Source organism: Fundulus heteroclitus, chromosome 14 (genome assembly GCF_011125445.2).
Source record: "Fundulus heteroclitus isolate FHET01 chromosome 14, MU-UCD_Fhet_4.1, whole genome shotgun sequence".
Taxonomy (NCBI): Eukaryota; Metazoa; Chordata; class Actinopteri; order Cyprinodontiformes; family Fundulidae; genus Fundulus; species Fundulus heteroclitus.
The window spans coordinates 2,994,790-3,066,878 of NC_046374.1; the positions used below are offsets into that span (position 1 = coordinate 2,994,790).

General features: G+C 41.5%; 2 protein-coding genes and 2 long non-coding RNA genes across 4 annotated transcripts; 1 reads left to right on the forward strand and 3 right to left on the reverse strand.

Annotated features, from left to right (window-relative positions):
- Positions 1–31,935: 31,935 nt before the first annotated feature.
- LOC118565631 lies at positions 31,936–33,160 on the reverse strand. The gene is made up of 4 exons (XR_004932481.1): positions 32,555–33,160; positions 32,367–32,464; positions 32,151–32,269; positions 31,936–32,042 (listed from the first exon to the last, which is right to left on the reverse strand). It is a non-coding gene; the product is annotated as an uncharacterized LOC118565631 (long non-coding RNA).
- Positions 33,161–36,928: 3,768 nt separating this feature from the next.
- LOC118565628 (histone H2A-like) lies at positions 36,929–37,364 on the reverse strand. The gene has a single exon (XM_036146059.1). It carries the CDS (start codon positions 37,356–37,358, stop codon positions 36,972–36,974), a length of 387 nt encoding a protein of 128 aa, XP_036001952.1. The 5' UTR covers positions 37,359–37,364; the 3' UTR covers positions 36,929–36,971.
- Positions 37,365–43,894: 6,530 nt separating this feature from the next.
- On the forward strand, positions 43,895–44,394 carry LOC118565627 (histone H3). Its single transcript, XM_036146058.1, has one exon. It carries the CDS (start codon positions 43,961–43,963, stop codon positions 44,369–44,371), a length of 411 nt encoding a protein of 136 aa, XP_036001951.1. The 5' UTR covers positions 43,895–43,960; the 3' UTR covers positions 44,372–44,394.
- A 5,008-nt stretch (positions 44,395–49,402) lies between these two features.
- LOC118565632 lies at positions 49,403–52,760 on the reverse strand. Its single transcript, XR_004932482.1, has 2 exons — positions 51,740–52,760; positions 49,403–50,039 (listed from the first exon to the last, which is right to left on the reverse strand). It is a non-coding gene; the product is annotated as an uncharacterized LOC118565632 (long non-coding RNA).
- Positions 52,761–72,089: the final 19,329 nt, after the last annotated feature.

A 72,089-nucleotide genomic window follows, 5' to 3' on the forward strand; every position in this document is an offset into this window, starting at 1 on the left:
CGGTTACCTCAGAAATTGCCTGTTTTTGGTAGATTTTTTCCCCATAAAGAGAATTCCCTGTCAGTGGCAATAAGCTTTAATTTATTATTATTGCTATTTTTTGTTTTACATGTTTAAGTTGAGCTTTACACTAAATATGTGTTACTGATAAGTGCTACAAATGTTACAACACTTTTGTTCATATGGCAGCAGAACATTAAAATAAAAGTGTTCTTTACACTACTTTTGAATTCATTCTTGGAGTTTGTAAATACAATGCGATTAATCGCGATTAATCGCGATTAATCAGGGCGATTAATCGCGATTAAATATTTTAATCGTTGCCCAGCCCTAATATATATATATATATATATGTGTGTGTGCAACACTCTGCCTTCTTTTAGCCCATTGATTAACTTTGTCAGCTCACATCGTTTTCTACAAATCAGATATTAACAAGGCAGTGAGACTCACACAAAGCCACGTGAGAAGAGCTGTCTGCTTAGTAGAGTTAGAATAAAAGGAGAACACAGACCATAGGTTGAGATTAAGACTGATTATTATAGAGTCTGTCCTATTTTTAATATCCTCAGTATTGCAGAAATGCCCTGTAGATGGCAGCAATGCTGTTTCCCTATTTTGGACATGATTAATCTATCCTTAATAAATGGATATGTACCACAGGTTTTTAAAGTAGCTGTTATTAAACCTTTACTTAAGAAACCTTCTCTTGATCAAGATGAGTTAGTAAACTACATACCTATATCTAATCTTCTCTTCTTATCTAAAATTCTTGAGAAAGTAGTTGCTAATCAACTTTGTGAACATTTACAAAGCAATGACCTACTTGAGGAGTTTCAGTCAGGCTTCAGAGCTCATCATAGCACTGAAACAGCTCTGGTGAAGGTCACTAATGATATTCTCATGGCCTCAGATAATGGACTTGTGTCTATACTTGTCAGATCTCAGTGCTGCAAGGGGAAAGCATTAGGCTGGTTTAAATCTTATCTGTCGGACAGATTCCAGTTTGTTCATGTTAATAATAAATCTTCCTCAAACTCTAGGGTCACCTGTGGAGTACCACAGGGTTCTGTCTTTGGACCAATTCTCTTTACTATATATATATGCTTCCGATCGGCAAAATTATCAGACAGCATGGGATTAATTTCCACTGTTATGCTGATGACACTCAGCTATATTTATCCATAAATCCTGATGAACCCCCTGTAACCCCCAGTCGGTCGAGGCAGATGACCGTTCATACTGAGCCCGGTTCTGCCGGAGGTTTTCCTTCCCGTTAATGGGGAGTTTTTCTTCCCACTGTCGCTTCATGCTTGCTCAGTATGAAGGATTGCAGCAAAGCCATGTACAATGCAGACGACTCTCCCTGAGTGAATGCTGCTTGTCGGGACTTTGATGCAATCAACTGGTTTCCTTATGTAGGAAATGTTTGACCAATCTGTATAATCTGACCCAATCTGTATAATATGATTGAACTTGACATTGTAAAGTGCCTTGAGATGACATGTTTCATGATTTGGCGCTATATAAATAAAATTGAATTGAATTGAATTTAAATAGGGGGACCACCACCCCAGTCTGCCAATCCAGGGGAACTGCCCCCGATGTCCACGCAATGCTGCAGAGCCGCGTTAACCAACGCAGCCCCACAACATCCAGAGCCTTAAGGTACTCAGGGCAAATCTCATCCACCCCCGGAGCCTTGCCACCGAGGAGCTTTTTTACAACCTCGGCAACCTCAGCACCAGAGATGGGAGAACCCGACCCAGAGTCCTCAGGCTATGCTTCCGCAATGGAAGACGTGTTGGTGGGATTAAGAAGGTCTTCGAAGTATTCCGCCCACCGACGTACGACGTCCTGAGTCGAGGTTAGCAGCACACCACCCCCACTGTAAACAGTGTTGGTACCGCACTGCTTCCCCCACCTGAGACGCCGGATAGTGGACCAGAATCGCTTCGAAGCCGTATGGAAGTCTTTCTCCATGGCCTCTCCGAATTCTTCCCACACCCGAGTTTTTGCCTCGTCGACCAGCCGAGCCATTAATTCATTACACCCAACACTGTATAAAAGTAATTAAAATGTAAACTTACGCATTGACTCAAGCAGCTATTTTCACCCAACCTAACTCTCTCTCCTTTGCCGCTGCAGCCGTGTTGCTTTTTTTTAAATACATGTTCAAATTCTGCATATGCTTGCATAAGAAATATGCACACCTTTTTTTGTCTGACGCTGTTGCCATGGTGACTCGTGATATCTGCACTCCATTGATAATGGCTTTTTATAGTTGTGGTGCACGCGCTTAACTCAGAGTCAGTCAACTCATTTCAGCTGTTCTGAAACCCAAAACTCAGAGTTTCCCATTTCAGGCTAAGTCAACTCAGAGTTCAAGTTTTAACTCAGAGTTGGTTGAACCTCCTTATTGAAACAGGCCCCAGATCTGCTCCACCTGTTTTGTGTTATTAAGCTTTCTAAAATGACCTATACAATCTTGTTTTGTGTGCTTTAGGCAGTAGACTTGTTTCCACTGAAAGTGCAACAGTTGTAAAAGCATCTGAAGACTGTTTTTTTATTGATGATCACAAGTCAATGCACTAACACTGCATGACAATTTGAATCCAAGTAAAAACAAATAGAATCTATTGAGACATTGTGGGGCAAAAAGTTTTTAAATGTTATATTCTATCAGCTACAAAACGAAAGAGAAACGTTATCTAACAGCTGAGCCTTTCAGTCTATGAATAAGCTCAATTTACATGTCTCCATAACCATCAGGAAAAGTCTGCTGACACAAAACTGGAGAGACTACAGCTGCAAAACACAATTTATTTTGGTTTCCATGCAAATATTTTTTAACACAGGGAGAAAAAAACGGACAAATACTGGAATTTGTCTGTTCTATCTCTCTTCGAGGACAGTCGTGTTTTTCTTCTCTCCAGCTTTCACCCACCCCCTCCCCCTCTCCTGCTGCTGCTATGTCTTGTCTTTCTGAGCACTTTCTTCATAGTATCCGAACTCTGAAAAACATGGATCTGGTAAGCTGATCTCTCAATGCTATTGATAAAAAATTTTCGATGGGTAGGCAGCATAAAGGGGACCCATCATATGTCCCAATTAACTCATTTCGTGGGATACAACCTACATTAATGGATAGAAAACGGTGTGTCTTTCAACTTTGTCATTCCTGGACATTAAACGCTACGTTTGGATTTACGATACTTGGATTTCTACTTATTGGACTTGGTGGATTTTTGATGTATCAGCAAATACAGCAGATGTCGGTAGCCATTTGGCCTTGATCAGTCTTCCGGCTGCATGATGCGATCACTAAGGTGGGGAACGGACAGATCTGGAAGGTGGAGGAGCAGAGCCGAAAAGCTCGATGTGCTGGTATGCAGACTAGCTTTGGTGGTTGAACTCAACGGGAGATGGGAAAAAATCTGCAAGTGAAATGCAGAAAAGCCCAACAATTTAGAATATTGGATTCGCCATTTGCAGCCAGCAAAGACTTAAAGCTGACGGGAAAGTCAGTGTAGCTTGTCTCATAACAAACAAAGTATTTGGTCTATGCCTTCCCTATCTATAATCACTCCTGGATTGTTATTAGGAACAAGCTCAGAACTGTCCCCTGCTCCCTCCTTCCCCGCTGACATCTGTGGATGCTTTCTGAACTGTTGGCCGGCTGATAACATGAAGGACAATGGCCTCTGGAGAGTGTTCATGGAAATATAAACACTTGCACCCAAACAGACACACATAACTGATGCTCACAAAACAGATGAACTTACACGTGACTAGTCTCAAATGTTTACCTTCTGCTAAATGTGTCTTGTCTTAAATGTGCTTCTTGTGCATTTTTGTCAGATATCTCACACTGTACCGTGAGAGGATAGGGTGTGTTTTTTTTGGCTTTTTTTCCCTCTTCTCCCCTATTGTGGCATTCTATCTTTCCACAGATTCAATGGCAGCGCCCTGTGGGCACAGTAGTGTCCTTGGCAGCATGGCCTCAGTAAATCGTCCCCCCCCTGAAATGTTTGTGATGTATGTGATGGCGGTTATACTGAAACAGCAATTTCCCTCTTGGATTATTAAAGTATTTCTGATTCTGAATTATTATCTTAGCTGCTGGACAGACAGCGTGTATCTCCCAAAATGCAGCTTTTTGGAAAAATGAAAAATACATCAAGTGGAGTTTTATTGTCCTTTTTTATACTGTTCACTGGGTATTTATCTAGGGATCCACGGTGAGATAATTTGGTGAAGATCAGATTTTATTGTCACAATAAATAAAAAATTATCAAAAAAAGTAGACAGAAAAGGTTTACTTAACAGCTTTTTCAAATAGTAAATAAAAAGTTTAATAGTTATCTACAACACTTGAAGCTGAGCAAAATGAATAATAGCATCAACTTTTAATTCTGGTTGCCATCAGGCCTACCTTCCTTTGTATGTGTGCAGAGCATGTGCTGCATAGAGCATACACACTAAATAAAGTGAAAGGACAGATTAAGAAAATTATTTGTATCTGTTGTAATTCTGTCAACAATTTTAATGTCGATATCAACATAAAATCAAGATTTTGTGGTTTTGAACTGACAGAATAGAGGAATAAATATCATGGGTTACTCAGTTTTTGGGTTTTAAATCTATTTTTCATTAGTTACTTTAGTTGGTTTTCTTGTTGCTCTCTCTCACTCCCCTGTTGCCACTAGCTCTCTCTCAGCTTCTCTATCAGCTCCTTCTCCACACCTGTGTCCAATTTACCAATCTACCCCTGCCTGTGTTCCAGCTCCTCTTCTCACAGTATTTAAGATCCTCTCATTTCTCCACTCCCTGCTGGATACTACTGCTTTCAATCGTGTCTACTTTCTACTGTTTCTTCTGTGACTTCTGCGACAACTGCAACTACCACTGCTTCTGCTACTTCCCAGTGTTACTTCATGTCACCTTGCCTCATTGCTTCCTCCTCTGCACCCCAGGGGCCCGTTCTTCGTACGTTGCTAACTCAGTTAGCTGGATTTGATTGTTGACGATTTGGCATGATCTTGGATCGTTTGGTTCTTCAAAACTCATCCTGGACTTGTTGTCATAGCAACATGTGTGCCAGCTTAAACCTGCTCGCGAGCAGGCTTATTTCATGTAAACAGGATTAGATTGCAGCTTTATAAGCAGAGGAGATAGGGAAGTATGTCGTAGCCACGTCCATTTTTACGCCTGCAAACTGTTGCGGAAGGTGCAAGAATAATTTGCAGAGTTTTTCGAATTAATCGCATACTGCGCAATAGACAGGATCCTTTAGCGCAGCGCGACAGTTTAATTGTAGAGAGATTTTTCTTGGTGGATGTTATAAACAGACAAGCACATCATTTAACAGTGGCTTTTAAGGAGGAAAAAGTGGTGTTAGAGCCGTAAATAGAAAATATTTAAGTTATTTGTATGATGGTTTGCTTTTTATTTTTATCATACTCAGTATGAAGATTTGTTCGGGCTATTTTATTGTGAAGTTTAGTTTTATTTTGAAAGGCTTGCTTCCTGTCCAGCCGTATAGGGTAGTTCATTGTTATTGTTTTGATGCGGGTTTTTCGCACATGCGTGCCGGACTGGTAGGCAAAAGGCGAACACACTGGCGGACGCAAACAGAGAAACCGACGAGTTCTCCACGTATTTTTCTTCTTTAGATAACGTATCACAAGATCGTTTTAAGAGTAAGTTGATGGTTGATGGTATCAGATTGCCAGATCCACACAGCAAAAGCCTGAAGGGACGGAGCGAGTCTGTGAAATGCTGGCCAAGGGTTCCGTACCGGCTGCTGCTGCTACCGCTTCTCCGGTCCGTGTAGCGATCGCCACCTCCCCTCTGCCGCTATTTAGGTAGAATAATGACTAGAGCAGAATTAAGTTGTATTTACCGGAGATGAAGTGTAGACTGCAAATTCTGTCGTAGTATGACGGCTCCCCCAGTCCATTGGGAGTGTCTGCATGCGCTCTTTTCATTGAAAATATCCATTTCTTTCTTCTTTCTTCGGTAAATGACAGAAACGTACATCCAACGATTTGGAATGCCTCTGTGTGCAACCGGGAGCACAACAAGTCGTAGGCATTGCTTAGATTCCAAAAATAAACGAACTAAAAGTACGCTTTAATATTCACCCGTTTTGTCATGTAGTAGACGAGAACAGTACTGTTTTTTTGCTTGCCCGCGGGACCCGGATGTAGCGCTGACGTCACGCGTGAACTACCCTATATTGTATTAGAAAAAACTATGGATAGATTATCTAGACACGGAGCAATACAGTTTTACCGTGTAAACTGTGGATGACTTGGAAAAGAAAGAACTTCATTTTTTAGAGAAAGAATTTTTTTGTTAAAATTCCCAATTTGCACGTGTGCTTTACTTCCAGTGTCTAAGCAATGACACCGAAATTTGGATTTCTTGACATAACAAGTGCCTTTTTAAAATAAAGTATAATAATTAAAGGGTACCATTTTGTAGAATATTCTTGTATTTCACTTTTACTTGTCCCCATGTTCTAGTGGGTCCCGTGGAGGCTCGGTCATAAAAGAACAAAGTAAATATAAAATGATTAAAAAGCAAAAATACATACTGTAGAAAGTAGAAAGTGAAACATCTACCATGGACAGTATTTACGCATTAATTTGTCTGCTACTTTTTGCCAACCCTCTCTCCTGGCTTTAGCAGATTTTGAGGTGTTCCCTGTCGTTTTAATTAATGACTCAAATTCGGCATAACCTTCCATTAAAAGTTTGTGTTCTGCTTGGGAGAAAAACTGTGGCCGTTTGCTGATCATTGTTTCTACTATCGACACATTTCCCCTTTTAAACAAACGCATGAATGCGCAGTTATCTCAGATAACTCAATCCAGCCATATTAATCATAATCAACAGGTGTGTTTGAAGAACCCAATTAGCCGGATCATGATTAGCTGAATGAAATCATCTTGGATGTCTCATTTGATCTCGGATGTTTTAAGCAACGTACGAAGAACGGACCCCAGGTCTACGTTTATTTTGCCACTCCTGAGTTCTTCAGTGTTTTGTACAATTTCATTAAACTTACCAATAATGGCACCCTGCCTGGGTCTCTCTGCGTTTGGGTCCTACCACAACCAACCCCAACATGACAATAAAGCTGCCTGCCTCATCAGCGAGTCTCTTGAGCACACATTGAAACCAAGCTGGCAAACAAACATTTCTGATTTTTCTCTGAAAGTTTAAAGATAATTTAATGTACCTCAGAGTTCTGGTGTTCTGGGTTGCAAAAATACATCAAAAGTTATAAGACTGCCTTTTCTGCCACTGATATGAATTTTATGGGAAATGCTTTCTGGTTTAGGTATAAATGGATTTTTAGTCTACTTGTTTCCTGGCATTCAAATTAAGATATAAAAATACCATTTTGTTAGTTTTTATGAAAATAGATTTCACAAAAATCTATGAATGTGTTATGCCAGAAGCTGGTTGAATATGCTTATTATTATTATTAATTATAATTTGGTATTATAATTTAAGTAATAAGTCATTCAACTCAAAATTCCGCTATAACAAAATATAGTTCAAATGGTGGTGATGTTAGCTATAAGCTTGTAAGTATTTATACCACTAATGCATTAGTTAATTTGCTGTTATGAACTCATTTATACTGGAATAAATGATCTGGTCGGACTTTTAACCGACAAGGTTTATCCGGCAGGCTGTGAGAACCCCAATGTAACTGCAATTAGAGTTTAAATCCTTATTCCTTATCACCATCCAATGATATTGTCTCTGTATTAATATCAGATGTTAACTCCAAAGGAGGTTAGCTCTGATTTCTGAATAACCACGCAACTGTGAATTAGATTGGACACAAAACAATTCTATTCCGCAGTTGTTGGTTTTATTGAACCAAAAGCAATTCCCTGTTACAGTAATTCTCTGATTCAACGACTTTGGAAATCTCACTCATTACTAAAACTACACATGCAAAATATAGGTGGAAATATTAAAATGAGCGGTTAGCAGATCTTAACTCAACTCACAATTGTTTAACACCGCCCTCAAAACACCAACATTTGACGTATCAGCATTGACAGACAGAACAGCTTCGGGAATCTCACTGGACGCTTTGATGTCTTACAAAAGCTAGTTCAGCTAAGCTCCCTACAGTTCAGATACACGTCACCCTCCCAAGATGGCTGCTACGATGACGTATAGTCTACCAATTTACGTGATGCGTGAGGGGAGGTCTTAATGACGTAACCACGCTGATGCTGATAGGAGCTTCGAGAGGGCGCGGCTAACTGGGAGTTTAAGCAAAGACCGCGAGTTGGGCTCGGACAACTAGATTAAATTTGCTGATAAGGGGAAGCGAAAAGAGAGAGGGGGAAAAGCATGGAAGAAGATGGAAAATAACTGAAACAGTGACCCACGGCGGGGTTATTGATAAACCACAATCAACACAGCAAAATCAATTGTAAAATGCATGCACATACAAAGAAAACATTCAGCAAAATAATTCCAACTTCGTCGTGGAATAAAAGCATTAACCTGCACCTACAAAGTTCTAACGTCTGCCCAGGCACTTCTAAACATCCTATGGATGAAAAAGAAATAAAAGGGGAGAACCCCGTTACTTTGAGGTGGTCCCGAATGAAAAAAAAGTACCTTTTAAAGTCGACCTCCCGCTATGCAAAGCAGGGAATTAGGTTTGCTCCGAAAAATCTCGGTCCAGCGAGAAACTAGAGCACGTGGCGTGGGGGGGAAGTTTGGAGTAGCACAGCTGTGTGTCTTCTCAGGTTGGCGGTGCGCCAGAAAAAGAAGGCAGATTCTCGTGCGTGAACGAGTTTTATCAACTTTTGCCTAGCAACGTTATCTCTCCGCTCCGTTGTTAGGGCGGCGGCCATTTTGGGCCGCGTTGCATGATGGGAGTTAGTGGCCATTTTGACCACATTGCATCATGGGTAATGCCGTTTTTGTCACGTCCCGTAATGGCATAACAAATGACTGAACACCATATAGCATCCATGTAAACATATTCAACTGGTACGTTCAGCAAGCTTTGAATGTGAAAGTTGTCGTGTTAGTGAGGCTGAAAATCTGTATGTAAAGAACTATTCTTTCTGCAATGAATGGCTTTGTTACATTTTTTTGTTTGTTTTTTATTAAGTCTGGCAATGTAGCATTAAGAATTGTTGGCTTAATGCCAAAAAGAGCCCCACGGATTTAACTTTGACAAGTGGAGCCTTACTGCTTTCACCATAGTGCTCTGCTTGATTTATATATGCTAGAAGCTTTATGCTGGGACATGTGTATGAGCATTACACTAAAAATTTGAGCATTACACTAAAAATTTGAACATTTACAGATATGTTTACCCAATTAAATGTTTGAAACTAAGTGTAGTATTTTTGCCTACTCATTTATTAGTGATGAAGTTGGACATTAAATGATACTGGCATTTATTTACTTGCATCTTTTGAACCATTTAACTCTTTAATGACTAGGTTAGGGAGTATGCACCAGATTACAGATTATCTGTGTAACTGTAGCCAGGGTGTTGGTCCAGACAGGCTGAAGCTATCTGCATGTTGCACTAATCTGATGCAGAACCACCACAGTTATGGTGACATACAGCAGTGTGAAAAGCTCTTGGACACATTTAGACACAGTACATTATTTCTTCCTTCTATAAGCTTCATAAATGCTCATCCCCTCTAAATATGTGTTTTCCTTGTGTAACACAACTACTGAGATGTATGCAGTCTAAAATAAAAAGTACTATGAGTTGTATTCTCACCAGCAAAAGACCCTGGATCTTAAAAGAAACTAAAAATAGAAAACTCAGACTGAAGTCAGATTATCTGACAGATGATCATTTATCAAAGAGGTGTTACCATTTATTCATGCACATGAACGGCTTACTGGAGTGTCGTCATATTCAAATGATCCCTTAGCCAACAAAAGTCATCTGTTTGGGACGGGACAGTTCACTGAGACCTGTTTCTATCTGATTAGAAAAGAGAAAACTCCTGAAACAGTAGAGTGAGGACGTAACCAGATGTAAGTTTCACATTTGCTATACTTTTTCTATACTTCTATATTGATGACTGTGTATTTGATGCAGTGGTATATGTAAGGGTAAGTTGTCAGTATAATTTTAGTTATTTTATATTTTTTTATTCTTTATCTTTATACTCTGAAACACAAATTAATTTCATCTCTGAAATAATCTGGCAAAGATGTTTAATTGTTACCAGGATTATCTAAAGTTTCTCAAAGAAGGCCAGAAAGACCAAGTTTATCAGAGCCTACTTTACTCATCTTAGTTCTTACTAGGATAAAATGCAAAAAGATTTATTTCTTCTAAATCTGAAGGAGTTTCAGTCGATTTTAGAGGACAAAGACATTAGCTCACTTGGCTCTTTTAAAAGCCAAATGTTTAATGCTGTGTGACTAAAATATTATTGCTTGTTTAGTATTTAAAGTTAATATTTTTAAATGAATTATAATATTTTTTTTATTTTTACTTTGGAAAAGTGTAAACCTGTATTGTTGTTCATCCTCAATTGTTGTGTTACCGTAGCTACAGTCTGATGCTCCGATTTTCATCTTTTCTTTGTGACAGAGCTCAGTTTGTTCTCAAATACATCTCAGCAAATAATAATCAGTTATCCCTGATTGCTTTTAAGCTCGGCCAATTAAACATTGCCCCCTCTCTGCTGGATTCCACTAAATCTGTGTTGAAATGCCTTTTGAGGGGCCCCATAAAACCCGCTGACTCTAGCAATTCCTGCACTTCTACTGCCGTTAGTTTCTTATCATTTAAAATAACTCTTTGAAATGTTATTGTGAAGCAACTGTTGCTCGAAGAGTTGTCTCTGGCAATTTTAAAAGTTGTGGGTTCCTACCCTGCCATTATGTTGATGTGCCTCCAAGCAAATGACTTAACCCCAAGTTACCTACCAATCCTCGTAATAGAGTAGGAACTATAGTGTGGCTCTAGTCTAAAACACTTAGGGCCTGATTTTCAAAGGCCTTTCAGTCATTATTTAGAATTTTCAAAGATTCTAAATAATGGACGCTAAATTACGTTGAACAGATGAACATTGAACCGCTAAATTACGTTGCCCCTGATCATCAAAGATTGTGTCCCTAGGGGAAAAGAAGTACAGATTTGGTCCGTCCCATTTAAACGAGTAAAATGCGTCTCCTGCTGGCAGTTTGGGAGCTGCTGCCAAAGAAAGAGGAAGATCAAACCCTTCACATAATAGCTCCAGACACCGTTTTAATGAATGGAGAATTTCTGCTGTTAAACGTTGTCTTAGAGACAATATTAATTATTCTTTAAAATAAAGAATAAGTGTTGTATTGTCAGCAGACGTTCTGCAAAACTGGAGAAAAAAACGTTTATTTTATGTCTTACTATTATAAGAAAATATTACCGCTGAGAAATCAGATTTATCCCTGTTTATCATTATTCTACCAATTCATGTATCTGACAGTGGTCATGTCAAATAAACAGCTGAGCAGAGCTTCTCCAGCTCTTTTGACTGAAGGACAGTAATAATGATAAAACTGTTTAAAAGAAAAATAACATAAATAGGTCTATCCACGTTTACCCAGCATCTCCCCCATTGACTGCTGGAGATAGACACCAGCTTCCCTGTGATCCTGCATGGATAAGCAGGTAGAGAAAATGGATGGATGGTAGTTACAGAAACCATATTGGAACAATATGGAAGGGAGTTATGGATAACTTGTGAACCTGCTGCTCTAGAATAACCACACCAACCAGGATAACACACACACACACACACACACACACACACACACACACACACACACACACACACACACACACACACACACACACACACACATGCGGTTAGAAAAGTGCTAAAACTTTAAGGCCGATTTACTATTCGGACAGCTTCTTCCAAAAATGTTAAAAAACAAAACAACTGGACTTTTTTTCGAAGTTTGAAGAGGTTTCGCTTCCTATCCAGCTTTCTCAATTCAAAATGTCTGGAGTAGTGTGGAATGCCAAGCTTTATAGTACTGCCCAACAAAGGCCTTGTAATGGCTTAGATAACATGCAAATTGAACCGAAACAGATCCACCCCTTTGCAATGGGAGGTCATTGGGGTCGTTATTGGCCTGGCTTACTTTGAAAAAAAAAGTCCAGTTTTTTTTTTTTTACTTTTTTGGAATGACCATGAGCTGGATGACTGAGAATCTTCACCAGCATATTTGGACAGCAATCCTGCTTGGTAGGTGCTAGCTGGCTTGCTGATGGGAAGAGTCAAGGGACTCTTAATCTTTTGTTTTTAGGTTGTTATTTTCAAGCAACATTAATTGGTAGCAGCAATGTTTCATTTTAGTAACCAGAACATTGCAACATTTGTAAATTTACAGCCAACAGTTCTGTTAGTTAAACACTTTAAAATGGTAGGAAAATAACAGCAGCAACACGAAGAGGGAGAAAAAATATCTGGACAAAGCTCTGAAAGGTAAAATTAATTTTTTTAATCTAAAACAAGGTGAGTCATGTTGAAAAAAAATACATCTAAAAACACAATGAAAAAAATACACATACAATTCTAACCATGTTAAAAACTAAATGTTAAACTACACTTAGAAAGTTATTTTAATGTCGGAATAGTTTGAATATTCAAATATATTCCAAAACAGAAATGATTTGCGTTTGATAGGACAACACCTTTCACAGAGACTTCTCTCTGTCAACAAGCTATTTCACCTCAGCTAAAGGATCTAACTGGACGTATGTGTCACACTAACACAGACTTAGACTCTGTATTTATTTTATGTGTGATTTCATGCAGAATTTACAAAATCTTTCATGTTTTTCCCTAAATCTGTATCAGAGATCTAGTTTATTGACAAACTTTCATTACTGTGAATGCAGTAGGCATTCACAGTTATTGAGATCCTCTTTCGCGTTTTTACTGTTTAAAGTTTGATTCGCTTCTCCTCCTACAGTTTTTGTCCGATTTCAACCATTCAACTTTTAAACTATTCAGCTTCTTCTGGAATCGATGGCTATATCTTTTTGTACTTTTAACTTTTCAACTTTTTAAAATATTCAGCTTTTTCTGCAAATTTTTAGCTTTTTTTCTCCCATAGGAAATTAATGTAAGTCACTAAAATTCCGCTCATTTCAGCTGCTTTTTGACAGCTTACTGCTTCAGCCTACTTTGAGCTAGAAACGCCATTCAACTTTTAAAATGTAGTGATATCTTTGAGCTATTATGGTATATTTCAGCTTTTTCATATCTTTTACCATTTTCATATAGTACATCCTTAAAATAATTTTGGCTTTTCAAGAAATTCAGCAAATAACATGCGTTGCTATGGTCGTCAAGGAGGCAGTTATAGAGTGCACACTCTAGAAATTCAACAAATTCTTCTTCTCCGAACAACTTCTTCTCACTCGCTCAATTTTCAACCTATCCACATAAATTATACATCAAAACGTAGGAATTTTTGTCTGGATTCAGGAAATGTAACCCTCATTGGTGTAGCATTTATAGATTTTTCGCAAATCACCTCAGAGCGACACAAACCCTAAACCTCCCCCATTAATTTCCTATGGAGCGGTTTTGAAAAATGACGTCTGAAAATCCAAAACATCACACATTTTCGCATCGTCGCTACTCCTAAACCGTTTGATGTACAGGCATGAGACTTTCACACATGAATGTCCCAACCCTTCTGGCACTCACAAAAAAGGAATTTTTTGGATAACTGTTACGGTTTTGCCACAGGAACAATTTGTTTGGGAGTAGCGAATGTGCAAAATCCTAAAAACGCTTTGGAGCTGCATTTTCCCACATCAACCACTTTTTTACATCGTCGCTGTGTCTACACCGATTTTTGTACAAACATAAAAATGTGCTTCAGGGTCATCAAAAGCCTGCTGATACTCATGGTGAAAGAATTATTTTGATATCTCTTATACTTTTTGAGTTACAGCGATTTGTTCGGGACCTTTTTTAGAGGATTTCTTAAATTCCATAAAAATCCCATTTAGATCATAATTTTTTACGCCTTTATTAAACTTTTTCTAGCAAAAAACGATAGCTTTTGTTCTTCCCCTATCCGTTATGAACTAAACACAGAAAAAATTACGTCTCTACCATTGTTCGGGGCAAAGTTCTCCATTATAACCCAATGGGACATATTGTGAGCAAAGTCTCTGCACTTCGGTAGACTGGCTGCTGCAGGTGTGTCAGTGAGTTTCCATGACAACGGAACTCTGAGGGCCAGAGGGAGAATTAGGATACAATGGCAACTTTTGACGCCCGCTGCAGCGGCTGTGATTAATGTAGGAATCTGAAATTTGCACAGTCACTTCCTCTTAACATTTTAAAATTTTCAAGTGACTTTCAGCCATGTGTCACTTTTCTGTCCAATTTTGGATTTCACATGCTTTCCTATTGGGCCTTTGCTTCCAACAGGACGTGGCATGATGCCCAGACACGACCCAATTGGCCAATACAGCACCACCCACCTGTGGGAAATGGCGCTACTGACCATTTTGCTCAAATGTTGAGTTCTGGGCCCAGATGTGGTGAGGCTGAGTTGCTAAAGGAGGCGGATCTGACCCATGAACTTTGGTGACGTTTGGCGACATTAAGTATTGGCACCCCTATTTGAGGCACTTCCCAGTACAGGATTTGGACCAAACTGACAGAGTACAATCACCCGGTGATCCTGAGCACAACCATGTTAGCGGCTAATGGTTAGCATGTTGCTAATTGGAAGTAGCTCTAGGAAGCTCGGACAAACTTCTGCTTTACAGAGTCTGTACCTCTTTTATACAGAATGCTCCACAATAAGTTTGGGCCTCGTCACATAAAGCATCTCCAAGTTAGGAGGTGTCAAACATCCAATGCTTTTCAATGGGGGCGAAACCCCTTATACTCCCTAGAAATGCAGGCCCACATATGGCTACAGTATATTAAAGTTTGAAATTCTACTTCTGCTTTGTTAAACGATTCAGTGTTTAGAATGAGTTGGGAAATGTTTGGTGCCTTTCCCTCAGTTTTTTCTTCTTCTAATCATTCAGCTATTGTTCTTTCATGTTCAAATTCTTCAACTCTTTCAAATTCTTCAACTTTTTCAACTTCTTCAAATTTTTCAACTTCTTCAATGCTTTTCAGCTATTGTTTCTCTTCTTCAAAGATCTTCTGCATCTTTTGCTCAATCATTCAGCTATCTGCTTTTACAGTGCATTTTTGCAGGAAATGCAAATTTTTCTAGTTTAATTTAACAATGGATAGATCCAGAGAGTAGATCAGTCGTCTCATCGGTAGATTGACATGTGACAGGATAAAGCTGGAAATGAACACACAATGTGCCCCTGGGCAAGGCACTTAACCCCAAGTTGCCCACCGATCAGCATATCAGTGTGTGAATGTGTGTGCGACGAGGAGAATGTAAGTGGTCCGTATAAATAGAAAAGCGCTATAAAAACCATTTACCATTCAGGATAAACTCTTTATCCTTAAAAGAGTCTAAGGCTTTAAATAAAATAAATGGATGGATGATTATTTAATGGTTGCAAACCAGCAACTTTCCCAAAATCTGGATAGAAAACATTTCATTGGCCAGAATGAAGTTTGTATGTTTGGTATTTGTAACTTTTTACAGTTACAGGAAGTGTTTAATAAACTACTTTTTCCAACAGAGACAGACCTTTGAAACAAAAATTAAACACAAAATATTTGCACCTGACCGAGGAGAGATGAAGCTGAATCGTTTTCTGTTTATTCTGTTGGGTAAGTGGCTCTGCACAGACATCATAATGTTGGTAAATCCTTATGGTTTAAGTCAAATTTGTAAGCAGGACAAAAAAGAATTTTTAAAATTAAAGTTATACAAACCTGATTGGGTATCTTTTGTTCTCTACTTTAAAACTGTCTTGTGGTTAAAATCAATGAGCATTTCTTTCTGTCAATAGGTCAGTGCTGTGTAATGTTTTGTCATCTGTATGAGTATCACCACATTAATGTTAATAAGACCTGGACTGAAGCTCAGCAGTACTGCAGAGAGAAACACACGGACCTGGCAACAGTGTCTGACATGGAAGGCCTGAAGAGACTCCTCAATAACTCCCCAGCAATGACAGAAGCTTGGATTGGTCTGTATGATCAAACAAACGGTATCAGGAGATGGTACTGGTCTCTGCCTGGAGTGGAGTTCAGTGAAAATGAGACAAAGTGGAACAGTGGAGAGCCAGATGATCGCAATACTGAAAACTGTGGGAGTCTTTTAAAAAGTCTAAAGTGGATTGACATTTCATGTGGGCGACCGGAACATTTTCTCTGCTATGACGGTAAGAATATGTTTGTTTGTTTGTTTTTTTATTGGTTCTCCAAAATGCTGACAAGAAAGCATCCAGACCAGAAGGCATAGTTTCAGCTGAGGCAAGAGTTCTGGCAAAAATTGTTAACTGAGCTTGAACACAAGGTTTGATAACTAGGATACAATTAAAATGTATGTATTCATCTTTAAATGTGCATAAAAAGATTGAATTGACTTTTATTCTTTGCTAAAATGCTGTGAGACAATATTTGTTATGAACTGGAGCGACAAACTGAATTTAATATTTGCATTGAAGAGGAAGAATTATAAAAAGATATTTAAATTTATGCATCATTTCTTTTTACTGCTAAAACTGTTGCTGACTCAAAATAATGATCCTGTTGGCATTGACTGTCATTCCACAGAAAGAAATTCTTCAGAGAAATTATTTCTGATTAAACAAAAGAAGACCTGGTTGGAGGCTCAGAGTTACTGCAGAGAGAATCACACAGACCTGCCCAGTGGACTGGATCAGCTCCAGGGTGAACGACTGAAGAATGTTTTGAACTCTACAGGTGAAAAATATGTGTATATGGGACTTATGAGAGACACCTGGAGGTGGTCAGATGGAAGCAGTTTCTCTTTCAGACACTGGAATATAGAGTTTAATGATGAGCGATACAACAGTGGTCAATGTGCCATGACTGTGTTTGGTGATGAAGGCAGATGGAAGAATGAGAGCTGTGCTTTCAGAAAACCCTTCATCTGTTATGATGGTGAGTTTTTAATTAACATTAACATTTGTGATGATAGCAACACATTTACCCATTAAATGTCTAAAATATGAACTGGACTATTACATTGTTTTTTTCTTTTTTTTTGAAGATTACAAAATATTACATCATCTTTATTTCAGTGGTGAACAATTCTGTCAATAAGCCTGAATTTTACATCCAGAAAATGTTCACCTTACATTTGCATCTATGCACATTTATGTTAAGATTTAACAATTTTGTGATTAAACATAAACATTACCAGGTATTAGGAAAATAAAGGGTCTGTACAGCTGCACTTTATTCTTAGAATTGTCTTGCAGGGTTGTGGTTGGAACGTTGGGCAGCTGTGCCTTGATACCACCTTACCATATAGACCCCTTTCCAGTCGGTAAACATTGTGACGTATTTGTGAGGGTTGGGCATAGCTGTAGGCAGAAAGGGTCCTCTAAATGCTTACAATGGTAAACAACTGTAGCAAACAAGTTTTTTTTTAGCTTGTATTCTTCACAATGGCTTTAGAAAAACAGAATTTATCTGAATATTTAAGGTAACTCACTATACGGGACCGTGACAGTTATTTTAAAAAACATGGACTTTAACAGACGGAACCATACTAGTCGACTCCTATGCTATCACTCAATGGATGGAGAATATGACAGATTACCTCCGGTTGAGTGGCCTGACATATTTACCTACCTGATAGAGAAACTGAGCGTGTATAGAGTTCACTTTTTGTTTTTGCTGTTGCTTTGCTCGCACACTTGTTTGGGTATTATATTACACTTTAAACATGAAGATAATGCTTCAAACTAGCTAACACTGTTTCTGGTTACACATTGAAGCTACTGATCACATACAGTTAAATGGACTCCTCCCTTTATTCAGGGATGCGGCACAGAGTGTACATTTTGAATGTATTTATTGAAAATTGTCTACAGCCCCAGTTGCCATCTGAGGAAAAAGGTCCTTGTTACAGCCACTCTTGCATCAAAATAGTTTCTAAAAAAATCAAAAATTGCCAGAGTAGTGTTAGGAGGAGGTTTTTCGACTCAAATCAAAAAGCACTCGCGGAGATTTTTCTTGTTTCAAAAAGGTGTGTTTTCTTTACTTATAAGAATAACAGAAATATTCTCCGAGTTGACTTGCAAAAAAAACAAAAAACTGTTGCACTCCTCACTCCTTCAAACAAACAATCATATCCACCTCAGCAGCTGCTTCTACTTGTTAATCTCAGCAAGAGACGGACTGACAAGAAGGAGGGTCTAAGCAAAACCAATACATAAACAAATAAACAATAGTTCTACCATTGTCATAACCTTAGATCTGTAACATTAATAATTTAGCAAAAAATAAATAATCTAATTTTTAATAGGCTCCAACATCCCTGATACACGATTTGTAATATAACCAGCTCTTTAAATACATTTTCATGAACTTTGGATTCTGTCTCTTTGTTTTATTAAAGCAGGTTATGCGTTCTTAAAATCCAAACTAAATTAAAACAAACTTAAGAAAATATTTCCTAACACAGACTTTGAAAAATTGGTTCAAGCCATAACATCTGGGCGATAACCTTAGGGTTGATATTTTCTCCATTTCATTCCCAGAAAAACTGATCCTGATCAAAGAAAATAAAACCTGGGAGGAAGCCTTGTACTACTGCAGAGATCACCACCATGACCTGGTCACCATCACCAACCTGGATGAGCAGAGATGGGTCCAGGAGAAAGCCAAGAACGCCTCCACTGATTATGTCTGGACGGGACTGCGCTACACCTGTACTCTGGATTTCTGGTTCTGGGTCAGTGATGAAGTGGTCAGCTATAAGAACTGGGCTGCAGATGGACTGATGGATGACTGTGACATGTCTGGAGCCATGAAGACAGGAGGACAACATAAGTGGTTCAAAATCAATGATCAGATGGAGTTAAATTTTGTCTGCTCTATGCCCTAAAAATCATTCTGCTCTGTGTAAATAACATGTAGACTATTATTGCTTATTATAGATTATTATAACCAGGTCTCAATACATTTAAACAGCAGGTGTCTGATTTATAAACCTTGTGTATGCACAAAATGGGGCCTAAAAACTTGATACGCCACTTTCCACGTCAAAAGTTGGGATCTATAAAAATAAACTTGACAGGAAAATGTGCTGTCCTCACGGCAGCTCTGACCCAGGCGTACGCTCATTTTGGAGATGTGGGAAACTGGCGGCACAAGGCAAGTTTATTTATATAGCACGTTTAATAACAAGACAATTCAAAGTGCTGTATATGAACAGGAAAACATTAGGGACATAGGAAAAATAAAGCAATAAGCTAAGTAAATCCTTGACTAGACTTTGTTCATACATTATCAAACATACAGAAAGACTAAATTGTTGATATTAATAAGAAATAAGCTAAGTATATTCTTGGGGATTTCTGATCTAAAGTAATTTTGTCCAACTTTTCTAAAGCTACAACCAGAATTACTAAAAATGCAAAGCTTTTAGATCAACTTTTACATAAGCATTCACAATCACAGTGTTATTCATTCTTGCACTGGTGACACTTGAGTATACTGAGAACCTTTACAAAAAATCCCATAAGCCATCTTCAGTCTCAAATAAAAGTCCGCCCAACCTTTTATTCGGGTATTCTACCGTCACATTCCTCTCCCCGATGATCACTAGGGTGACGTGTTCCACAGATTATTGTGACAAGGTGTGCAGCAATAACTTTAATTACTGTAAAAATAGTTAAATACACTCGTGCGTAATGCTGCTGTGGATGCATTGGCACTGCTGGAAGACCTTGTAGATGGGAGAGTTAGAAGGAAACGAGGTTTAAAGGATAAAAAATTTCCTGGCCAAGAAGCCTTTTAGACTCCAAGCATTGTATTTTGCTATAATCTACAGGGGGCTACACCTCCCTCACTTCTGAAAGGCAGCTTTCCAGCCCCAAGAGCGCAGTGCGCGTACCACTCACACCCATGCAGTGCAGTCTGTCGTCTTCCTGAAATGCTTTTGTGTTTTTTATTATTATTATTATTATGGGGAGAAGGGTTGTCTTTATCATTGCGGGAGAAACATCTCAGTCTTCCTGGTCTTGCTGCGTTCTCTGAATGTCGATCTGAACGCACAGCCCCAGAGGAGTACGCCTGTCTTCCCACATTTAAAACAGCAATCATGTTTAATTTGGTTCTTTGCGTGGGTTCTTTGAATGTGGGCAACATTTGTGCTTTTACCAGATTTACACACTTAATAAACACCACTGTGTGAAATTTTCCCCAAGTTTCTTTGCTTTTTCTCCGTACCTGCCACATCAACATGATGAAAAAAAAATGATCAGCTGACCCCATTTTTAACACACATTAATGTTCATGAGGTGCTTTGCATTTATGGAGTGAATTTTGTCTTAAAAAGATTTAAATAAATATAAAAAAGATTTGAATAAATATAAAAGGATATATATACATATACATACATTTATAAATATCCAAGTACAAAATACGAATGTAAAAATGTGACATACAAATAAATAAACAAAATACAAATATAAAAATGTGACATACAAATAAATAAACAAATTTATATAAATAAAACTGTCTTTGTAAATATATTTTCGAGATTTGAAAATAAATATGCTTGACTTTGTATGCATTTGTGAATCTCCTTTTTGCATTTGTGAATCTCCGTTTTGCCTTTGTGAATCTGCTTTTTGCATTTGTGAATCTCTGTTTCGCTTTCATGTCGATGACGTAATTTTGAGACATTCCTACTGCAAACCTAGATCCAAATATAAATGCCACTAGATTTGAATGGGAAGACACCCTTCACTGAACAACCAGCAGATGGCAGTGTTGTGCAGCCACAGCTAGTCTGGCAGAGCGGTCTCGTGTGCTCGTGACATGTCATCAGCCTCAGCCCGCTTGCCCAGAATGCACCGCGGCCGCAGCTTGATTCCAGACAGCGCAAACAGAGCTCACAGCGGTAAGTTGTTCTTCAAAAGTACGTTTTCAGATCGTCTGAGGCGAGAACATTATACTTTTAAGTTTCCTATGTGGCCTGTTTACAGAGTTAGTGCGTAATTTTAATAAAAAGTCCGACGTTAAATTAATCAAATGAAGTACCTGGAGTTACAGTGTCAGCACATGAAGCTGTGCTAAACAGTTCCCCTTCAAGGGTGTTAAGCTCCTGTTCCAGTTGCAAGCAAAGTGTAAGACTCTGGAAGGACCTGGAAATTTAAAACCCTTTTCCAGGCTTTACGAAAAAGTGCTATAAATAGCATGCAAAAATATACAAAGAAATTATTGTTGTTGGTGTGAAAGCTCAGGATTAGATGTGAGTGAAAAAAATTTAAACTTACAACTTTATTCAAATTTATTAATTTATATGTTAATGCATAATACCATGTCTATCTCAAGGGAAAAAATATATATTTTGGCATGAAAACAGGTATTTATTTACATTGTGTAAAAATCAGGCCGTTACGATTAGTGATTTAGTCATTATTGGCCAGAGTTGAACAATTTATGGCACCAGGATGTTTTCATTCCAATTCTGAAAAGTGCTTGAAAAATAAAATAAAAAATTTGTACAAGCATATTTTTTTACGTGTCATTTATTGCAAAATTGCATATTAAGATGCCCAAATATGCTTTTACACTTACAGAAATAAAGAGACAAAATATGCTATTAATTTGCAATTAATCTCGACTAATGACATGAGATCAGTTACGATTAAAATGTTTCATCGTTTGACAGCCCTAAGCATCTTCACCGGTTTAAATTACTTTAACTAGTATTTGACAAACACACAATATAATAATTTATTGGATGATATGTAGAATTATGTGCTTAGCACAAATGAATAGGGTTTCTCCTCATTTTATTGCCACCCTTGGCAAAAATGTGTAAATTCATCTTTAACTGCATAAGCATCATTCCCCACTAAATGTTTTATGGTAAAAAATTATTTATTTATTAAATGTGCTGGTATTTCAAATAGTTCCTCTTGCTAGTATCTTTAAGATTATTCCCTGGAGTTGCAGAAAGAAAAACAGGCCCACAGCATCATAACTCCTCCACTATACTTAACATTGAAATTCAGATTTTATTTTATGCCAGACCCACCTTCAGTGCTTCCTGTCTAAAGGCTAAATCTTTATCTCATCTGACAAAAACACACATTTAAAGGTACAGGACAGCTCAAGAAGATCCACATGTTTATGTCTGAGACAGTCAATCAGAAAAGGTTATTTTCTGGCATTACTTCCAAGCAAGCAGTTAGCAGGAGGTGGGATCTAAGGATTGCTGTGGCGACTTTGTGGGCCTAAAATGGCTCAATGTTTATGGCTCCTTTGTTTTCCAGAGATACAGAGTAAACCATTAAGTTAAATGTGGGTAGGGAGATATGGAGCCTTGAGTCATGTCATATTTACACCCCAGGAAGTGACAGAAAACTAACATAAAGTTCCTCATAGGGCTACTAACCCCCCCCCCCCCCCCCCCCCCCCCCCCCGGCTAATCAGAAAGGGCAGTCAGTCTTTTGAAAGATGTCTTCAGAGTTGTCTAAGACAGACAGAATTGTTTGCAGCGCAATGACGTAATATGGCGAAATGGTAACGTAAGTTTTTGTCTCCTTTTGGAATTCCAAATGATGCAAAAAATGATGCAAAAAATGATGCAAAAAATCTTTCAAATTGAAATCAGTCATTTATTCTGTTGAGACTCCAAGCGCTAATTTTCTATTTACATATTTTAGGTTTTCCAGAGATATTTGTTACTCACATTCCTATCTCTGCTCCTTCACTAAATGAAGAATGTGAATAACAAGTTGTATAGCATTAATGTGCAGGAAGGCCTGAACACAGGTAATCAATGTGAATGTGGTTGGCCGAGCAGCTTTTTATAGTTATGTGCAGTGAAGATCATATGAGATGCAGAAAAGAAAACATGTTTTGTCTTCGCTTGAAATGTGAGTAATGCTCTAGAAAGACCTGTCAGAAAGCAGGTTTATTAGCCTAAGGGCAGAGTAAACAGTATGACTAAGCAGAGTAGACATTTAACTCATAGTGAAGTATTCTCTTTATCTGACCCGCCCCTCCGGCACCTACACCAATGAACAGATATAAAAAGGATCAACAGGTGAAACGGAAATATAGAGAACAAACGAGGAGTCCCATGACAACCCAACCTAATAACACCACCTGTTATTACTACTTAAGGGTTGCTACCTATGTTTTGCTGTTGTTGCTGTTTATTTGTTTTGGATTAGCTTCAACTTTGCTGTCTACTAGCTTTTAATCTAAGGCTACTAACTGAAATGAAAACAGCCTTATACGTCTCTGTTATTGTCTTTGTGAACAGGCCTTCTCTGTATTGACTGGGCGCTACAGACTGTCATTCGCGTTGTAATGCTTTGGCGTAAGTTATCAAATTAATGAGGCAATCATGTGGGTGTACCCAGAAGAAAACATGTTTTGTCTTCGCTTGAACTTTGAGTATTGCTCAAGAAAGAGCTGTCAAACGTCACCGCTGGTACCATGGACCCTACAGAGGTTTCACAGGCAGTCCAACTCCCCTCGGATTGCACATCAATACCGGCCGGAAGGTTTGTTTTGTCTCCCAGCAGAGTCTCAAGAGCATGGAGGAGATTCCCGGAGACGGTTACTCTAGGAGCGCTGGACCGGGCTGTTGGAGGTCCTACTGTACACACACAGCAGTGATTCCAAACCCTGCTCCCTACGTACCGCTGTCCTCCATGTTTTAGGTGTCTACTTGCTGCCACACACCTAACTTAAACGGAAGGACCATAAAGATGCTCCAGCAGCTCCTGGTGGCTGCAGAGGAGGTCTTGCGATTGTTGGAATCAGGTGAGCTGGAACAGAGACAAGTCTAAAACGCAGGACAGGGGTACTTGAGGACCAGGGTTGGGAACCACTGCTACACAGGTCTGTGCGTCCCTTCATGGATATACCTTCCCAGACCAACGCTGACACGCCACCAATCCAATCAAGCTGAACGATGTGGCAGGCAGCATGACGTTCACCGCAGCTTCTCCGGAACCTTTCACAGCTGTCACTTGAGCTCAGATGGAACCTGCTTTACTCTGTGACAAGAACAGGAGACCAGTGCCAAATCTGCCAGGGTCGGTGTTCTCTGGAAAATGTCAGTCAAGCTCCACGGTGCCGAGAAGTGAACACAGGGCCAACTAGAGGATGTTGAGCCTCAACATCTCCTCATGAAGTCTGTTTCTCATGGGTTGGTCTGAGACATTCACAGCCGTGGCCCTGCTGGTGGAGACCTTTTAGGGTGCTGGCAGTACTCATGTTCCTCCTTGCACAAAGAAGCAGATACCGGTCCTGCTGCTGCCTAGGAAAAACAGCGTCACCCTGACTACCATTGGAACTAATGCCATTGACTGGCCTCCACCCTCTCCTGATCTGAATTCAACACGTGTCTAGGACATCATGTTTAGGTCCATCCAACATCTCCAAGTTGAACGTCAGACCATTCAGGAGCTCAGTGATGCCCTGGTCATAAACTACTGAGAATTATTTTGAGTTGATGCAATGCCATTCAGCAAATAGAACCAGCCTGTCGCATCGGTTTTTCTGTTTCACTGTCTCTGTAGATATTCCTCATTTTATCAGTTGACGTGGTATCCTTTAGCTCCTAACACATTACCCCTTCCACATCATCAGGGGTATCCAGCAGGATTTGTTTTCCAATGACGATCCAATGTGTTTTCCAAGGCTTCCTCTAAGTTGTTTTACTGCAGTGTATTTCACAATCACTGCAGTCATTAAATCTTCCCTTCATCAGGACGTCTTAAGAAATTCAAGCAACCATCAGCAAAAGTTTATTACAAGCTAAAACAACTTAGAAGTACTCCAAGCAACTGCTCACAGCAGATGAATAAATGACACCAGATAGTTTCAAATAAAAAAATGATCATTGTTATATTTCTAAATGACTTTCAGATCAAATAAAAGGAATTCATACAGACACAGACTTGTTTGTTTATGCTGGAAACTCCCATAGTATGATACATGCCTGTTTAATCCTGTTTCTGCTGGAAGAGTGATTCATTCACATGCAGTCTCACATAAGAATTCATACTATTTGAATCTTGTCACGTCCACTTTAAACCACCAACTTAGACGTATTTTTATTGGGATTTAATGTGAAAAACCAGCACAAAGTAGTGTTCAGTTGAGGATCAATGGGAAAAGGACAGCCGTTCATATGTATTCAGCACTTGCTCTTTGTAGAACCACCTTTCACTGCGGATCAGTTTGGCCGACTTTCTGCGCTTTGCCTTGACCAGTTTAGACATGGAAATTTCATTCAAATTGCATGGAAAGCAGCTTTCCAAAAATTCAGGAAAAGGCTGAAACAAATCAACTTACAGCAGTAACTTGTTTACTGAGATGTTTGATAGATTCCAGTTTTGGAAATAAAACATTGCAATGAAACTGCCTTGATGAGAGGACACAACAACGATCCTGATGGCCTCCTATGCTGGTGGCTGTTCTCTCCTGGTACTTTTTGACCTGAGTTCTGCCTTCGATTCAGTTGATCAATAGATGCTTACTGATAAGTTATGAAAGTGGATGATTTTATACTCATCTAAATAGTATTTTAAAGGTATCTCTCAGGATGTTTATGAATGAAACCAACCTCTAGCTGAGCATCATTTGGTCCAAAAGTGCCGACAACAAATGTATCATAAAGATAGATTAAGGTCATCAGAATGTATTTATTGGTATCACAAACACCATTCATTTCTTTATTTTTTTGAATTCAGAATTTCAATTTAGCTTCACACCAAAGTCGTGTCAATATTACCACTCTGCCTGTTTCACACGTATTCTCCACTTGGTGGCACAGTAGAGAAAACAAAGCAGCATCTCCCCATCACTACCTCCTGCAGTACTGCTGAGAGGAAACAATTCCTCTGTTTGGGTTTCCTACAACACGTGTTATGATCAATCCTCTAGGACTGAATAAACCTCGCCTCTTCTGATTAAATCAGTTCTACTTGACTGTACTGAGGGAACAGAATGAAGCTTATCTATCTACTGGCTGTTGTTTTTAAACCAACATTAAAGTGATGATTACCGTAAACACGGACAACCTTCAGCTTTCTATTGGTTTGTTTTAAAAACCTCTTTAACCTGTTTTTCAAATGTACAATTTTATTAAACACAAAGTTTTCTTGTTTGTTTTTTGTAACTCATCCATGATGGCTAGAAATTAACACTGAAAGACTCTTTCAATAACCTAATTCATGCAGATGTGATCAAAGAAGCCTGTTCATTTGAATTGCTACCTCATCTATACATGTGATTAGCTGTTTACGCCCCACAATACCCTGTAACTCAGGGGTCACCAACATGGGGCCCGCAGGTTGTTCTTAAAAAAAAAAAAAGGCACAATCCACCAGTGAGCTGCATCTAAAGCTTTACTTTATTCCGTCACTTTTCCTGTTTATTCACACATGCTTTTATATAGATTTAAAAATGACAAAAATTATAACAAAGCATGGAAATGTCTTTATTTTACATAAACTTAAGGTGAACTTTGACTCTTCTAGTTCATTGGTGTTGTGTCATACGAAGGGCTACCAGTACTAACCTTTGAAGTATCTCAAATTCAAAAAGGTTGGTGACCCCTGCTGTGACTCATGTGATGTGTAAGTTATCACTTTTCATTTATGTGATGTATGCACAACATTCACTGCCCCAGACTGTTCTAATCTCCTTCCTGCTGTGATCTTAGTCCCAGCTGCTTAACCTGACCGGACATTGTGTCAAACAAGGGGGGGCAGAGTTTTAGTTTCTGCTTAGAATTGCCTGCAAAAGCAACGGTGTGGTCTGTGGGACATCATGCAGTCAGTATTTATTAAATATTAAATTGGGAGAAAAGACAGAAATAACCCACAACCAGGGGCGTGCATACATAGACACTAGGTGGTGCTAAAGCACTAGGACAGGGGTGTCAAACTCATTTTGGTTGAGGGGCCGCATACAGCTTAATGTGATCTCATGAGGGCCACACGAGTAAACTCATTGCAAGATTAAATAGAACTAATAAATGTGGACTTGTTGTTGATTTTTATATTAAGTTAATTTCACTTTTACACAATATATTATGAATAATCTCAGCGTTTTTAAGAAAAGTATGTGCAATTTCAACAATACTTTTACTCAGTTGAACATTTACTTGTGCATTATGCATAAGAACTGATCACAGTGATTATACAATGTTGAAAAACATTTATTCACATTTTTTGGAACTTAAAAACACTGTCCTGCATGACAAAATACATCAAACAGGTAAAAATTAAGAAATGGTTTGAATTTTTCCACACCTGAAGCTTAATCTGCTAATTAAAACACAGCGCCCCTCGTGGACAATATAGGAACTGCATTCTCTTCCTTTTATCTTGTCCACTTGTGAAAGTCAAATCTGATGAGCTCTTTGTGGCATCTTATTGCCACATTGCCAGACAGGACACTGGAAGAAAAAAAAAAGATTTTTTTTTTTTTTTTATATATAATGATAATGCATTTAGCCACAGGGCCGGACTAAATTGTTCGGCGGGCCGGATCCGGCCCGCGGGCCGTATGTTTGACACCCCTGCACTAGGAAGTTTGCCCTTTATCAACAAAAATGCCCTTTTGAAACTCTTTTTTTTAATTATTATTAATATTAAGATTTTACTGAGGTCAGTTTTGAAATGATCTTTTGAAAACCTGAGCCATTAAAAATGACTGAAACAATGCCCCGAAAGGAGCCACCTCCTTGCGCACACCCGACCAGCCTATCTTCCTTTGTCACGTGAACTCACGCGGTCGCCCGCAGGGCATGCCAGATGCACACCTTAATAGCAGTTCAGTAAGCGTCTTCAGATAGCAGGAACGGTCGCTGACAGGCTGCTTCTCCCGTGCCCCATTAGCCAGGTAATATACAGATCAAGCAAAATCATTTTGTTGTGCATTAAAATGTCTCATTCAGCAAGCCCTACATCAAGAATAATTGAGTCATTCCAGCCCTTAACTGTACATGCTAACTGGGTAGGCACACCAAACACAGAGGCCATGGAAGCTTTGCACATTCTCTGTGAGTTCTATGGAGAAGATGAGGAGCAGCTTAAGACAGAACTAAAGGTCTTCCACTCCAGCTTTACTTCAAAGAACCTACAAGAAATATGTTCAATACTGAGGGAAAACAATGGCCAGCTGATCTTTCCTGCCTTTGTCAAAATGATCCAAATATATGCAACATTATCAGTGACGACAGCTTCAATTGAAAGATAATTTTCCAAGCTGAAAATCATCAAAACTAAACTAAGAAGCCTGTGTAGAGAAGAAAGGCTCTCTGACCTCCTTCTGCTTGCCATTGTTTTTGCAGATTTCTGCCCAGGTCCCCCTTGAAAATGAGATCCAGATCTCAACGGGGTTTACCTGGTTAAATAAAGGAAATAAAAAAAATAAAAAATTTAAAAAGACATTGAGGTAAACCACAGCGAGGTCATCAACATCTTTAAAGACATGGCACCAAGGAGGATGCTGCTTTAAAGTAGTATACTTTAGTCTGTTCTGTTGGTGGTGTGACTTTTTTCCATTGAAAACTCACTTTTAGAGAATGTTACAAATAAAAGTCAAATTTCATTCAACATGCGTGTGTATTTTTTTGTATAATTAAGTGTCCCACGTGCGCTAAAAAGTGCCCCCCCGAGCACCTGCCCCCCAAAATGTCTGTGCACGCCACAGCCCACAACCATGTCTAGTATAATCATGCACTGAAATATTTTACACTAGACCGGGGGTCGGCAACCCGCGGCTCTAGAGCCGCATGCGGCTCTTTAGCGCCGCCCTGGTGGCTCCTTGGAGCTTTAAAATATTTGTTATGAAAAACTGAAAACAATGAGAGGGAAAATATATTTTCTATTTTAGTGTGGTTTCTGTAGCAGGGAAAACCCCGATATAAACATTCTCAACGTTTTCCAATGCTGTAAAATGTGTAGAATATATATTCAGTTTCAAAATATCTGTCGACGGAGATTTGCCTCATAAGCTGCGACAAACGTTTCTTGTAGTTCAGCGTTGCGCCAGTCGGATCACTGTTGTAAACAAGGCGGTGGGTGCGAGATGAGAGATGGATCCCAAAAGGAAAAAGAGAAAGATTGCAGAGGAGAACAGAGGATTCAACAGTTCTTGGACCGAATCATTTGCTTTCATTGCCAATGCGGAAGGGTTGCCTGCATGTTTTCTTTGTAGTGAGAAGTTGTCAAACATCAAAAAGAGTAATGTGGAAAGACATTTCCAGGGAAGGCATGCTGCATTTGCAGCTGAGTACCCAGCTGGGAGTGAGAGAGAAAAAACTGCTAGAGAAATTAGAGGACCGCAAGGATAGATTTAAAAAGTGGATTGCATCTCAAACTCCACTACTACTTCTAGTTTTGTTGCAACCCGGGAGATAATAAAGCGTGGAAAACGTTCACAGATGGCGAGTACATGAAGGATTCATTCATTAAAATATCAGAGCACCTCTTTTCTGACTTCAAAAACAAAACGGAGATAATACAGAAAATTAAAGACATGCCTCTGTCCGCAAAAACCGTGAAAGAAAGAGCCATTAAAATGGCAGGCAACGTCACCAATCAGCAAATCACGGACATAAATTCAGCTCCAGCATACTCAATTTCCTGTGATGAGTCGTGTGATGTGATCGATATAGAACAGGTAGCGCTGTTATGCAGGTATGTGAACTTTGATGGGCCGCAAGAAGAATTTATCGAATTAATCCCACTGAAAGGCCAAACACGGGGGAAGGACATATGTGAGGCTGTCCTGACGTGTTTAAATGACAAAGGAATGAACACAAACCACCTGATTTCAGTGGTTACAGATGGCGCACCCAGTATGAGAGGATCAGAAACGGGGTTTGTGACTTTACTACAGAAAGCGTTGGAGCGAAATCTGCTTGCTTTTCATTGCATTTTGCGCCAAGAAGCACTGTGTGCACAAACATTCCCACCGGAGTGTATGGAGGTAATGAACCTTGTCATCGAGATGTTGAACAAGATAATAGGGCTTGGGATCCGCGTTGCATTGTGGGACGTGGCGGCCATATTGATGGCAACGCAACGTTAAAATACCTCTGACATAACGTTGTTGAACGAAGAGACGTAGAAGTAGAATTGAGAAAGAATAGATAGAAAAAATATGTTAAAATCCCGAAAAGGATCTGAAATTTACCGGGACACATTAAATAGAGAAACCAGGGACCGGTATGTTGACTTGTTGCCACTGTTTTGCATATCAGACGTCTACCTTGTTTGTGGTGTGAGCGCCTATACTTCAGAACAGTTCCAAAGCTACAAATCCTTGGAGTCTAATGTGCAGTTCATGAATGGATGGGTTCAGGAGCTGCAGATCATAAAGCCAGCAAACAGTGGGAACACAGTAACTCGTACAAAGGTAAGCTGTGCTTACGAGCTCTGGCACCTGCTAGTTTAGTAGCTGCTAACCGTTAGTGCTAACAACCACTCACGCATGTAATGTACTTTTAACTAGCTGCTATGTGTTTCAAAGGTTTATTTAGTAACATTAACTGCCAACCCTCCCTAAACCCTCCGGGTTTCTCACGTATTTGAGCCTTTTCCCGCTGCCGTTTTAGTATTTATGTGCATGAATGTGGTGTCGCGGTTGAAGGAAAGAAACAATGTAGGCTATAAAATAAAACAGTGCATCTTTAACTTACCAGAATGAAAATGCAGGGAACACACTCTCATTGACATCGGGATACTGTGGAAAGTTATGATCGGTCGTCTTAAAGCCGCGATCCAAGCGAGCCGACGACTCTTTGTTATCTCTGACACTTGTTCTCCGTGGTTGCGCCTCCAGACAGGAAAGCGGTGGAAAGTTAACCCATTTTCTATGTTTTTCCCATGGCGATCATGTTGCGCTGTTACAGCCCACAACACAGCAACGGTTTACCATGGCTGAAATCAAGTTAAGGTAAAATTAATCAAATTAAAACACGCACTGCATGAAAAGTGAGATTTTCGTCCCCGTAAACTACCGCAGATCTCCCTAATTTTCGGCAGTTAACGACAATTTGCAACCCGTGCTTGTCGCCGTTTTCAGTGCCACAAATTGTCGGAACCGGACTCTGACGTATGTGGAGAGCGATCAGCTGCACTAATGGCCCTAATTAGCATATGAATGCAGCGAACCCGCGCGGCTGGCCAGGTCTGGCTTGAATAACCTACTCAGTATTGGCTGAAACCACTATTTTTAAATAAGTAAAATCGCTCCTGATTGGCAGCAAAACCACACGTGGCCAGGGCAGGCCAGAATGTTCTTACTCAAACTAGTAAAATCACTCGTGATTGGTTGGTTGGTTTTTTTATATATATATATATTTTTATTATGCTGTATATTCATGTTATCTTATGTAGGCTACTACACTATAATTAGGCTACCATCAAGGACATGAATGAATTTATACAGGAAATGAACATTTGCCAGGAAGATGTTTATGCAAAGAAAGAGCTTTATTAAAACACACACACACACACACACACAACTATATACAACGCGAGGATCTTCCCACACATGCGTATCCAAAAAACTACAACTCCGTGAACTGTCCGTGCGCCTCCTCGGGGTTGTAGGCAACTGCTGGCGGCGTTCTTTCCGAGGCAGGTCCGATGTGCAGACGCCTGCTGTGCATGGCTTTGTACTTCGGCGTCGCCTCTAACCGGGACTGCAGCTTCACACAGAGTTCAGAGAGATCCGGCCTACGAAATGACGGCGGTACAATCCATCCAGAGACCCCGCCAACGACGCCATCTTCCTCGTCAGACATGAGGTCGACGGTGGCGGACATCCAGAGTTCCACTTCCTCATCAGCTAGCACGCTCTGCCTCGATTCCTGCAGCTGTAAAAAACAAAACAATGAATCAGTATTATGCGATGGGATGCACTGCGTATGGACACAACACATCTATCAATGCACCTGAAAAATAGTCACCAAATAAAGTCTTACCCTCTTTCTTCTCGCTCGACTCCGAGCTGAATTCTTGGCAGCTTCCGCCCGCATTGAGTTCTCTGGCTGCGTATATCTGAAGCTCCTGCGTACCGTCTCGTAATACGTCTTACAGGCGGCTGGAAAACAAATAAATGAGAGTGGTATGAATAAAAACCAAACGCAAGTCACAGTAACATTAAAAACAAGAGAGAAACAGTAAAACAAGTCCCTTACACACAATGTCGTCTTTATCAATATAGTGTAAATCGAGGCTTGCAGTTATTGCTCCGAGCAGATAGGAGGTAACTGCCTCATTATGAGGCGTGCTTAGTCTGTGAAAACAAAATGTACAGTTATGATCGGTATCTATCCGTATCTATTTCCTTTTATCGCAGAATGAAAGCATATTCTTTAAATCTTACCCTTGCGCCGGTTCATAGCGCCTGCAATTTGTCTCCGAGTTGTGAAGACGGCGTACTGTAAATCACAAAAAATACACCCTTAGCTTTGGGTTATGGCTAGGCTACTTTTAGCTTAGCTAGCAGTCAAATATATTCTTACCGCAAGCTTTTGTGCATCCTTCTTCTCTTGATGGAGTTAGTCTCTCCAGCACAGTTCTTCGACTGCAGAGCCGCCATCTTGTCCTCTATGGACAGCAACCTGGAGTTTACCGAATTCTGCAGTTGAGTGAACCTCTCATTCATGTCGGCAGTATGTTGAGTAAGCTGACGAGACAGTCCACTGATAGCAATCAGCAGTTTCTTCTCGTCAGTCTGCGGACTGGCTGAAAGTTGTGGATCGCGTCCTAGAGGAGTTGAACGCGAGACGTTGTCCGGCATACCAGTAAAATCCAAACACAGTAAAGTCGTCTTCTTCTTCTTCTTCTTCTTCTTTTTCTTCTTCTTTAGGATTTAACGACAGCTTGCATCCATAGTTGTTGCATTACTGCCATCTATTGGATCCTAATATATATCCTTCAAATCCTTATGATCCCAGAATAAAAAAAAAACGAAAAATCTTTGTACATCCCTTTTCTATACTTAATAATGCAGATAATGAATCACTACAAATTTTATTTATATTTGTATCCTCCACCCATTCTAAAGCTAATAATATAGCACATAATTCTACCGCATATATACTAAAATAATTAGATGTTCTTTTTGAAATATTAATTTTTAATTCAGGAATCACTACAGCTACACTAGTTGCTTCATTTTTTGGATTTTTCGAACCATCAGTATAAATTTGCAAATAATCATTATATTTAATCTGTATTTGATTGTAAAATTCTTGGCAGATATATATTATATTTCTTGTCTTAATATTTAATAATGATCTATCTATATTAATATATTTCCATATCCATGTAGGTCTCAAAGGCCACAATACTGTTGGACTGAATTCTTTGTTATATACATTAAATGTTTTTGCTCTATCATCCCCAATCCATCCAAAACTATTACATTGACCCTTTCGTCTTTCCCAACAACTTTCTAATACTTTCATAACTGGATGATCTTCATTATGTCCTTTTAAATTTATCCAGTAATTAACCATTATCTGTTGCCTTCTGATACATAATGGCATTTCTCCTGATTCTATTTGTAAAGCACATACTGGAGTTGATTTAACTGCCCCTAAACAAATTCTCAATGCTCTAGCTTGAATAACGTAAACATTTTTTAACCTACTTAGCCGCTGAACCATATACCACACTCCCATAATCTATTCTTGACCTAATTAGTGACACATACACATTTTTATGCGATTCAAAACTTGCACCCCATGTTAACCCTGCTTTCATTTGAGCGTTTTAATGGAATACTGGGAAAGTTTAATCACAACAATAGGACAATTGAAGTCCAGATTATGAGGCAATTTCAGCAGAGCCAACAGCTTCATATGCCATGGACATGTGAATATGGTGCAGAATTTGCCAGTATTTTAGGAAGACAAATGGTTGGGACTTTGTCATGCAATGACACAGCTGATATGCTTTATGTGAAGCACAGTGTTTTGGTGTCAGCAGAACGAAAGCCAATAGAAGTTTGGGGCTTGCAGGGAACAGACACGTCATACCCAGCATAATTTCTGCCAGTTGAGCGCATTGCTGGGAGATGTGTAGTTAATACATCCTCTGTGCATTTAAGTAAGACCAAAAAAAAAGGTCACTGTAGTCATGCCACTATGCACAGTAGTTGAGCTCTAGGAGACTGTGATCTCTGCAGACCTCTCATTCTGATTCTAATGTTTGCATGGAATGCACATTTTACCTTGCTGATTCTGATTCACATTTTACCAACTGATTCTGATTAAAACAAATTTTTGAAATAAATTATTTTGTGTATTTTTTTTTACATAACATTTGCCATTGCTAATAGCATACACAGTAATCTAGCATACTTTAATTAAATAAATCAATTCAAGGTAAAATGTAAGAGTCTATATTTAGGTTATATAGAGCCTGATCTATTTGTACCAGAGATTTTCTTACCTTTTAGAGAAATGTCACTTGGGGTAAAACTCCCCCTGCAACCCTGATTTACATTTGTTTAGCTCACAGCATTTTCATTTACATGTTAAAGCCTCCCCTAGAATTAGGAGGAGGGGGGTCATGGGGGGACAACTCCCAAGGTAGGCCCACGTCAATTTCTGACAATTCACGGCAGTTTTCGGTGTTGCCTGCAAATTGCCGTGAACAGCTGTTAACCTGAACTTCCACGACAATCTACAGTGCTGCATAGTGACGAAAATCTCACTTTTCATGCAGTGACAGGTGAGAGAGGGAGTACAGTACGCGGTAGTCATAGGCAGTAGTCTGAGTAGCGGTGGCGGGGCATTCAATATGGCGGCCACACAAAGTAATACGTCATGACGCCCAAGCCCTATTGCCAAAGCATTAAACCACCGTCAGTTCCGTGCGCTGCTAGATGAAGTTGACAGCAAATATTCCAATCTCCTGCTGCACAACAAAGTCCGATGGCTGTCCAGGGGCGAAGTTTTACGCTTGTTGGTTTGTTTAGAACACGTAAACACATTCCTGAAAAGCAAAAGACCTGATCTACCCGCAACTGGAAGATACAGAGTGGCTGGAAAAACTGCACTTTATGGTGGATATGACAAGTCACCTAAACTCGCTGAATAAAAGTCTTCAGGGGCGTGGAAACACCGCACTCCAAATGCTCGAAGCTGTTCTGTCATTCGAGCGGAAGCTGAATGACAGAACACACCTCTGGAGATTGACCTGTCCTCGTTGAACAAATTCCCAGGAGTAAATCAAGCTGACCTTGAAATGGAAATGGCCGATATAGCTGACAAAGATTTATGGGTTTAACAAGTTCAAAAGTCTGACAGCCCAGCTTGAAGATGTCACTCGCCAGAAAGCCCAGCTTGCCCAAAACCACAAATGGAGCGAAATCGAAAGCCTCCCAACACCTGAGAAACTTGTGTTTGACACATGGAATGCTCTTCCTGCATTTGCATTTGGAGTTGTATCCATCTTTGGATCAACATACCCGTGCGAGCAGATATTCTCAAACGTGAACTACATCAAATCCAAATCCGGCTCACAGATGAGAGCTTGCAGTCCTGCGTGAAGATTAAAGTTACATCTTACATGCTTGATGTTGAGAAGCTGTCCAGTGATGTCCGAAAGCAGAAGTCACATTAAATGGGTAAGAACAAAAATCCAAAAACAAAATAGGCAAATATTTTGTTACAAAGTGGCTGATTTTATAGTGATTTCTGATTTTTTTTTGTCAGTATATATTTGGAATGACACGGAGATTTTGTTTCTCAGATCTGTGGATGGCCCGGCTGTATTGTGCGTGTCAAAAGAGGACGCTGCTGCATTTCACCCTTGCACTGACTTACCTGGCATTTGCACAAGAGACCAAAGAGAAAAGGATAGTGCACAGAAATTAAGTTAAAATGGTATTGCTTCATTTTATATACGTTACCTTTTTAAAGGGCTGCTGTTTTTATTGCACTCTGTTGCCCAAATAAGGGGGGGGGGGGGGGGTGTTGTTGTGTTAGTGAGGATTAAAGATAACTGCACTTTATTTTCATGGGGAGGTCTGAAGTTGTAGGAGGCCTATTGTGCATGTTCCATTGTTGTTTTTTCAAATCCTCAAAATAAAAATGACATGAAAAAACAGTTTCTTCATTATTCATCGATGGAATGAAATATAATGCATTAATATTGTTATGGAAGTTAAATTTAAAGCCTCATCATAGAGCAGTATAGTCAAGTGATGCTTTATTCTCTCCAGGATGAGCTGCAGAGAAAATAAAAATTAAACATGAATGCTCATTATGTATTTGTAGCCTACTTAGCCATTTGATAAGGAGGCTAACATAGCTAATATAGACACAGCCCATGTTGCCTTTATTATAAGGCTTATATCAGACGTTTGTGTTTATGCAGCTCCAGACAGATCTGTTTTGTTTGTTCGGTCCACTATGGCTCTTTAAACATTTTGGGTTGCTGGCCCCTGCAGTAGACCAACTAAAATTTCTCCTTTTGGATCTTTTCCACTGCACCAGTGACACACTGATCTAAATGACCATAAATAGGAATTACCACATAAACTAAATTTTACCAATAAAAGGAAACATCCTATTATTTCTGGGCTCCATGCTTCAATTTAGTCCAATTACAAATCCTGCAATTTTAACTAATCATGACGAGTCATTTGTAATAAAAGTGTTAAATGATCCATCTTATATCAGATGCTTATCAGTTCTAGATGTTCGTAGTGATCAGCAAGCAGAGCTCCTACAGCAGGGTGGGTGGCTCTTAAAAGAGCCTTTGTGTTTGTTGTTTTCCAGCCAGGTCTACTTGGCCTTGGTGGCCTTCTCGGTCTTCTTGGGCAGCAGCACCGCCTGGATGTTGGGCAGCACGCCGCCCTGAGCGATGGTCACTCCGCCCAGCAGCTTGTTGAGCTCCTCGTCGTTGCGCACGGCCAGCTGCAGGTGACGGGGGATGATGCGGGTCTTCTTGTTGTCGCGGGCAGCGTTTCCTGCCAGCTCCAGGATCTCAGCCGTCAGGTACTCCAGCACGGCGGCCAGGTAGACGGGCGCTCCGGCACCCACGCGCTCCCCGTAGTTGCCTTTACGCAGCAGCCTGTGGACACGGCCCACCGGGAACTGGAGGCCGGCTCTGGAAGAGCGGGTCTTGGCCTTAGCTCTGGCTTTTCCTCCGGTCTTTCCGCGTCCACTCATCTTATCTGGTGCTTCTATTTCATATAGGCTCCGCCCTTTAAGGCCGTCGCTAGTGGGTTTATCCCTTCGCGCGCGCGCGAGCACTGAAAACTTTAGTCCACGCCCACCTGCTGTGTGGGCCCCACTCCGGTCAGTATAAATAACGGTCAGACCGGACAATCGGCTCCCTTTTTTTCTTCAGCGAGCAATTGAAACAACAACATCAAGATGTCCACCATCCGTCTCTGCCGTTCCTGCCAGAACGGCTACATCATGGGGTTCGACCTCCATGGCGTGTGCGAGCGCTGCCTCGGTCCGCGGCATGCAGGCCTCGCCCTCACGCCCCAGTCGTCCTGCCCCTTCTGTGAGCTCCTCCCGCTGGAGGACAAACAGAGGAGGGTAGCTAGCTTCACAGCGGCGGCTGATGGAGTTTTTCCCGCAGCCGACAGCTACCCGCTGGACCAGGCCATAGCATTTTTCAATGCTGGGCGGGAATCGGACGATTCCCGCTTCGAAAATGATGGCAACAGCCCCGCTGCCGCTTCTCAGCCGGGGAGCATGGATGAGGAGGAGGAGCAGCTGGGCGGATGCTCAGCTGCTCCTGGCCTCCCGCCATCGACCATCACCCCGCTCCCGGCCGTTGGCGCGCTCCTCTTGGAGCTGCCAGCAATGATCCAGAGGGCCGCGGACCGTAAAGGTCTGGCTGTGCCGCGACCCCAAACCCCGCCACGATCGGACGATCTAGCGGGACGGTTCGGTTCGGCTCACGTCCGCCGCCCAGATCCGATCTGGCCGCAGTATCCTGCGGTGATGGCGTACTTCGCCGGCTCAGCTGCTGAGCCCGCCAAGCTAAAGGCGCCGGTGACGACTTACGCGCCTTTAACAAGGGTGGAGGGTTTCACCGAACGGTGCTTCCCTCCTGTCCCTCCTCTAGAGGCCAGCCTCGCCTCCGTGTTTGGGGCCAAGACAAACAGGCTCGCTGGACAGCGACCTGTTCCCCCCGCTAAGCACGACCAGCTGACCGTGGGGTTTTCTGACCGGTCCCACCAGTGTGCCTCCCAGCTGGCCGCGGCGACTAATAACATCGCCCTCCTGGCCTTCGACTTGTCGAAGACGGCAGGAGAGCTGGATCTGCCGGACGAGGCAAAGAACCGGCTCTGCAGCTCCGCTGATGCCATCCTGAACCTCTGCGCGGCTTCAGCTGTCTGCTCTGCCCGCATCGCTGCCTGGCAGACGATGATTCAGCGGAACATCTGGCTCCACCAGTTCTCCTCCATCCCGGAGGATCTGAAAAAAGAGATGCTGGGGAGCCCTATCAGCCAGGATGCCCTGTTCGGGCCTCATTTTAAGTCGGCGCTGGAAAAGCTCCAGAAGACCGCCGAAGAATCGGAGACGCTTCGGGACCTGGTGCGGCCTCGCTCCGGCACCCGCGTCCCTCACTCCTCTGGTGGTTGGCGGGATCGCCGTAACCAGCGACAGGAGTTCAGGCGCTCCACGGCTCCTGGATTCTCCCGCTCCGCTCCTCCAGCAGCCTCCGCCTCCTCCCGGCACCAGCAGCCCTTCCCAGCGCGGCAGCCTGCGGCCCAGAGAGGCCGTCACCAGCCGAGAGGACAGAGGAGACAGCCCAAGAAATGACTTCTTGGGGGGAATGTGTGTGATTTTGGTGTTGTTAAATGTTCTGTAATAAAACACGAACTTCACTCTGAGGGCAAAATCCAAGCAGATTCCAGCCTTGCAGTGAGATCGGACGATCCCACAGCGGCTTCACACACATTCTCCACCCACGGTGAGCCGGTAGCCTCTAAACTTTCGTTTCAGACGCTCCGTTGCCTCACGAGTCCTGAGCGGAGTGTCCCTCCCACTCCAGCCGAGACAATCCCTGAGCGGCCCGAGCCCAGAGAAACTCTCTGCGGTCAGCCTAGGCTCACTGATGCTGCTGCTGCTCCTCTTCCTCACTCCTCACACCGTGGGAGCGGAGGAAAAGCAGCACAGCGGCAGCCAGCTGGTAAACGACGTTTTACCCACGCTGACGTCCCTGGTGGTGTAACGTCAGGTGGAACCGCTCTTTTAGAGCAACATGTTCCCAGAGAACCTCCCTGCGCTCAGCCAGAGCCCACCGGGTTCTCTGCTGATGCCTCCTTCTCTCCTCCTCACTCATCGCGCAGTAGGAGCGGAGCAGAGACCTCGCTGTCATCACAGCAGCCGGCTGTGAAGCGACGTGTTATCCACACCTCCTCACAGCCCGGCCCTGCTGCCCCTCAGAACCCTGAGGCGGGCCTGCAGGTTAAAGCCGTGGTTCGGGTTGATCCACAGCCCTTTCTGCTCGGGCCCCCCATGGGTTCCCCCCGGAGAATCTCCGAGGAGGACGGCGGCAGGGGCCCTAGCCTGGCTCGTAGCCACGAGCGCCACGGCGCAGCAGATCAATGCGCGCCCGCTCTCAGAGCGCTGCTCAGAGTGGCGGCGCGTATGTTCCCTGGACAGGTGGATGGACAGACTGATCAGCAGAGGCTACACGCTGCAGTTCCTGTCTCACCCTCCACGGTTCACAGGCATCGTGGAGACGGTTCTGGCCTCTCCAGAGCAGAGCGCTGCTCTCCTGTCGGAACTGCGGGAACTCCTGGAAAAAGACGTCATTTCCAGGGTTCCCCACGGGGAGGAAAACACGGGGTTCTACTCCCGTTATTTCCTGGTCCCGAAAAGAACGGGAGGAATGAGACCCATTCTCGATCTGTCCCTGTTCAACAAGACGATCGTGGAGAGACGGTTCCACATGCTGACAATCAGACAGCTGCTGGAGAACGTTCACCAGAACGACTGGTTCACCTCCATAGATCTGAAGGACGCATACTTCCATGTTCCCATCATCCCGAAACACAGGAAGTATCTGCGCTTCTCCTTCCAGGGGATTCCCTATCAGTACAACCGCCTGCCGTTCGGTTACTCTCTGGCCCCACGCACGTTCTCCAAATGCGTGAAAACGGCGCTGCAGCCGCTGCGCTCCGCAGGAATGAGAATCCTCTTTTATCTGGACGATCTGCTCTTGCTGGCTCGATCCAGAGAGGAAGCGGCGGTGCAGACCAGAGCTCTGGCCACACACCTGACAGAACTGGGCTTCTCCATAAACTGGGAGAAAAGTTCTGTTCTCCCGTCCCAGCTGATAGTTTATCTGGGCGTGGAGCTAAACTCGGCCACCATGAGAGCCCGACTCTCACAGCCCAGAGCAGACGCGCTGTCCGCGCTGCTCCGCCGGGTCAGACCTCACAGCACAGTGACAGCTCTGACCGTCATGCGGCTGCTGGGGATGATGTCAGCGGCCCACGTGGTGGTTCCGCTGGGTCTGCTTCACATGAGGCGCCTGCAGAGATGGTTCACGCGCCTGCGCATAGACCCTGTGCGCCACAAGAGGCGGATGATTGCAGTCCCTCCGTCAGTGGCAGCCGACCTGGCCCACTGGGGAAACCCGCCCACTCTGTCAGAGGGAGTTCCCCTCAGCAGACCTACGTCACACGTCCCGGTGTTCACAGACGCGTCGCTGTCGGGCTGGGGAGGGACGTGTCTGTCCCAGGTAGTGGGAGACAAGTGGCCAGACCACACGTCTCTCCACATAAACGTGCTGGAGCTCCTCACGGTGCTGAAGGTGACTCAGCATTTCGCTCCCCTGCTGCGGGATCAGCATGTTCTGATCCACACCGACAACAGGGTCGCAGCGGCGTACATAAACCGGCAAGGCGGCGTGCGCTCAGCTCAGCTGCTGAACGTGGCCAGACGGCTGCTGTGCTGGGCACGCACCAACCTGCTCTCCATCAGAGCAGTTTACATCCCCGGTGTCCTGAACAGAGGAGCGGACATCATGTCCAGAGGGGGTCCTCGTCACGGAGACTGGACCCTCCATCACGACCTGATCTCTCAGATCTGGAGCAGGTTCGGCAGGCCAGCAGTGGACCTGTTCTCCACACGAGAGAACGCACAGTGTCAGCTGTGGTTCTCCCTGAGCCCGAAGGAGGATCCTCCTCTAGGAGTGGACGCCTTCGCTCATCCGTGGCCACAGACACTCCTTTACGCCTTCCCTCCGGTTCCGCTGATACCGCGGCTCCTGGACCGGGTTCGCGGCGAACAGCATCGGGTGATTCTCATAGCCCCCGAGCGCACAGGAGCTCCGTGGTTCCCCATCCTGCAGCAGTTGCTGTCAGGCCGCCCGTGGCAGCTGCCGTGGAGGGAGGATGCGCTCCTCCAGGCAGGAGGAGCGATCAGGAGCTACCCGGAAATAGGCCAGCGTCTCTGGGCCTGGCCGCTGAGCGGGAACGCTTAGAGAGGCTCGGTCTTCCGCAAGAAGTCGTGCGCACCATTCAGGGCGCACGGGCCGCCTCTACAACAGCGCTATATGCGTCAAAATGGAAAGCTTTTGAGCGCTGGTGTGCGGAGAAAGGCGTGGACCCCATTTCATGTCCTCTAGCCTGCATATTGACGTTTCTCCAGCTGCTCATGGACAGGAATTTAGCCCTCAGCACAATTAAGACTTATACTGCGGCTATTTCCTCTTGTCATGAAGGTTTTGGTGACAGAACTGTCTTTAACCATCCTCTGACAAAGCGCTTCCTGAGAGGTGTACGCAGACACAGACCCGTGTCACGTCCTCTGGTTCCTCAGTGGGATTTAGCGCTGGTTTTGCGCGCTTTGGTTAAAGCGCCTTTTGAGCCTTTAGATCAGGCTCCAATGAAACTGCTGTCATTGAAAACAGCTCTGCTGTTAGCGCTGACGTCTGCAAAGAGAGTGAGCGATCTGTCCGCCCTCTCTGTTGCTCCTTCCTGTCTCAGCGTACAGGGGGACGGCAGCTCAGCTGTGCTGCGTCCTAATCCTGCGTTCACACCCAAGAGCATCACAAGCTCTTTCAGATCGAGGGTGATAACTTTGAATGGCTTCTATCCTCCTCCTCACAGCTCTGAGGAGGAAGCCACGCGCCATCTCCTCTGTCCCGTGCGCGCGCTCTCGTGTTACGTGGCGCGCACGGCTGCACTGCGCCGCACAGAGCGCCTGTTTGTGCATTACAGAGAGAATTCTGCAGGACAGCCTTTATCTGCGCAGCGCCTCTCACACTGGCTGTGTGAGGCTATTTCTCAGGCTTATGTTTCCTCTGGGTTGGAGCCTCCAGAGAAGCTCAGAGCTCACTCCACCAGAGGGATCTCCTCCTCCACAGCGCTGCATGGAGGAATGACAGTGGAAGACATCTGCACGGCAGCTTCCTGGTCATCTCCGTGCTCATTTATCAGGTTTTACCTGCGCGATGTCTCAGCTTTCTCCATGACTCATTCTGTTCTCAGAGTTCTGACAGAATGATCATTACGCTCATCTGGACAACCTCCTCCCACCTCAGTGGGAAAGGTTTATTCTCCAGTCCCATTTGGCGACCTCTGCTGTTTGCTGTTGATCTTCTCTCTCTGTTACCAGAGATGATGAAGACAGAAATGAGCAGGCATGTTTATGTTGCAGCATTATGGTTCAGCTGCTAATTGTTTCCTGCCCCTCTCAGGGGTTGTTCACCTGCTCCGTTCATTGTTAGACGGTTACAGTTTGTAACTTGTCCTCTTCGTCATTGGCAGCAGGTTTGGTTTCAACCTCTGCCCAGACCTCTGCGCTGTGGTGTGCACCACTACAGAGAGGATGACATCTTAATGACTGAAGAGTGTTATCTCTGCGAGCCTTTGGCTAGTTCTACGCAGCGTTAATGTTACAGTTCATAACCTTCGTTATCACTGTTCACAGACTCTGGTCTGTCATTCAGCCTCCATCCTGAACAGAGAGGTTCCTCCTCTCGGTGGTTCAGCTGCGCATTGCGCTTCTGAGTGCGTAATTACGCACACTGGAGGCTGAGGTGAAGTTCCTTGTGAGAACATGTGGTTTAGGCTTGTGGTTCGGTTGGACCCAGTGAGGCATGGACCACATCCTGCTTCGCCTTTAAACCCACTAGCGACGGCCTTAAAGGGCGGAGCCTATATGAAATAGAACGTTGGTTACGTACTGTAACCCAAGATTCTATGAATATAGGCGTAGCCCTTTAAGTTCTGGGCCTCACTGGTTCCTGAATGGCTGAAGAAAAATAGCTATTTGGGAGCCGATTGTCCGGTCTGACCGTTATTTATACTGACCGGAGTGGGGCCCACACAGCAGGTGGGCGTGGACTAAAGTTTTCAGTGCTCGCGCGCGCGCGAAGGGATAAACCCACTAGCGACGGCCTTAAAGGGCTACGCCTATATTCATAGAATCTTGGGTTACAGTACGTAACCAACGTTTCTAGCGTTTAGTCTAGAAAATGAGCCGCCAGGAGCCCAAAGCTGGTTTATATGTCGGCGGAGAGCGGCGCGCTGCTGCCGCCGACCAACCAGAGGAGCTTCCAGCAGAGCGGGACAGAGAGGCGCACTTTTTGAACGCGCCTTCCTCCAATCAGCAGCGCACCTTCAGCCGGGAGCCGACTCCTCTGGGCGGCGCTGAGCTCCAGGAGGAGCCGCTGACCAACCAGGACCCGGAGCTCTGCGCCAGCGTCACCGCTGGACGCCCAGAGCCGCAGTTTAAGAGGAGCGGAGCCTCGTGTGGCTGTGACATTTTCTCCTGATCAGAGAAGCAGCGACATGGCCAGAACCAAGCAGACCGCCCGTAAATCCACCGGAGGCAAAGCCCCCAGGAAGCAGCTGGCCACCAAGGCGGCCAGGAAGAGCGCCCCGGCCACCGGCGGCGTGAAGAAGCCTCACCGCTACAGGCCCGGTACCGTGGCTCTCAGAGAGATCCGCCGCTACCAGAAGTCCACGGAGCTGCTGATCCGCAAGCTGCCCTTCCAGCGGCTGGTCCGGGAGATCGCTCAGGACTTCAAGACCGACCTGCGCTTCCAGAGCTCGGCCGTCATGGCGCTGCAGGAGGCCAGCGAGGCTTACCTGGTGGGTCTCTTCGAGGACACCAACCTGTGCGCCATCCACGCCAAGAGGGTCACCATCATGCCCAAAGACATCCAGCTGGCCCGCCGCATCCGCGGAGAGAGAGCTTAGAGGCCGCAGGCAGCTCCACCACACAAAGGCTCTTTTTAAGAGCCACCGACTCCTTCATCTGAGAGCTTTGTCCTCATTTATTACAATCAAAACCCGTTTTATGAATAAAATGCTGATTTCTATTTAATCAGTGAAAGCAGATTCAGGATTGTAGGAATATTTTTTTTTTTTTTTACAGATATCTTAATAAAAAAGGATTCTCAAACTGTCATAGGCAGAGCTACATATAGGATTGATAGTTCAGTAATCTGTAACATAATCATGACCCACCCCAGTGATTTAAGTAGAAAAAGTGCTGGTACGCCCCTAAATGTCATACAACTGTGGGACAGACACATGGGTGATATTTTTATACAAATCAATGGTTTTATCATACAGAAATGACAAGAATAAGCCAGTTCTAAATCAAATCCTGACAGCTCACTTAATATTAACTTTCAAAGTAGATATTATACGTCATATGTTACACAGAAAGTGTAGTTAAGACCTTGAAAAAAAAACTACATTTATCCCATTAAAAAGTGTTACTTAACATTAAATAATCCTTTATTTATTCCATGATGGAGAAATTTATAGAATTAAAGCAACAGGCAAGTGCACACAACTCAAACAAAATTACACAAGGATTGAAAGGTATAGTATAAGAGGTGGATTAGGAAAAAGAAACACTATGAGCAGCACAATTTAACTCCAAGGAATATTTACAAAGCCATACAGGTGTGAAATGTATAGAGACATAATTTAAAAAGTACTTTACAAATTATATCAAGCCTGAGCCATATCATCATTTTCAGAAAGTCAGTAATCTAATGTATTTTTACCTCTGTTATGTTATAGGCAGAGCAAGGCAAATTTGTTTATATAGCATAATTCATACACAAGGCAATTCAAATTGATTCGCAATTCCAAAAAATTACAAGAAACAGATTAAATAATAAATCAATAAAACAAATATAATTTAAAATTTATATTACAAGTTATATATTTGTTTTATTGATTTATTGTTTAATCATGAATAGCATGAATTATAAACAAATTTGCCTTGCTCTGCCTGTAACATTTTGTGTTAAGTGTGAAGTAAATACAGAATGATATACATATAAGTTAGAGACTTACAATATTATTATTTCCCTTAGCTGATTCCGCGAGAGCTGAGGAGATCACCAGGAGTCTGGCAGGAATAATAGTAAAGGACCTGCAACCTCTCTCCGTTGTTCAATATTAGGGCTTTCAGGAATTTGTGAAGACTCTTGATTCAAGGTATAAAATTCCAAGCCGGAAATCTTTAATAGAGGGGAAACTGCCGGCTCTTTATGAAGACTGCTCTTCCAAGGTTAGAAAAGCATTAGGTGAAGTGGATAATGTTGTACTGACAACTGACATGTGGACATCAAGAGCCACAGAGGGTTATTTAACAGTCATATCCCACATTATAAACGAGCACTAGCAAATGGAAGCATATGTAATCGAAACAACTTCTTTCCCCGGACAACACACAGCTGAGAATATTTGTTCCCAACTCACAAGAATTGCGGAAGAAAGGACAAGATTGTGGCAGTAGTCACAGATAATGGGCCAACATGGTTGCTGCTGTGCGCAGGTTGGGCACATTTTCCATGTTTTTCTCACACCTTGAACTTGGTGGTAAAAGACTCACTCACAGCTGTCCCGGGATTAGTTGAGATCCAAAAGAAATCCAGTGCAATTGTTTCCTTCTTTCACCACAGCACCACCGCTGCATCCAAGCTGAAGGAAATTCAAAAGCAGCAGAAATTTCCTGAGCAAAAACTGCTTCAATCAGTTGAGACCAGATGAAACTCTGTTTTTTACATGTGGGAGAGGCTGTCTGAGCAAAAAGATGCAGTTACCACGGTTCTCTGCCTACTTGGCAAAACGTCTCTTTGCTAGAGTCAGGAAGAATGGTCTGAAATCAGTCTCTCTCTTAATGCACTAAGACCATTTGAGAAGGTAACTAAAGAAATATCCGCTGAAAAACACGTTTCCATTTCGAAAGTGGTACCCTTGGCTTCTGAGCAAGAAGGCAGTAAGCTAGCTGCTGAGTTGTCAGCTCAATGTCACCGCAGTTTCAGGGCCACGGAAACATTTTATGGTCACGCCCCCAGCACTTACTTGGACATCAGATTCAAAAACCTGGCTTTCCGTGACTCGTCAAATGTTGAGCCTGTAAAAGCTCGACTTGTCACAGAAATGCAATCAATAAGTCAGACCTGAGCAGCACCTCCTTCAACTCCCACAAGCTCTGCCACCAGCTCCAGCTCCTGCAACTTCTACATGTGCAGCAAAAGGTGGGATATGGGCAGAATTTAATTCTGAAGTCCTTTTGTCTTAGCTCCATCGAAAGTCAGGCACTGATGCGCTAATTGAAATGCGCAGATACACTGAAGAAAAGCCCATCCCAAGGGATCAGGATCCACTACGTTGGTGGAAAAACATCAACATTCCCCTGTCTGAGCAAACTTGCAAAGCGACATTTAGGAGTTGTTGCAACCTCTGTTCCAGCTGAGAGGATTTTTTCGAAGGCAGGAGAGCTACTGAACATCAGGCGATTTTCACTGAAACCAAAAAATGTGAACATGATACTGTTCTTGAACAAAAACCTCCAACCAAATCCCACAGTGTGGCTTCAGTGAATTATTCCTTGAACTTATACTTTTATTATTTATACTTTACTTATTTTATTTTTACTTATCGTTTTTATTTTGTTTAGGGCCATAAAGACAGTACACTGAAGGTTGAAACTGTTTACAATATTTGTTGTTGTGTGCTAATATTGTTTTATTGTCAGAACATTTTGTTTTAAAATGCTTTGAAACTTTGTTTTGTTCATGTTCCATTGTTCCAATGTTCAATTGTAATAATAAAGTTAAATTCACAAAAACACCAAAAGCTCAACAGTTTCATGATACAACAAGTTTAAGTATAAAAAAGTATCGGTATCGGTATCGGTATCGATATCGGCGATACTGACCCTGTATTTACTTGGCATCGGATCGATTAAAAATTCCCGGTATCGCCCACCTCTACTCAGCAGTAGGCCTTATTTAGATTTAACAACCAAACAAAGAGACTGTAAGTCACAGCTGATGTCTTTATTACTCTTTTGAGCAAATAATTTGTAATCAACATTCAGACAACACTAAGCTCATAACTTTTACACATCAGTCCTGTAAGCTTATCATTTTAAGGTTTATACAGAACATATTACTACATTTGTAAATATATAAAACATTTGAAATCAAGTTATTCAGTTACTATTAGTCTGGATATAATAACGGATCCAAATCCATTTACCATTCTGTAAAGGTTGCCTTCCTTTTATATTCCACAATTTTTTCTGCAATCATTTATACATACCAGGTTTAATAAACAGATCAGTGGATATTTTACAACGCAATATTCTGACAACAAATCAGTTAAAGACCCATTTATATTGTTTTTGTAAAATCGAATGCATTACAAACTGTCAAAATCATAGAACCAATTATTAGAACTAGTATAATTAACGTAGCAACTGTTTCAAACTTTTGAAAACCTCAAACTCTTAATGTAAATTTATGGAGAACATTGTGTAAGTTTATGTAAATGCTTTACGTAGGGCTACAGAATCAGATCCTTTAGCCAAGAAACCGGTGTTTGTGTAACTTTTACACTCTTGTGAATTCCTGACCCATATGGAATGCTTCGAGAAGAACACATTTAAAGTCCTCATATGATCTCATGTGTTGAACTGGGAATGTGATGGTGTTAATGCATGCAGCCACAGAAGGATAACAGATTTTGTGTTGACCATATTGTGATTCACACTGATGAAGGAACTGCACATTTACTTGAAATGTCTTCCTCTCCTCTTGCAGAACAGGAATATGGGCTTGTCCTGTAATCCACTGCAAGAAGGCTCGTGGAGACAGTGATGAGCCATTCTCAGACATCAATGAGGATTCACCTAAAAGAAGCACAAGTGACAATCATAGAGCAAAGGTCAGTGGTTCAAATCCCAGCCTTGACTGTCCACATGTCAAAATGTCCTTGAGCGAAACAGGATGAGATACACAGCCTGAGACCGTGCACCGGAGGAAGAAGCAGGTCGAACGTGCATGAGAAAAAAAAAAGCGCTTTGCACAGAATGTGCACTGCTATAGCGTCGCCTTGGCATGCATGACCTTGACAGTAATATGCTGAAAAGACACTGTATCTGAACGGCCCAGAAGAATATATACCGTAAGTTACTAAACTTCAGATTCACACTTGCCTCTGTGACGTCAAAGAGTGCTGGCCATTTATTGAAAAACTCAGGAGTCTTTGGCTCCTGGAGAACCTCCTGTCTCCTGAGGGAGAATGTACGCTGCACCTTGGCCTTGATGAGGTTCTCATCCCTTTTCTTCTTTTTTACCTGAAATGGAATGAAATGTCAGTAAAGATACTTGTATAACGAGATATGATGAGAAACTCACCAATGGTGCACATTACAATTGGAAACAGAAATATTAACAATATGATTGTTAACCGAGTGTAAAAGAAAAATTAACTGTGCAAAGTAACCACAAAACAGCTTAAGTGTCTAGTGCTGTGCAAAATGAAATGTTGAGCTGCTTGAGCTGAGCTAGATAAAAGTATAGTGCAAAAAACATGACGGATGAAAAGCTCTTATGTACATACTGGCCATGCCATGAACATGGTGTAATCATGGATAGGTAAGATAAGATATAATGTATTGCACATTATACCTCTGTCAGTAGAGCCACCCTTTCCATCTCCAAACTGTCTTTTGTTTCACCACTAGGGATGTTCGGACAGAAATTTACATCTCCCTTCCTGGCCTTCTTGATGTTGGCTGCTGGACTCTGCTGGCCACTTCGCTTGTTTTTCAGAGAGTTGATGGCAACCTCGGGTTGTCCAGCTCCGCTGAGGAGAAGAACAATGATATTATACCACAGCTTGGTGTGGAAGTTCATCATTTTTATCTTCAAGTAATGCTTCCAGCCACAGTATCCAGTTCGTGTTACTTTTTCCAGTAAACATGGATGTGACTGTATGAGAGTCTTTGCCACTTCCTCTAAATGCCCATCCCCTGGGTAAGCTGTGTACTTTATTATTTCCTCAGCTAAGCCTTCAAGGATATTCGAGCGTACTTTTGGTGTAGGACACAGGACAGTTCCGTGTGCCTTGAACTCATCGTTTCCTTTCTGGAGCATAATCTCGGCACAGGATGAGAAGCGGGGTACGACAAAGGGTTTAGGCCAGGAGCAGGATCGGGTCTCAGGCGATGACAAGATGATGGTATCATTGCTGGAGTAGGAGTCTAAATCAATTGGTTCTTGTGATGAAGAGCTGGAAGGAGTACCTGAGATTGTGCAGCAGAAATCTTCTGTGAGTGTAGCAGACCTGGTTGTCTCACATGGTATGTACACCACTTTCAAAGTCCCTTTATCTTCAAGTTCTGATGTTGACAAGAGATTCATGAACTGATTATCCATGTCTTTGTACTGAAGTCTGAACTGCTCAGTCACTTCAAAGAAAGTCTTGATTTTAAGAGCCAAGTCCTCCACAGTTCTTGGTATTCCGGATTCAATGGTGAGTTTTCTTGCATCCTCTTCACCTCCAAAGAGGACTCTGAAGGTTACTCGTGCTTCCATCCTGCTTTGCTAATCTAAGGTGGATACAGAAATATAGAGTAGACAGGTATTAGTCTTGTTATTTAAATATCAAATCACTCAGGCAGAGTACATGATCAGGACACAGTCATTGCCTAGATCTGATGGGAGGAAGTTAGTAGAAAGGAGACTAGGAGATTTAGGTGGTCAGTAGAGGCGGAGACTGGGAGAGTGAGAAGGTCAGTAGAGAGCAGACATGAGTACAGAGAGGTACGTTTATGTGGTGGATAGTGCTGTCAGTTAAACGCGTTATTAACGGCGTTAATGTAAACCCATTTTAACGCCGACAATTTTTTTTGTCGCCGTTAATCGTGCGTCAAAACACACACACCGTTCCCTAATGTTTTTCCCCGCCGCGCTCTCCGGACTGTGTTTCTTTTACTTAAAACTGTAGCAAAACAGACCCGCGCTGCGCTCACTGAGCGCGAAGTTTCTTTTATCCTCAGACACATGCGACTTTGGGATTCTTTTTTCTAAAACCGCTTCTAAATTTCATGAGTCACGGGTTGCGTTTTTTTTTGGGCAGGTTTCTGAAAGTGAAATCGATTATTGGGCTCTAACATAAGTGACGAAATAGGGGTTATTAAGAGACCTGCCTGCACTACATTTGAGTGTATCCAGCTGAAATATCCCTCCGCCATAGGAGCCGACGGTAGTAAAGGCAGACAGAGCAACTCTGCACGTATTTTCTGCAGTTTCTGCAGCGGAGCAATAACCGGTGATAACTGCTGAAAGTAGATTACATGGTGCAGATCACCATTTTAAGCAGACATTGGTTCTGAAGATGAGCTTTTAACATGCTGAAAACATTGCAGAAACCCAACCCATAAACCGTACTTTAATGCTTATTCATTTGTTGTCTCTGTATTTGACAAACTAAGGATGAATCATGTTGCCAAACGAAGTACCTGGAGTTACTAAACAGTCTCTTTTAAGGGTACTAAGCTCCTGCCTAGTTGTAAGCAAAGTGGTGTAAGACTGGAATGACCTGGAAATTTAAAATCTTTTTCCAGGCTTAAACTGTATGAATATGGATATAAACAGCAAGCAAAAATATTCAAAGAAATTATGGTTGTTGGTGTGAAAGCTCAGAATTAGATGTGTGTGTGTGTGTGTGTGTGTGTGTGTGTGTGTGTGTGAGTGTGAGTGTGAGAGAGAGAGAGAGAGAGAAGAAATGAACAAAACTTATGACTTTATTGAAATGTACAATTTTTATTAATGTATATGTTTATGCATAATACCATGTCTTTGTTTAAGAGGCAAAGAAAATATATCGGCATGAAAACAGGTATTTATTTACACATTTGTTTACACACTGTGTAAACATCAGGGCGTCATGATTAGTCATATAGCCATTATAGTCCAGAGTTTAACATTTGGCACGAGGATGTTTTCATTCCAATTCAAAAAAGTGCTTGAAAAATAACAAAATAAAAATATTTTTGTACAAGCATGTATTTTATTAGTGTCATTTATCGCAAAATTGCATATTAAAATGCCCAAACAGGCTATTACACTTTCAGAAATAAAAGGATAGAATATGCGATTAATTTGTGATTAATCTCGAGTTAACTATCGACATTATGCGATTAATCGCAATTAAAATTTTTAATCGTTTGACAGCACTAGTGGTGGACTAAAACTAAATTTGTTACTGAATAATTTTATATGGCACTGTAAATTATCAAAATCAAACCTGTAATGACGATGTGTCTCTTCAGGGTCACCATACGTCTGGATCCGACTGTGTAGGCCACAAGTGGACAGTAATCTGTCAGCTCCTCAACTTGAACAAGGGCAACCTCTCTTCCTGGTGACTATGTCAACTGAAAGGCTCTAAAATGGTCCTGATACCAAGCAAAGTATAAACGAACTATGAAGCTCAACTCATCTCTGACTATACACATTTGTATGATCTCTGCAAATTCAGGCATTCCAGCCGTTGACCCACATGCCAAAAACATCCCATTTCTGTAGTTGATCCCTTTAGTGGTGACATTCTTTGTGAGATTCACTTGACTGATGTCTGGATACTTTTGTCTGAGAGTACAAAACCTCCTCATTCAAAACATCAACTGGGACTATGGAGACATTTGTAACTTCTACATTTGATGCAGTGAGACTGGATGAATGCAAGTGATAACTGATCATTTGCTGGTGTTTGTTTGCAAGAGTAAGTGCAATATTCCTGAAATTATTTGTGTGTCGAGCTACTTGTTTAAAAAAAAAAAAACTGTGTTTGGCCTCGAACCGTATGGTCCATACACCAACAAGAGGCCCGAAGCACCTGATCAAGTGTGAGTAATGTTCGATATAATGGTGTTTGGGTTTCAGCGTCTCACCGGGGATAAGCTCAAGCAACCTGTGTCTGTGCTCAGACACTTTGACATCAAGGTATGCAATGGTCTCGTGCGTGTGAACAGGTGCCACAACTAACTCTACGATTTCCTTCAGATCTAGTATTACTTGCCAAGAGAGCTCATCCTCTGGTATAAGGTCCCCTATGAGAAATGGAAGGAAACGTATTAAGCACCAATTCTCATGAGAGTTGCCACCTATCGTTTTCCTTCTGGAATAGGTAAGTGGTATGGTGTGAGGCCGATTTTTTTTGTCACTCCACTTAAAAAGGAAATTTGAGTATACGCGTCTTAAGATCATCCAAACTGAAAAACTTCTTGGAGATCAGAATGCTCAAACACAGTGCTAGTTCATATGGGACAATGGACCTTACCAGAGGGGCCGCTTTTCATTGGCTAATGCCCATTCTACGTCAGAGTGGCTACAACGTGCGAAGAAGTCTCACAAACACAAGCTAATGTAGTGCTAGACTACTACTGTACTAGCATACCGGCATAAAGTTTTCGAATCAACAATCGAAAAATAATGGTTCTCCATTGCCAGTGGGGTATCTGTACTGGTGATGTCAGATATCCTGATCGTATTTGTGGTCGGAAAATTCACAGATTTCCAAAATCAGGAGCAGAATGCCTGGCTTGGATCAAAGCTTGTGCACTACCACATGAGCAGCTTAACCTTCGTAGGATCAACAAGAACAAGGGAGTGTGTGCTGGTGTAAGTATTATTGCTTTGCTTTAATACTTAACGCAAAGAAATAATACTTATTGCTTTTTATTTTTTTATTTATTAGCATTTTGTCGGCGGGGATGGGCCAACAGCGTCCCATCCTTATCCGACACCAGCAGACGGAGCGCGAGTGCATACAGCTAGGCGCGCACGAAAAAGAGCATCGGAAAGTGCAAGTAGGCAGGACAGCAAAGACAAGAGACCAACGTGTACTGTATCTGACATACACTAAATATTTTATTTTAGCAGAAAAGGCTTTGGACGAAACTGTTCCTCGTGTTAGCCACTCTAGCACCAAGTACAGCGTATCAGGCTAGCCAGACAAACATTTGCCAACAAACCACAGGAATTATCCACTGATTTCAAAAGTAACAGACAAAACAATGAATGCACAACTTACCCAGTATTGCAAGAACAATAGGCATCAGTTATCTTGTCCATATCTATATTAATGCTGAGGGTGTGAGGGTCTGCCATTTTCCTCATCGACCGAAAGCATTTTGCTGTGACGTGCACAACTTTGGAGGCATCGCGTGGCTCAAATACCTTTAACTCATCCAAAAATGACGACATGAACTTGTTAGTTCCTCTGTCCATTGTTGTAGATGATATTTATTCAAAATCAGGCAGAAATGACGCACTAATCGAGTCGGGAATACTCCGCAAAGAATCAGTCCAAGTGGAAGACGCCATGTTTACATAGAAACTTCCATAGAATTAAAGCGCCGCGAGGCTTTGTTTGTGAGACTTCAGATTTTTTAGGTCAGTTGTGGGCGGAGCTTGGTAAGGTCCATGCCCTCAAACAAATCGTGTACTATATCTGGGGGGGTAGCCTGTGCTGACATGAAAATGTTGAAGATGTTTGGTCAAAGGGCAAGCTCTCTTCACTCCAAAGCAACTCGTTTGAGTATCCTGTGCAATCTTCAGATGTGCGTCATGTGTTTCTTTGGTTCGTAGACAAAAAGCACCTGAATGAACATCCTTTGACTGTATCTCTACTTTCTGAGCAGTACAAAATCGGCAAATATATTGCCCAGAGAAGCTCTCTATGAAGCCAGCCAAACTATGGGCGCCCAAATTATCAGCAATTACACTATGCACTGTTCCTTTGACAAAAGTTCCAAGCTTTGGAATGAACAACAGCGTTGAGGACTCTAGCTGAGCCGTTGCACTGATTCTGACTCTGACTGACGTCACTTCCTGTTTGCGGTAAGGCGTATTGTATCACTTCCTGTTTTCACTGCGTGAGCAACGGTTTGTTGCTCCAGATTCTCTCGCTTTTATCTTTAATCTCTTTGCTGTAACATCTGTTTCTAACACATAAGCACTTTTAAAACATTTTCTGTTGCTGCACATCACGCTTGGGAACTCCTCGTGTTTCACGGTTTGCTCTCTTGGCGTGGTAGAAGGGCGCTAGCCTAGCTTTAGCCTAGCCTAGCCTTAGCTCCACAATGGCTTCCTCTCCTACTATTACTTCAGCTTCTCCGTCTCTGACTAAGTCTCCCCTTATCTCCTGCTCTCTGTGTCAGATGTTTAGCTATTCCTCTGCCTCCTTTAGTGATAATGGTACTTGTAATAAATGTAGTGTTTTTGTAGCTTTGGAGGCGAGGGTGTCAGAATTAGAGTCCCGGCTCCGTGCTATGGAAAGACCAGCTGATAGCCGCCCCTCTGCTAGCGCGGAGCCACATAGACCTAGCGTTAGTTCACTTAGTGGTCCTCCAGAAGCACCCGAGCAGCCGGGTAAGCAGGCCGGCTGGGTGACAGTTCGTAGGAAGCATAGCTCTAGATTTCAGCCCCCAGTTCACCACCGACCCGTCTGCGTTTCAAATAAATTTTCCCCACTCAGCGACACACCCGCTGAGAAGCCGATCCTGGTTATTGGGAGCTCAATAGTCAGAAACGTGGCACTAGAGACACCAGGGACCATAGTTAAATGCCTGCCAGGGGCCAGAACGGGCGACATAGAATCTTACCTAAAACTGCTGGCTAAGGATAAGCGTAAATACAGTAAGATTGTTATTCACGCTGGCGGTAATGACACCCGATCACGCCGATCGGAGGTCACTAAAGTTGGTGTTGCTTCGGTGTGTGAGTTTGCTAAAGCAATGTCGGACTCCGTAATTTTCTCTGGTCCCCTGCCTGATTTGACCAGTGATGACATGTTTAGCCGCATGTCATCATTCAACCGCTGGTTGTCTAGGTGGTGTCCTGAAAACGACGTGGGCTACATTGATAACTGGAGAACTTTCTGGGGAAAACCTGGTCTGATCCGGAGAGACGGCATCCATCCTACTTTGGATGGTGCAGCTCTTCTTTCTAGAAATCTGGCCGGATTTATTAGTCCTCCTAAATGCTGACAACCCAGGGTCCAGACCAGGAAGCAGAGCCGTAGTTTAACACACCTCTCTGCAGCTTCTGTACTGTTACCCATCCATTATCCTATTGAGACGGTGTCTTTTCCACGGCCAAAACTTAACAGATCAAAAACTTATCTAAAAGGAACAAATCATAAAAACCTAATAAAAATCAATACGGTTCACCTTGAACCTAAAAATAAAACAATTAAATGTGGTCTATTAAATATAAGGTCTCTCCCTCCAAAGACTTTGTTAGTTAATGAATTGATTTCTGATAAACAGATTGATTTGTTTTGTCTCACAGAAACCTGGCTACAAGAGGACTACGTTAGTATAAATGAGTCAACTCCCTCCAATTATTCAAATTTCCACATTCCCAGATCTGTGGGAAGAGGAGGAGGAGTGGCAACTATCTTTCAGTCTGATTTATTAATTAGTCCCAGGCCAATTAATAACTACAGTTCTTTTGAACATTTAACCCTCAGTTTCCCTCATCCAAGCTGCAAAGCAATAAAACCTCTTCTGTTTGTTGTTTTGTATCGTCCACCAGGCCCTTACACTCAGTTTTTGGATGAGTTGTCAGATTTCTTATCTGATTTGGTGTTAAATACTGATAAGGCTATTATAGTGGGTGATTTTAACATCCATGTTGACACTGAATGTGATAACCTTAGTGTAGCCTTTAAAACTATCCTAGATTCAATTGGTTTTGCTCAAAATGTGCATGAACCGACGCACTCTCGGCTCCATACTTTAGACCTTGTTCTGACATATGGCATTGATTGTGAAGAATTAACAGTATTTCCTCACAACCCTGTCCTATCTGATCATTTTTTAATAACATTTGAGTTTAATCTAACTGAATTCTCCACCCCCAAAAGAGGGTTCCATTATAGTAGATCTTTATCGGATAATGCTGTATCAAAACTTAAAGAGTCTGTCCCCTTTTTAATATCCTCCGTATTGCAGAAATGCCCTGCAGATAGCAGCAATGTTGTTTCTTCCAATTCACAAATAGATGTCTTTGTAAACGGTATGACTTCGTCATTGCGTTCTGCATTAGACAATGTAGCTCCCTTGAAAAAGAAGGTGATTATTCACAGGAAGCTGGCTCCTTGGTTTAATTCAGAGCTGCGTTCCTTGAAGCACAATGTTAGGAAATTGGAGAGAAAATGGCGCTCTACACACCAAGAGGAATCCTACCTAATCTGGAAGAACAGTCTATTGTTGTATAACAAGACCCTTCGCAGAGCTAGAGCAGCATATTTTTCATCATTAATTGAGGAGAATAAGAATAATCCTAGATTTCTCTTCAGTACAGTTGCCAAACTTACTCAGAGCCACAGCTCTGTTGATCCATCCATTCCCTTAGCTCTTAGCAGTAATGATTTTATGGGATTCTTCATAAATAAAATTGATTCCATTAAAAATAAAATAATTGGCATCCTCCCAAACATGATTACCTCATCCTCAGTAAGTGAGGCAGCATTGGAGGAATCCTTAGAACCTGCGCAGTGTCTGAACTGTTTAAAAGCAGTAGAGCTTTCTGAGCTATCTAAAATTTTAGCTTCATCTAAACCTTCTACCTGTATGTTAGACCCAATCCCAACCAAGTTGTTTAAGGAGGTATTCCCTCTGATCAGTGGTCCTATTTTAGACATGATTAATGTATCCTTGGTAAATGGATATGTACCACAGGCTTTTAAAGTAGCTGTTATTAAACCTTTACTTAAGAAACCATCTCTTGATCAAGATGAGTTAGTAAATTACAGACCTATATCTAATCTTCTTTTCTTATCTAAAATTCTTGAGAAAGTAGTTGCTAATCAACTATGTGAACATTTACAAAGTAATGACCTACTTGAGGAGTTTCAGTCAGGCTTCAGAGCTCATCATAGCACTGAAACAGCTCTGGTGAAGGTCACTAATGATATTCTCATGGCCTCAGATAATGGCCTTGTGTCTATACTTGTCCTGTTAGATCTCAGTGCTGCATTTGATACAGTTGATCACAATATTCTCCTACAAAGACTTGAGCATACTGTAGGGATTAAGGGAAAAGCATTAGGCTGGTTTAAATCTTATCTGTCGGACAGATTCCAGTTTGTTCATGTTAATAATAAATCTTCCTCAAACTCTAGGGTCACTTGTGGAGTACCACAGGGTTCAGTCCTTGGACCAATTCTATTTACTATATATATGCTTCCGATTGGCAAAATTATCAGACAGCATGGGATTAATTTCCACTGTTATGCTGATGACACTCAGCTATATTTATCCATAAATCCTGATGAATCCAATCAGTTACTTCGACTGCAGTCATGTCTTGATGACATCAAAAGCTGGATGACTTTAAATTTCCCGCATTTAAATTCTGACAAGACAGAAGTTGTAATCTTTGGGCCAGAGTCTTCAAAAAATAAAGTTCTTAATCAATCCCTTAATCTGGATGGCATTAACTTGGCCTCTGGTAATAAAGTTAAAAATCTTGGTGTTGTTTTCGACCAAGACATGTCATTTAAATCCCATATTAAACAGGTTTCCAGAGTTTCCTTTTTTCACCTCCGGAATATCGCCAAAATTAGAAACATTCTGTCCAGGAGTGATGCTGAAAAACTAGTCCATGCATTTGTTACTTCAAGGCTGGACTATTGTAATTCTTTACTATCAGGAAGTCCACAAAATGCAGTTCGAAGTCTTCAGCTGATTCAAAATGCTGCGGCAAGAGTTCTGATGAAAATCAACAAGAGGGATCATATTTCTCCAATTTTAGCTTCCCTTCATTGGCTTCCTGTTAAATCAAGAATAGAATTTAAAATTCTCCTTCTAACGTATAAAGCCCTTAATAATCAAGCTCCACCATATATCAGAGCTCTGATTACCCCGTATGTTCCTAACAGAGCACTTCGCTCTCAGACTGCAGGTCTGCTGCTGGTTCCTAGAGTCTCTAAAAGTAGAATGGGAGGCAGATCCTTTAGCTATCAGGCTCCTCTCCTGTGGAACCAACTCCCAGTTTTGGTCCGTGAGGCAGACACCCTATCTATTTTTAAGACTAATGTTAAAACTTTCCTTTTTGACAAAGCTTATAGTTAGAGTGGCTCATACCCTGAGCTATCTCTATAGTTGTGCTGTGATAGGCCTAGGCTGCTGGAGGACATCAGGGTCTAATTTTCTCACTCCTACTGATTTCTACTGTTCTTCAGTCTACTGTTCTCCAGTTTTGCATTGTATTACATTGAAATGACTGTCGTCATTTCAGCTTTTAACTTTTTGCTCTCTCTCTTTTTCTTCATAGTAGGTACACCTGGTCTGGCGTTCTGTTAACTGTGACATCATCCAGAGAAGACGGCTCACCCGCTACTACCATCTAATGTAGAACAGATTACTAGATCAATGTGTGCTTCTGTGCTTGTTTGTCTGTCTTGTTGTGTCTCTGTTCTGTCTTCTGTAACCCCAGTCGGTCGAGGCAGATGACCGTTCATACTGAGCCCGGTTCTGCCGGAGGTTTTTCCTTCCCGTTAATGGGTGGTTTTTTTTCCCACTGTCGCTTCATGCTTGCTCAGTATGAGGGATTGCAGCAAAGCCATGTACAATGCAGACGACTCTCCCTGTGGCTCTACGGTTCCCCAGGAGTGACTGCTGCTTGTCGGGACTTTGATGCAATCAACTGGTTTCCTTATATAGGACATTTTTGACCAATCTGTATAATCTGACCCAATCTGTATAATATGATTGAACTTGACTTTGTAAAGTGCCTTGAGATGACATGTTTCATGATTTGGCGCTATATAAATAAAATTGAATTGAATTGAATTGAACACACCATGCTCTTCTAGTGTAACAAGATCATGTAAAAGTGGCTCCAATATTTTTCCATATCCAAATGCCTTTACATCATCACTCTTACATAAAACTGCCAAATAAATTGATGTGAGTGCTGAGTGAGAGCCTGGTGCCAAGTTATTCAGAATCCAATATATACTACACAACTTGTGCTTCTTCCGTGACGTGCCCAAAGGATTACACAATTCGAAGTCGTCAATGTATAAGGTTAAACAAAGTTTTAAATCGTCACTTGAGAGGAACGAGTTTTCCTTGAAGTACACACCATCTCTTATGGAGTGATACTACTGGTTTTCAGGCTGGTCAGTGTGACTGCTCTGTGTTCTGTGGGTATCAATAACTTTATTCAACACTTCAGTAGAATCAAGTATCTGCTGCAACGATCGCAGCAAAGGGATATATTGAAAGGACCTGCATTTTTTTTTTATCTAGAACAAACTCTACAGGCTCAACAACATTAAACACTTTTTTTTAAGTATTCTTTTCTCTTAAATGCTGTAGAAAGTGCATCACTTTTCCCCAGTGCATTAACCAAGGGATTAGATTTACACAGTAAATCAGCAAATTCATTAACAACAACACCATCAACCTCAATGTCTTTGTTTTTGAAAAAATCTGAAAGCGTGCTACAAGTTATCGGTACAGACACTGTACTCAGCAGGTAGTGTAGCTTCTTTAACCAAGTCATCTACTGCTATAGATGGAACATGAAAAATGTTTTCTAATTTCAAAAGAACAGAGGCAAGTTTTTTTTCAACAACTTCAGGAAGGTCCTCTGGATTATCAATATCACTATGTGCATCTGACTGACCATCATCTATGTTTGCAGAGGATGAGGGCCCATCATCAGGACTAGCAGACTGAGCAGTGACCTTAACTACACCTGCCTTAAAATCTGATAGACTGTGGGGATTATGTTTACGATTTTTGTGTGACTTAAAAGTACCATATATACGTGTCTGAAATGCGCATCCTTCAAACATACAAGTTACATTTTCATACTGTCTAAGATGTTGATAAGTATGACTAAAGTAATCTTTCTCAGTTGAAAGTTCTTCACACCCACATGTCTGACATTTGAATGTAGATGATTGAGCAACTGCTGTTTCTAGTTTTCTGTGTTCTCGATATATGTGAGTCAAAAGGTTGTGAATGTGCAAGGACACTCTACATATATACAGGGATATTTGCATGTGCTGGCATGGTGGAAATGTCTTAGCCTGAAGTGTTTTATTAACTCATACCTTGAAGATATTAAACTGTCACACAATCTGCATGGCCACATTAACACAGCACCTGTGAATGAATAAAAAGAACAGTAAGTCAGTTACATTTTTTTATTAACAAACAAAAAACAAGTTCCACATGGCTACAAAAACATCAGTTTTTAATAAGTTTTTAGTAACACGATTCACGTAAATTACCTATTTTGACTTGAAAACGGCGAATTTCGCCGAAAGGTGACTAGTTTGCAGGTATGGAAATTTAGTGAATTGCTAGCTAACGTTAGCTAGTGGGTGCCAGTGCACGAGGTAGTAGGCCTCAAGATAAAACTGCTTACAATCATCACGAACTACGCCGATTTGATCATCAGTGAATCGCTATTAATGTAATACGATAAAACTGCACAAATAATACACAGATTGATGTAATAAGACAAAGGATGACTTGGATTACTCACCGTTAAATCTGAGCTGAGAAGATGGCGTCCAGCGGAAAATGAGGATGTCATTACCTGATGTCATTTCCTGTTTTAGCTTACAGGTAGCCTGAATTGTATGCAAACCGATCACATAAATTTTAAATAAAAGAATCTAATTCGTTTCACAGCTTTGATTATTTAAACCATGTTAATATGTATTAAGTAATTACATTGATTTAATATAATTTAGAATTGACAGAATTATACAGATTATAATGAATTTCAATACATCAATTTTAAAAATATTTAATTTAAATAAAATCTAATAGATGTATATGCTTAAATATAAAGTCTACCATGATTCATTTCTGTGAGCCATTCCCTTAGCTACTGCAAAATTGGGAGCAACCTCAGATTTGCATGAAGTACAACTGATCTGTTAAGAAAAAGAGGCAAACAATAATGTACAACTGCACATTGCTGAAAGAACAAATACTATTCCATTCACATATTTTTTTATACAAAATATTTACAAATTGTGCAATATCGGGGGGGGGTCTAATTGTCTAGATAAACTGTAAAAGTTTGCATATAACTGACAGCAATGAGAATATAAAAAAATACCATTATAGGTTGTTTGTTAATCACCTTTGTTTTTCCCCAATCAAGGGCACGTAAAGACAAAAAATTTGGAAAATTGATAAAACATTAATAACAAAATTGGAATTACTCTAAACCAGGGGTTTAGAGGGGTTTAGAGGTTTGTTAATGGTCCTAAAGAATTCAAGTTATAAATGGTAATCTCTCACAAGTTCTCAGTTTGACACCAAAATGACAACTGTTTCCAGATTTCGCCCATTATCTTTCAGATGCTTTCTTTGCTAGTTTTTTTGTTTCTAATAGTCTGTTTTTCCTCAATATAACAGACTTGATGTGACTGCAATTTTAAAAAATATGAGCTCCCAGCTAGTCCCAGGGCTTCCTCCACAATCCAACAGCATCATGGTTATGAGAGAGACCATCTTGGATAGTGCCTTCAGGGCGTTCCGGTGGCAAAGATTTTCACCCACACACCGCCTAGACGTCACATTTGTTGACTGTGATGGGACAGGGGAGGGGGCTGTTGATGATGGCGGGCCCACCAGAGAGTTTCTTCGTCTGTTAGTTGTCACTATCAGAGACAGTCAATATTTCAGTGGCCCAGAAGACTCAAAAAAACTGTCTTTAGTGTCCCATGGTAAGCAAATAAGATGGTTATATGAACTGTATGGTGAACCCCGTTAAAGTTAATGACGGCGACCTACTGTTTAAAAAGCATAGATCACTTAAATGCTTAATGTGTCATTGGGGAATTTTGTTTGCAGGAGTAGAAAATGGTGACTACAAGCTGCTTGGCAAAATGGTCAGCGTGGCCCTTGTCCACGGAGGCATAAGGCCACGCTTCTTCTCAAGTCGCTTGTATACCGCACTAGGCTGTCGCCCAACACCCCCTGTCAACCTGGATGAGGTGGATGATTATGATCTGAAGGAGAAGCTGCAGAAGGTGAATATCAGCCTTCTACACTATTTCGATGATATACTATTGATAACACAGCCTGGAATTTATCCTAGTCTAAAAACCAAGAGTGCTAAAAGGCCTTGGTTTTTGCAGTCGAAACACACCTATTTTAGAGAAGTTTGTTTCTGGAGGAGATAACAAAAGCTGTTTTAAAACAAGGTCTATGTCAGACCTAGTGGACTTTTCTTCAGGACGAAAATTTGTTTTTATTGTTTTATCTTTGATACCTAGATCTTGGATGGGGTAACTTTGCCAGAGACCCAGCATGCAGTCATGGAAGCCTCTGGGGCTTTGTGCTTGCTTGGGTGCTCATGCTTTATCCAGAACCTGTACCAGAAAAGGCTCATCATTGAGGACGTTGCAAGGGCCTATGTTGAGGGGCGGACCAAAGTTGCCAAGGAACAGTTAGTATAGTATTTATTTATTTATTTATTACAAATAACCATAGATAACCATAGAAGCTTTTGTATTTGTTTAACACGTACTTGCACATCTTAACCAACAATTGTACTGTATTGATTTGATCTGCTGATATCTCTGAAAGTGACGTAAATTTGAAGTTTGCCCCTACTTTGACAGGTATTTTTTGTGGTAGTGTTGCTGTCCTTTAGCTGAACAGAACAGGCACCATGCTGAAGCATGCATAACCATACAGAGCTAGATTATTGCTGAGCCTTAAAAAAAACATTACCTCCATTGGATGCTTTTAATTTGACGAAAAAGATCACAAACGGCTTCAATGTCTAAATTAAAGCAGATATTTACTAAAAAATAATGGTTGGATAACAATATTTATCAATATATCAAAGTGCATAAAGTATCCCCCTCTTTAAGCCAGTATTTGGTAGATACAACTTTGATCCTAATCACACACACTGACTTCTAGGGCTGTGTTTAAAAAAATCGATTTTCCAATTGTGAATTGATCCTTACATTAATACCAAAAGATTGATTCATTAGAACCAAAGATTGATATTAAAAAGATAAAATAAATCCACTGTATGAGCTGGCATTACTTGCATGGACATGCTCATGCAGACTACACGCTGACAGGTACGCACACGGCTCAATTTTTACGCCAACCAAATATGCGTATGCGGTGTCACACTATAAACTGCTCGGAGGCAAGAAGCCAGACAGTTGCCTCACAAGTCGTTCGCTGGCGGTGGCAAGGACACGCAGTCCCTCTCTGTGTGTGCACTGACAGATGTGTGGTGGTGCCTGCTGGAAAAAGAAACGGCTCTACATGTTTAACTAGCTAATCTAATTAAACATTTTGGCATCCCTTCCCCGATTCGTCCCGCTGGCAAAAACTGTGGCCGTTATAGGAATTTGTCACAAGAACAGGTACGCTCGACTGTAAAGGTCAAAGGTCCACGGCTAGTCAGTGCGGTTCAGTCTGCGCACAGCATGGCCAAGTATGTGGGAGCTGTAATATTGTTTGTATCAGTAAAACACACCGAGAGCCAACTTTAGCTTAACAATCATGTTAGTTTATTAGCTCTTGTCTTGCTCTGAGACATCGGCAGGAACAAAACATTGCGGCAAGCTCCACCTATTGGTCGGAAGCTTGGATGCAACATGTGTCGCAGGAGCCTTGTCACTCCAGTCCAGGAGGTGAATTGTTAATGTCATATTTTTATTAATGCACCAGCTTAGGGTCCAATTTTTTTATTTTTGGTTTTATACAGTATTTTTGAGCTGAATAGAAATTACAGCTGTAGATATCTATGGTGTCCTTTTTTCTTCTCTTGATCAAATATGAAATTTGAATCGATAACCAGCCCTACTGAGTTCCAAAAAACACATAATGCTTTGGATGGATTTTTGCACATCTTTTATAAGGCAGGCCTACTGATTGTCATGATATCAACACCATGCATTAATTAGTAAAAACTTTACAATTCATTTATAAGTGTTATGAATTAAGACCAAGCAAGAGACAAAACTGTGAGCCTAATTTGTTCAACTATATACATTAAATCCAGAATTGTTTATATTAAACATTTCAGGCTAAGATACTGCCTTGTAAGCAAAACCATCCGGCTGTGGCTCTCTTTTGTCCTTAATGCATGATAAACACTGTTGAATGATGTATAGTGTTTATAGAGGAATTAATCACATATCTATAAACTATGTATTAGCTATCTATAATGGGAGCCTTATAGTAAAGTGGTACCAATATTTGTCAGGAATGTAGGGGCAAACCAAAAAAGGCCTTTTTAAATGTACAAGAACATTATGTGCACTGTAGGTAATGCAGGACTGCCCCCAGTCTAACATTTAACTGATTTAAGTTGATTTGTTTCTAAATTAAACTTGTACAGATTTATTGATGGATTGCAAACATTGGGAGTTGCCAACGCCATTGAGAATCACCATGAGGCAATAAAACCAATTTTTATTGGAGGACTTCAAATGGTGAGCCTCCAGGACATTCAAACATTGTTCTGTGTGCAACTCTCTCTGCCAGGGAGTAACAAGAGGAGGTTGGAGAACCAGACGACTATCTTCTGGAATGATTGGTTCAGGAACCAGGCAGTAAACACAGCCTACACCTTACAAGTAGTTTTGTAACATACCTCTAGATTTGTTTATAGGGAATGTTACTTCCATCCTGGGTGAGAAATGACAATGATTTAGGTTGATTTTACTCTAAGTATCTTACTTATAGCTCCTTTCAATTTTTGCACAGCACTGTCTTTGGGCCCTTGGCCATCAATCAGGTTGTGTTTTAGCGGTTTTGTTCCAACTACATTTTCACTCACCATTACTGCACTGCATTGTTTCAGTTTTATTGCTGAATGAACAAGGATCTAATAATTGTATTGTTGTGACAAAGTTCAAATGGATTTGATTTTATTGTATATAAATGACAATAAATTCAACACGTGAATCTTTGCCCACCCCAAAAACAAAAAGTATTTGGATTATTAATTATACAACTTTTATTTGTAGTTTTCTCTCAAATGTCTTCCAGAGGGAAGGAGGCCAGTGACACTGGGGCAAATATTAACCTTTGCTTCAGGCATGGACACCATCCCACCGCTGGGCTTCACCACCTCTCCAACAATTGAGTTTTTGCTCAATGACGACGGGAACTACCGCATGTTCCCAGAGGCAAATACAACAGAGCACCTCCGCATGCAGTGTTGCATTGGATCCAAATGTTGTTCGAAGACCGTCTGGTTTCCCGACGTTAGTGGCGGTAGAGCTTGCTCCAGCTGCTGCTGTGCTGTTTGCGGTAGCTAATGCGGACGTGACTGCGTTGGTTAAAGAAAAGTAACTTGACATTGTTAGCTGTTGTCTGCCCCTTGCAGCTGATCTGTGGCTGTCCGCAGTGGCGTAGTGGTACCTGGAGAAGTGGGTATACTCTCAATGTTTGCCCTTTTAGACGCAGCTCAGAAAAATGCTGTTTTAGAAACAATGACATGTAACACTGCTCTATTTAGTTCACCGAAAAATCAATCACTAGGGTTTACTCATTTTAGCCTAAAATATTTAGCCTAAAACATTTAGATTAAAATATTTCCTTGAGCTACTACGTGCGGTGTGAAAATGCTGTTTTAAATACTCTTTTTTTTAAAGATTTTATCCAGCTTAGGGTTAGGGTTAGGGTATACAACAGGTATAACAGCACGGGGGAAATGACGGGGGAGAACTACAGGTAAAACAGCAGAGGAGACCTCAAACAACATAACATGAAGACAAAGTGAAGTAGTAACCCAGATAGCAGGCGACACAGCGCCAGATCCGTTTTCAGATGGGCAGATCCGCATAACAGTCACGTCTGTTTTACCGCCCGCCCCCAAATCAGAGAACACGAATCACAGTCAGTTTACAGATGGTTTGGAGCCGGGGATGCGGACTGAGGCACAACCAGAGAAAGGCGACGGAGACAGTACTGCGGCTGGTGATTTTGAAATAAAAATCATATCCGAAGTTGATTCCTCATTAAGGTAAGCCAAAGTTGGTCAAAAATGTATGTAAGAAAATATATATTTTTTAGTTTTGTAAAATATAAGTGCCATTGACAGCTTTGAGGATCGAAAGTTAAGCTAATCTTTAATTGTGTTCATTAAAATCCACTGGCGGGGAAAAGTCTAAATATATTTAGATTTCAAAAGTATTATTAATGTCAGTTTTTAATTAATAGTATGTAGCTACATGTAATATTAATTATTAAAACACTTCTACTAATTGACTATACTAATTGACTCCCATTTAACAGTGCATTTCCACCGACAGAACGTAGCATTTCTCCCGTAGGGCTGCCACTCAAGGAGCCCCACAAGCGTAGCGAAATAACCAATCGTATACTGTTGCTAGGGAAAATGTATAAATATTTGGCCAATCAGCATCGCCAAAATGAATGGCCTTGGGGCCACTGGAATCATAGCCCTTGCTGCACAGTGATATAGGTATGTGGCAAGCCGTTTTAACATAAAGTAATGTAGCTAGCAGTCAGTCAGGCAGTGACGTAGAGATTACGGCGACGATGACAGAGAGAGAGACACATTTTGTCATGTGGTAAGTGAGTTTGAATATGGGGCTATATGTTGAAAGGATTTTAGAAGGTGCTGTGAACATTGTATCAGGTGCATAATTTTGTCAGCTAATAATTTTTTTCAGCTAATAATTTTTCTGTTGTGTTGTGAAACCCATTGTGTCATTGTGAAACTGTTTGGCTGAAGATAATGACAGTACAGTATGGTGTATGCCTACTTTGGTGACAAATAGTGAATTTTAGTGTTGTATTTAATGCTGTTCCTTTCCAAAATAAGACCTAATATAGCTGTAAATGGTTGAATGTATCTGTAACCTGCTGATTCTGAGAAGGGAATTAAATGCTTATTGTGGAATCGTAGTAATTTTCCGACTTTTAATTAGATGGCATGTACTGGGTTAGGCAGGGAAATCTCTTGGCCAGCCCCACCAAGATTTTTTCTCACCAGCCGCCACTGTTCAAATCCATCGAGAGTTTGTGTGCTTGGTCTGTAATAAAAAAAAAAATAGCCAAAGAAAAAACGTTTCACCATCAGACTCACAAAATTAACAGATTTAATCACTTAAACGTTTAGCATTGATGGGGTTTTGGCAAGGTGACTGTAAAGCCTATTTTAAAGCCATTATGTGGAGACAAACCCGTTTTTAAATCAGTTAGCGACTACAACTCTATGAGCATATAGATCAAAAAGCGTTAAGAGATTAAATGTTTGATAAACAGCGTCGATACAACACAAGTTTACCAAACTAGTACAACTACATCTCCCATCATGCACCGGACAAGATGGCGTGAACGTCTGACTGCGTTGGCTAAAAAAAACTGTTCACTGTCCAATACGGGTGGGAGAGTTTACATGCCAGGGGTTTTGTTATGCCTGCGAAACAATAAAATAATGAATTTTGTGGAAGATTAAAGTCTAAAGAGCGATCTGGGAGGAGTAGTTAAAAGAGTTTTTTTTTTTCCAGCGCGACGTGACGTCTTCTGATTGGGAAAATCAGCGATGGTGGCTGTACTCTGCACTGAGTTGTGTAACTCAGTTTAGTTACATGTGTAATAGAAACTACAAGTTATGTAACATGTAAAATGTTTCATTTTACATATAAACTGAACAGAATAAAGACTTCAGATGACAAACAACCATAAGATACAAACAAAGTGTCAACTTTAACTTCCATATCACTTAAGCATCTTAATTTTTCCCATGCTTATATGAGAAGAGTCTAACTTCTCAGTCTAACTAAGAATAAGTAAGAGGAGAATAATGACACACCTTCGGACTTCCTGTTTGCGGTAAGGCGTATTGTATCACTTCCTGTTGTTGCTGTGTGAACGACGGAGCTCTGCTCCAGGCTCTCTCGCTTTTTATCTTTAAACCTCTTTGTTGTAACATCTGTTTCCAAACATAAGCACTTTTAAAACATTGTCTGTGGCTGCTCATCACGTTTGGGAACTCCTCGTGTTTCACACGGTTTGTTCTTTGGCGTGATAATAGGGCGTTAGCCTAGCTTTAGCCTAGCGCTAGCCTAGCGCTAGCCAAGCCTTAGCCTCATAATGGCTTCTCCGGCTCTGACTAAGTCTCCTATCTGCTGCTCTCTGTGTCAGATGTTCAGTTATTCCTCTGCCTCCTTTAGTGATGATGGTACATGTAATAAATGTAGTGTTTTTGTAGCTTTGGAGGCGAGGGTGTCAGAATTGGAGACCCGGCTCCGTGCTGTTGAAAAACCAGCTGATAGCCGCTCTTTTGCTAGCGCGGAGCCGCATAGAGTAACTTCACGTAGCGAACCTAAAGCAGTAGCACCCGAGCAGCCTGGTAACCAGGCTGGCTGGGTGACGGTTCGTAGGAAGCATAGCTCTAGATTACAGACCCCAGATCACCACCAACCCATCTGCGTTTCTAATAAATTTTCCCCTCTGAGCGACAATCTCGCCGAGGAGCCGACCTTAATTATTGGCAGCTCCATAATAAGAAATGTGGCACCAAAGAAACCAGGGACCATAGTTAAATGCCTACCAGGGGCCAGAACAGGCGACATAGAATCCTACCTAAAACTACTGGCTAAGGATAAGCGTAAATACCGCAAAATTGTTATTCACGCTGGCGGTAATGACACCCGGTCACGCCGATCAGAGGTCACCAAAGTTGGTGTTGCTTCGGTTTGTGAGTTTGCTAAAACTATGTCGGACTCTGTAATTTTCTCTGGTCCCCTGCCTGATCTGACCAGTGATGACATGTTTAGCCGTATGTCATCATTCAACCGCTGGTTGTCTAGGTGGTGTCCAGAAAACGACGTGGGCTACATTGATAACTGGAGAACTTTCTGGGGAAAACCTGGTCTGATCCGGAGAGACGGCATCCATCCTACTTTGGAGGGTGCAGCTCTTCTTTCTAGAAATCTGGCCGGATTTATTAGTCCTCCTAAATGCTGACAACCCAGGGTCCAGACCAGGAAGCAGAGCCGTAGTTTAACACACCTCTCTGCAGCTTCTGTACTGTTACCCACCCATTATCCTATTGAGACGGTGTCTTTCCCACGGCCAAAACTTAACAGATCAAAAACTTATCTAAAAGGAACAAATCTTAAAAACCTAATAAAAATCAATATGGTTCACCTTGAACCTAAAAATAAAATAATAAAATGTGGTCTATTAAATATAAGGTCTCTCCCTCCAAAGACTTTGTTAGTTAATGAATTGATTTCTGATAATCAGATTGATTTGTTTTGTCTCACAGAAACCTGGCTACAAGAGGACTACGTTAGTATAAATGAGTCAACTCCCTCCAGTTATTCAAATTTCCACATTCCCAGATCTGTGGGAAGAGGAGGAGGAGTGGCAACTATCTTTCAGTCTGATTTATTAATTAGTCCCAGGCCAACTAATAATTACAGTTCTTTTGAACATTTAACCCTCAGTTTCCCTCATCCAAACTGCAAAGCAATAAAACCTCTTCTGTTTGTTGTTTTGTATCGTCCACCAGGCCCTTACACTCAGTTTTTGGATGAGTTGTCAGATTTCTTATCTGATTTGGTGTTAAATACTGATAAGGTTATTATAGTGGGTGATTTTAACATCCATGTTGACACTGAATGTGATAACCTTAGTGTAGCCTTTAAAACTATCCTAGATTCAATTGGTTTTGCTCAAAATGTACATGAACCGACGCACTCTCGGCTCCATACTTTAGACCTTGTGCTGACATATGGCATTGATTGTGAAGAATTAACAGTATTTCCTCACAACCCTGTCCTGTCTGATCATTTTTTAATAACATTTGAGTTTAATCTAACTGAATTCTCCACCCCCAAAAGAGGGTTCCATTATAGTAGATTTTTATCGGATAATGCTGTATCAAAACTTAAAGAGTCTGTCCCCTTCTTAATATCCTCAGTATTGCAGAAATGCCCTGTAGATGGCAGCATTGCTGTTTCTTCCCATTCACAAATCGATACCTTTGCTAACAATGTGACTTCCTCATTGCGTTCTGCATTGGACAATGTAGCTCCCTTGAAAAAGAAGGTGATTATTCACAGGAAGCTGGCTCCTTGGTTTAATTCAGAGCTGCGTTCCTTGAAGCACAATGTTAGGAAATTGGAGAGAAAATGGCGCTCTACACACCAAGAGGAATCCTACTTAATCTGGAGGGACAGACTATTGTTGTATAACAAGACCCTCCGCAGAGTTAAAGCAGCATATTTTTCATCATTAATTGAAGAGAATAAAAATAATCCTAGATTTCTCTTTAGTACAGTTGCCAAACTTACCCAGAGCCACAGCTCTGTTGATCCATCCATTCCCTTAGCTCTCAGTAGTAATGATTTTATGGGATTCTTCATAAATAAAATTGATGCCATTAAAAATAAAATAATTGGCATCCTCCCAAACATGATTACCTCGTCCTCAGTAAGTGAGGCAGCATTGGAGGAATCTTTAGAATCTGCGCAGTGTTTGAACTGTTTAGAAGCAGTAGAGCTTTCTGAGCTATCTAAAATTTTAGCTTCATCTAAACCTTCTACCTGTATGTTAGACCCAATCCCAACCAAGTTGTTTAAGGACATATTCCCTTTGATCAGTGGCACTATTTTAGACATGATTAATCTATCCTTAGTAAATGGATATGTACCACAGGTTTTGAAAGTAGCTGTTATTAAACCTTTACTTAAGAAACCTTCTCTTGATCAAGATGAGTTAGTAAATTACAGACCTATATCTAATCTTCTTTTCTTATCTAAAATTCTTGAGAAAGTAGTTGCTAATCAACTTTGTGAACATTTACAAAGTAATGACCTACTTGAGGAGTTTCAGTCAGGCTTCAGAGCTCATCATAGCACTGAAACAGCTCTGGTGAAGGTCACTAATGATATTCTCATGGCCTCAGATAATGGACTTGTGTCTATACTTGTCCTGTTAGATCTCAGTGCTGCGTTTGATACAGTTGATCACAATATTCTCCTACAAAGACTTGAACATACTGTAGGGATTAAGGGGAAAGCATTAGGCTGGTTTAAATCTTATCTGTCAGACAGATTCCAATTTGTTCATGTTAATAATAAATCTTCCTCAAACTCTAGGGTCACCTGTGGAGTACCACAGGGTTCAGTCCTTGGACCAATTCTCTTTACTATATATATGCTTCCGATAGGCAAAATTATCAGACAGCATGGGATTAATTTCCACTGTTATGCTGATGATACTCAGCTATATTTATCCATAAATCCTGATGAATCCAATCAATTACTTCGACTGCAGTCATGTCTTGATGACATCAAAAGCTGGATGACTTTAAATTTCCTGCATCTAAATTCTGACAAGACCGAAGTTTTAATCTTTGGGCCAGAGTCCTCAAAAAATAAACTTCTTAACCAATCACTTAGTCTGGGTGGCATTAACCTGGCCTCTGGTAATAAAGTAAAAAATCTTGGTGTTATTTTTGACCAAGACATGTCATTTAAATCCCATATTAAACAGGTTTCCAGAGTTTCCTTTTTTCACCTCCGGAATATCGCCAAAATTAGAAACATTCTGTCCAGGAGTGATGCTGAAAAACTGGTCCATGCA

Excerpts from the sequence above, each read along its gene's own strand:
- LOC118565628 (XM_036146059.1), bottom strand. The coding sequence starts at position 37,358 with ATGAGTGGACGCGGAAAGACCGGAGGAAAAGCCAGAGCTAAGGCCAAG.
- LOC118565627 (XM_036146058.1), top strand. The coding sequence starts at position 43,961 with ATGGCCAGAACCAAGCAGACCGCCCGTAAATCCACCGGAGGCAAAGCC.